Here is a 72,089-nt window from a genome sequence, read left to right on the forward strand (position 1 = left end):
GTTTTGAAAAGTGATCGCACTAATATAAAATCTTTCAACGAGCTGACTTTGCAGATGTATATGGTTTACCTACAGTTAAAAAGAATTATAGGAGTTATCCATCCCTGGCAGCTTTTCCTTCATGAATAGGGCAATGTGCAAAACCTTGCAGTACCACAACAAATAGTGCAACTATGAACTAGCCTGAAACTGGTGTAGACAGTGAAGAGACATCAGTTCCCCTTTTTTAATGTATGACACACATGTAACCCAATGAACTAAACAAAGTATCTAAAAAGAAACTTTATTGCTGTCTGTGCAAAGATTTCACATGCATTCAATTCAGACTAGCACAATACTCAAAATAAAAAAGGAAAACAAAAATATATATATTTATAACATTCAATCCCCTGTTCACATTTACCAACTCCAATCACAAACAACTGAACAGGATAGGAAGCATTAGGGGTTAAATAAATTGCCCTTCCTTCCATCACTTTACAAAAAAGGCAGGATTGCAGAGAAGAAGAAAAAAAATAAACTAGGAAAGGGTACAAATAGGATGCAGGGACAGGGTTTGTTAATAGATTTTTCAGAGGCAGATAAACACTCTAGCCCATTCAAAAAGGGTACCATAATGGCATTAGGAAATTGCTGCTCAAGTGTATTTACTGTACAGTGTGAACAAGATGGCTAAAAAATACACAATGCAGACAAGTGCACTGGGCTTCAGAAGTTCCTTCTTGCAGGGCTGTTGGGTACAACTGTCCACCTTCTTTGGTGCATACTGCAGTAATGGTCATGCTGGTCCAGCTTTTTAGGAATGGAGCATGAACTGCAGCCCCATCCATTTGATGCGCTTATATTCAGAGTATGCACCAGCCCGTGATGGGTAACCCAGTGCCCCGCCATCCTCTGGTCATTTCATCAGTCTCCAGTGACCTGAGTGGCTTGTCCATCAGTTGCTTGTCCACTTGACTGGATGAACAAGGGCTGCGTGATGTCCTGTCCAGCAGGCATGGTAACTTGCTGGATTTGGTATAATTGCTGGAAGAAAAAAAAAGAAAAAGGTATTAACGGCGCCATAAACGTATCCAGGGTGTTTAGCATTTTTGATCATACTACAGTGTTACCTGTCCATCAGTGAACTGGCTGAACTGCTGTTGACCTTGCTGCACTTCTGCTTGTGCTATCTGGAATGAGAAAGCATCTCAATGTGTTATAGGAAGCCTTACATCTTATCCAAGGCTAATATACTGCATCTTGCATTATGTACACATTTTACTGTAATTTTGCATGTATAATCATTTTCATCTCAGAACTGGCCAATTACACAATAGGTTCAGGCATTAAGGATTTAAGCAGAAAATCCAATATGTAGTTGTATGTCTGCAGTTATTCTTCAAGGCTGACATTCTTAATTTTCTGAAGGTTATACCAGAATATGCACATTAGAATTAATGGGGACAAGCTACAGCTTTTTAACCACAATTCAGATTGTAAACATGGCGTGCAGCTAGAGAGACCAAGTGTGAACCTTGCAGGACAAATTTTTCTTTGCATTTTGATTTCAGATTTTACCTTTGGGATTTTGTTGCGGTTTTTGTGGTTTCTATTTTATTCTACTTGTTCCAATCACTGTCTATCTTTATCTATACAAATCAAGCTGTGTTTTAAATTGCAAGCAATGTTCATCAAAGATGTCCCCATCACAAATAAGCTGACAGTCTAGAGGCAAATCCAGCAACAAGTTCATGATGCCCCTTACATATCTTCCATATTCCTGCCCTATTAAAGCTGTTCTGCTTTATAAACCGGTGTAAAGCTGTTGAGTATAACAGAACAAAGTGTACACAAATCATAAGCTTTTGTGAATGCGAAGCAACAATACCTGTTGTGCATTGGCTGTTAAAGTCTGAATTTGTCCCTGAACAACTTGCGTTCCAGACACTGGCTGAGCCAGACGTATATACTGGAGCTGCCCTGTGTTGAGCTGCACCTACAAAAAAAAAAAAAAAAAAAAAAAAAATATATCAAATTCAGTTATTACACTGCCCAACTACATGCATCTGGTACAGTATATGCCAACTTCTGGATCTGGCATAGCTTTCAAGGTTTCAGGACTCTAGTAAGCATATGCAAGGCCTGATAAGTCAACATTGAGAAGCAATGGATTATACAGCCCCTTCACTAAACTTCACTTTCATTTTTAATTACTTTTCTGACCAGCTCATGTATGTAAACCAGTTCTGTGTGTTAAAAGAGTTAATTCTAATAGCTTCAAGTATTTCTAGCTACAATGAGGTCTCCTTATCCAGAAAGACTGTTTCAGTGCATAAGAACCTCTAAGGCGCACTGCATACGAATGTCCTCAGTCTGTGGAAACGGACACACATACATATGCTGGTCTGATCCCACGCACCAAGTACATTGCAGTGGATCGGAATCCTTGCATCATAGTGTTACATGAGGACTTTAGCTACACTGTGCTCTGTATATGGGTGTATCCAACCAGCAAAGGCTACATTCACGCGAATGTATATACGTCCCCCATACATGGCAATGGACGCACGGCGCCCTACACAAGTGGTACGGTGTAGCATACGTGCAGCACCGTACCATAGCCGGGAGAAAGATGGGACATGTCCTATCTTTTGCCACGCGCCATATATTACCATGGAGAGGGGCAGGGTGAGCGGTACTCATCCACTCCTCTCCCCGGTGGTACGGCAGGCACAGATCGTGTGAATGTAGAAAAACAGTTCAGTTTCCAAGGGCCAAGCACTTTGGTGTGCACTCCATGTTTTCCTCCCGGACAACATCTCGAAATAGGTCGACATGTTATTGTCGTTGTTTGTACAGTATTGCGATAATTATTTTTAGTTAAGCCATGTTCCTACTATTTTGTTATCCCATAGATGTGTCCAAAGAACAGACCCTGCACACGTAGGTCTTTTACAGTTTACATGAGCCACAAACATGTTTAGTCCTATTGAGCAATTCCATTGATATATTCATACCCGTCTACACAGTATTATAGTAAAGTCTGTAGACTTTAAGAATATGCATGCAGAAGTTGTTCCAGATTCTTTAATAAAATAAAGTTAAAATGTCCAATTCTTTTTATGATAATAATATGGTCAATAATTGTCAGTAAATCTACTGACTATAGACTATAATACTAGATAACTACATAGAAAATTACATTTTCAAAATATGCCAGCAAGAGGTACAAGTGAAGTCATGAAAAACCAACTTGCATTTTGAAAACTCTCCTAGAGCAATTTCCAACTTAAACAGGTCAACTTAATTGTTTTTAAATGCATTGCTAAAAATGCCTATACAGTTTCAAAGAATTTATCAGAATATTAAAAACATATCCAAACAGCTGGCTCGTATACTTACAGGAATCTGCTGGATCTCCCCCGTATTGGTGATTATTTGCTGCATAACCTGCATGGTTTGTCCTGCTCCACTCTGGCCTTGCTGGTTCTGACCCTGTGGTTGGGCTTGGACAATCTGTACTTGCTGACCCTCTCCCACCTGCATGGTTACTGGTGCACTCTGTATAGGAAATACATAGATGATAGATGAGTACATACCAAACAAGATTTTTTTTTTAACTAGGAGAGTCTAAGACTTTACAATATCTAAAGATCACAAATGTAATTTCTAAACCATCAACTTTAACTCAAGGTAGGAAAAAAACCCAGATTTTTTTCATACTATGTATTATTCACATCAGTTGTAATTTCACATCAAGTTAAGGTCTTTCCACTTGAACAATGTAAATGACAGTATAAGGGTGCATTCACAAGTTGTTAGTTTTTCAGATGCAGTTTTTGATGTCCAAACAAGGAGTGCAGTGAAAGAAGAAAGGTGGTGTAACTCCTCTCAGCGATTTGTTTTTGCCCATTATTATCACCCTGAATCAGACATCCTGCAAGCTGAACACTGAAACTTTAAAATCTATTGCTCAGGGTACATGCCAATTTTTAGCATTATCCAATAATTACTCAGAGGAAATCAGGGGCAATTACTCATAGATTCAGGCATCGACTGTTGTAATCTTATATTTGTTATCCATGGCTTCCTTACTAAAATGTTTAAAATTACGCAAAGTGAGAAAATTTAGCACCTTTGCCTCATTAGCATTATTTTAAAAGTTGATTTTTAGAAGGAAGGAGGTCACAAACAACGAATATAGATCCAGGCACCGTGACTGTGGTGCTCTTCTTATAAGCAAGTGTCCCTGGTTTATTATGCTCGATTTTGATGGTAGATTTCCGTGACACTTGAAGGCACAGTAGACAATTGTCTTCTGACTATCTGTTTCCATTGTCCATTCTGATCCACTGACAAACTCTTAGTAAACGTTACTGCTGGAGCACAAGTTTTCCATTGTTTGTGTGAAAAGACAAGAGTAGCAGAGACAGCAAACCCAGGCATATACAGCCACGTTCATCCCACCTGTCCTTGTTGTGGTTGGGCAATAATAATCTGGCCGGGTTGGAGTGTAGTTGCAGAAGTAGTAGTCTGCTGCCCAGATGCCTGCCCCTGGACTTGCACAGCTGCTGGTTGCTGGGCCAGTGTAAAGTAGTACTGGACCGGTTCAGCTGCAGGCACAGCTTGTCGGACCTCTTCCTAAGAGGGGAAGAAGAAGGGGAGAAGGGGGAAAAAAAAAAAAAAGGAAGGACAATGGATCAATTTACTGTTAAAATAACCCTGGTTCATTGCCATGAAAACCCAATACATTTGGGAAACGTACAATCTTATGATCATACACAAGTATATCTGCAGGATGTATCGCCATGACAGGGGGAGTAAACACCCTACTCCCAGCCACATGATATTCACAGCTGAGAGTGTAGGATGTTTACAAGCCCTGCACACAGGTTTCTTTTCACCTCAAGGTAAACTTACGCTTACTCCACAAGAACAAAGATTTTATATATCCTTTAATTTTCCTCTCATCTACAAAGCTGGCAAAACCCCAAGCAATTCTCATAAAGGTGCCCATTGTGACTTGTTATTCAGAAATAAGGGGCAGGGTGGAAGAGATGCACCCCACCAATTATTATCAGAGTCTCTCTGCTGGAAGAAAAAGTCAGCCAAATGAAATATGCAGAGAAGGTAGCTATTATCTGGAGGCAAGAATGCCACACAGGAACGGCAGTGTAATCTCACACAGGTAGCGAGAATTTATTGGAAGCGGAATCTGTAATCTACACCTTTCCAGAAGAACAAGAACTTGTGTGCAGTGCAGACTACTGCCACAATCCTAACAAACAATGACTTATCAAGTGCTAGGAGATGCTGCACAATCACTTCAAGCAATGTGCACCTCTATGCACAAGCATAAAATATATTTAGAGACCACTTTATTTTGGGTCACCAAGTGAGACCATTTAAGGCCATTTTCACATTAACCTTCTGTAAGAGGTGTCCTGAGCATTTGCTGTTCTAACAATGTAGCCACACTGCATGGGCATAATCATGCAATACACTTTATTTTTACTGTATACCTTTGTGTGGAGCAGCCTAATATATTCCATTTTGACACTATTCAGGTGTCAAAATCTGATGGACTTAAATTCCAACCACAGAAGGGCGACAGCACCAAAAAGGGTGTGGTGTTAAATAATCCTCTTGGGTTCAGTTCAAACATACGTTCCCCGAGCAGTAGTTATATAGCCAAAAAAACAAACATTTTACCCTGTATTTTAAACATAATTGTAACCGAAAGCAGACTTCTCTATTGACTTCACATTCCATTCTCCATTGACTTCAATGTGGAACTGAGACTTTCCAATACACTGTCCTAAAATAGAAAGTGTACTGGAAAGCACTGAAGCAAGTGTGAACTTAGCTTTATTTCAGCTTTCTCAAAGGAAATCCTATTGCAGATTTGTAAGGTAAAACTGTAGCCCTGGAAATCCATGCAATTCCTTCAGGTGTACAGATCATTAAAAACATTAGTATATTAGAACATTTAATGCCAATGGTGGTTACATATCAAAAGAAAAGCACTGACAGTGTAGCACCCAGGTTATTCATAAAGTTCTAGGTTCCTCACAATGGACCAAAAGTGTACCAAATATTTGTTATAAAGATATATAAAATCTCATCAGGTGGCCTAAAAGTAAATAAGATACTTAACTCTACAAAAGATAAAGTGATAGTGAAAGATACAGTGATAAATGTGGAATATCATCTGGCCTGCATAAATGAATGCTGTCTGCATCAATGTAAATAAAAGCTGTCGACATACTGGCCCATAAGCTGTGACATGAGTACAGATTTTGGTGGGGAAAATCTGGAGTGTAGTACAGTAGCATTAGAGTGAATTTGGAAAAAGTAATGTAGACAATGAATTTTTATTCTGTGCGGAAATTGTTGCTTGGTGCGTAAATTAAATTACAATCATGATAAAATACCGTTCTTGTGTGTCCTCACTGATATTTGTTTTATTTTTACATTGAAGTCAGAGAGTGAAAATCTGCATCAAATCTGTACCATGAGGATTTAATGCAGATTTTTGCTTGAAAAACAGGCAAAAAAAACCCAAAAAACCTCATGCACATATCTGCACAGAAAAGCGCAACAGTAAATAGACAATCCGCTAACCTATAATATAAAATACTTTTTATAAAAAAAAAAAAAAAAAAAAAAAAAAAAAAGCACACACACAAGCACATCAATTCTACCAGTGTTCTCCAAATTAATTTTTCACTCCTGAAACTAGAAAAAAAAAAATCCAATCCAACAACCAGCACTGGCAGAGAGGAGTGCAGCAGCCAACAGCTGTAAACATCCGACTGAAAGCCTTTGCCTTGGTGTCACAGCTTCCAGTCAAGGATGTTTACAGCAGCTGAGACTGCCAATAGATAAAACAGCAGACACCAAACATGCAGTATAGTTCATAGTAGTAGGAGACTGTGGTAATCCGCATGGAGCAGCAGATCTGTGCAGTGCTCCAATAACACAAAGACCTCAGCATATACCAACCACACTCAAGCAAACTTGGGAACCAGCAATACTGTGACTGCATCCCTCAAGGTGGTACAATAGCTATAGAAATGTGTGTACAGACCTGCCATATGCAGGAGACCTACCTGTCGTTTAGGAGGCTTCAGCTCATCCCGGGGAACAATGTCAATTAGGAAATCAAACTGATCAAATTTTGTGATGGCCATGGCGATGTCGTTCCTCTAAGATGAGAAAAAGGAAAGTAAAGTAAACAATGTTCTTTGTACCAACTAAAAAGGTGGCTGCTAGGGGTATGCCGATCACAAGTTATTACCTATCCACCACTGATCGGCAAGTTAGCCTTATGGATAACCAGAATGTCCCTTTAATAACTACTGGAGCTTGCTTTACTAAATGGTTGATCAGAGACTCTGAATGAGTTTCATAAGCGTAATAGATTTATACTCTTTTCTTAATCCCTTCACAACTGCAATAAGGCTATACAAGTCCTATTTGCACATGCCCAGAGCAGATCGCACACTCCTATAAAAGAGGAGAATCTCCCCTTCAACAGTGTATATCTCCCAATTCTATTTAATACCAGGATTGTCTTCTAGGTTAGAGTTGCAGTACAAAAAGCCCCCCCACAGATTTGCAGCCTGCCCTGACATATGCATCTGCTCTGGCAAGATGGTAAACTATGCTTACCGCTTTATTGCCCCCCCCCCCCCCCTTAATATTGGAATAGAAGGCAATATGATAGTTTTGAGTTTAAAATTATGGTCAAATGGTCAAAGGAAACAGAGCTGACAAACCACAGCTCCTAAATGTTTTGCCAGCACTTTGGTCTTCCCTACCAGGCGTCATCGACTGTACTGCCTATGACTTTATAATATACCCTTGAAGCCAGTAAACTAATTTAGTGGTGCATTTTACATGTGACAGTAATACAAGTCAACAAAATTACCTGCAGTGTCCTCCTTTTGTTGTCTTCTGTGTGAATCCAGGCACGCAGGGTCAACTCAGTTATAAAAATCTGTGCAGCTTTGGCAAAGAGTACTGGAGCTTCAGCACTGATCATCTAACAATAAAAAACAAATAAAAATCTATCTTACAGATCATGGGGGTAAAAAGACAAATAAGTCAAATGAAACAATAGGAAAAAGATCTAACCGAAAATATATAAAATTAAAGTAAAATCTTAAAAGTTCAAATCACCTTTTCCCTTGAACTTAAAGGTGATGATCCCTCTTATTTCTAGGCTCCAGAATCTCAGATAAAACGACTTTATAAACTTAGAAAATAGTACTGGAGGGGCTCCGGGTGGAGTCATCTGAGCTCCTCTGCTCACGCCCCCAGACTAATGGAAATGCATAACTCCTTCGGCGGCTGTCAGGTGAATTATAACACAAAGGCATACCACGCATGCGCAGCCCTAGACATATGTGTTATAATTCAGCCAACAGCCGGATGACGTAGGGAAAGGAGGTGTGAGCAAGCCGTGGGACTCGCACGTATGTATCTGCCCACCTCGACTCAATAGACTCTGCCAGGACACAAGGCAGAGAATAAATAGTAATTTTTTCCTTTTCTGCGCAGCGATTTTATTAGCTGAAGAACGTTTGCCCTTATGCTATAAGGGCTCTATGGGAACCTGCCCGCAACTTAATTTTTTTTTTAAACAGCAGTGACAGGTTCCCTTTAAGAGAAAGACAACTCACTTTAACATCTTCATCAAGCTTCATGATTTTCTTAATCCGTGCCAATGGAAGTTCCTGGACACGAAAATCTTTCTGGGAAAAAAAAAAAAAAAAAAAAAAAAAAAACACAAAACAGTGTAAGAATTGTAACTCATAGTGAAGTGGACATCTACAAGTGGTGTACAGGCAGTCCGCGGGTTACGTACAAGATAGGGTCCGGAGGTTTGTTCTTAAGTTGAATTTGTATGTAAGTCGAAACTGTATATTTTATAACTGCAGATCCAGACAAAAAATTTGGCCCCAGTGATAATTGGAGTTTAAACATTTTTTGCTGTAATGGGACCAATGATTATCAATAAAGCTTCATTACAGACACTTTACAGCTGATTATTGCAGCCTGGGAATATAGTAAAGCATTCAGAAAGCGTCACCAGAGGTCAGAGGGGTCTGTCTGCAACTATGGGTTGTCTGTAACTCGGGTGTCCTTAAGTAGGGGACCGCCTGTATTTTTGTAGCCATTTCCATGTGGATTTAGTTGTGCCTTGGCCATGGGTTGTTTGTGGTGCTTATGCTGCAGATTTTCTACTGTAGACCATCTTCAGCATGTTACAGTACATTCACACAATACAATAAAAAAAAACGTAAAATTGCAGGTTTCTACAACAACTTTCACTTATGTAACACACAGCAGCAAAACTAAGCGTTTGTTCATTGAAGTACAACTACTTCTTTGTTTAATGCTACACATTTATACAACTAGGCATTTCCACACATTTACTTGCAGCAACAGTACACATTTTCAGTCCACAGAAGGATATCATATACAGTGGATAAAAGATCAGCCAAAAAATTAAATACCCGGTATATAACAATGCCAAATCATCTTTTCCTGGAACTGTGGAGAGTCCATTTATAATTTGCTCCTTTCAGCACCAAAAATGTATTCATATACTTCCGGAAGGAATAACAGAGTTCTAAGAAATAATATCTATTTACATACCACTGTTATATTTTGCAAGCAATAAGCGGGGTAGAAGTGGAGGGTGGAGAGGAAAGCCAGCAGGGCCAGGTGGGTAGCTGGGTTACTGTAACTAGAGGGGGTAGGAAGGGGTCAAAGAAAAGGAAGGCCAACTCTGACTCTGAACATCCAAGCAAAATTGCTAAATTGTGCAATGATGTAAGGACGTCAGTGTCAGAAATGGCAGCCCTAGCGGATCCTGCTCTCCCTCACAGCCGGGGGAGCAGACCAGCTAGTAGTAGGGTGGATGGGAGTGCAGGTAAGCCAAGGCAGCTAGTGGTTGTAGGGGACTCTATAATAAGGAAGACGGATAGAATAATTTGTTGCCAAGACCGCCTCAACCGAATGGTTTGCCGTCTCCCTGGTGCCAGGGTTCGGCATGTGGTGGAAAGGGTGGATAAATTACTGGGAGGGGCTGGGGATGACCCAGCTGTCGTGGTCCATGTTGGTACCAATGACAGAATAGATGGTAGGTGGAGGAGCCTGAAGAATAATTTTAAAGAACTAGGTTCAAAGCTTAAGGAAAGGACCTCCAAGGTAGTATTCTCCGGAATCCTACCTGTGCCATGCGCTACACAGAGCAGACAGCGGGAGCTCAGGGAGTTAAATGCATGGCTCAGATCCTGGTGTAGAGCAGAGGGATTTGGGTTCCTAGAGCATTGGGCTGACTTTTCACTGGGGTACAAGCTGTTTTCTGCAGATAACTTGCACCTAAGTGGAAGGGGGGCTGCTGTGCTGGGGGAGAAGATCCTAGCAGGGGTGGCGGAGTATTTAAACTAGGCTCGGGGGAGGAGGAAAAGGAAGACACTGAAGGGGTAGACAGGTCAGAGAGGGGGCAGGTTATGTTGGTGGGTGGTGATGTGGGCTGTGTATGGGGGCCTAATGCAGTGGATAAGGAGATCCACAAGTTGCAGAACAGTGGTGAGGATATATGTGCCAGTAAAATTACTTTAAATCAGATAAATAACTGTGGAAAATTAAATTGTATGTTCACAAATGCCAGAAGTATCTCAGGCAAAATGGGCGAGCTGGAGGCTCTGATATTAGAGGAACAGTTAGATGTTGTTGGTGTAGCAGAGACATGGCTCGATGCATCGCATGATTGGGTTGTTAATATTCAAGGTTTTACACTCTTTCGGAAAGACAGGGCAAATAGGAGGGGAGGTGGTGTATGTCTGTATGTCAGAAGAGACTTAAAAGTGATTGTGAATGAGTCAGTGGTCTCAGAGTATGAGGAGGCTGAAACTTTGTGGGTTGAAATTCAAAGCCAAGAGAGCTTTGAAAAAATTATTTTTGGTGTAATTTATAGACCCCCTAACATCTCTGAGGAAATAGAGGGTCACCTATATAAACAGATGGAGCGGGCTGCACAGGAGGGGACCGTAGTGATAATGGGAGACTTTAACTTTCCAAATATAAATTGGGGTCAGGGCTCGTCTTCATCTATGAAGGGGAGACATTTTATGAACATTCTTCAGGATAATTTTATGGTGCAGCTTGTAGAAGATCCCACAAGAGGTGACGCATTGTTGGACCTTGTGATTTCTAACAACGAGGAGATTGTCCAAAATGTCAGTATCCGGGAACCCCTTGGGAACAGCGATCATAATATAATTATTTTCCTCTTAAACTTTAAAAAGCAGAAACAGGTGGGAAAATCGAAAACTTTGAATTTTAAGAGGGCTAATTTCCAAAAATTCAGGGCTGCAATACAGGATTTAGACTGGGATCAGATACTGTCACATGGTGATACTAATGTTAAATGGGAGAAATTCAAATCTATCCTGGGTTTTTATACTTCTAAATTTATTCCAATAGGTAACAAGTATAGACGGGCTAGATTACACCCCGCGTGGCTTACAGCTACAGTTAAAAGGGCAATTAATGAGAAAAAGAGGGCATTTAAAAAATATAAATCTGACGGGTCACCTGAGGCTTTCAATACTTATAAAAAACTTACCAAAATCTGTAAAAAAGAAATCAAATCAGCCAAAATACAAAATGAAAGACAGGTGGCTAAAGATAGCAAAACAAATCCCAAGAAATTTTTTAGGTATATCAATGCAAAAAAAAATGGGTCACAACAGGTTGGACCCCTTTATTCTGAAAATGGGGCATCGGTGACTGGAGACCAGGAGAAGGCGGAGATACTTAATAGGTTTTTTAGCTCCGTTTATACAATAGAAGAGAGAACTTCTGACTTGGGTGGTGCCAGTGCGGGTCATGGATCCTGTGATATACTAGGCTGGCTAAATGTAGACATTATCCAATCTAAGCTCAATAAAATCAATGTGTACAAAGCTCCTGGACCAGATGGGTTACACCCCAGAGTTCTTAAAGAACTCAGTTCTGTTATTGCTGTACCGCTGGCTAAAATCTTCAGGGATTCTGTAATGTCTGGTGTGGTGCCAAGTGACTGGCGCAAGGCAAATGTGGTGCCAATATATAAAAAGGGCTCTAGAACTTCGCCTGGCAATTACAGGCCTGTAAGCTTAACTTCCATTGTGGGGAAAGTATTGGAAGGGTTGGTAAAAGACTACATACTGGAGTATGTGACATCAAATAGTATAATAAGTGACAGCCAGCATGGGTTTACTAAGAATAGAAGTTGTCAAACTAACCTTATCTGCTTCTATGAAGAGGTGAGCAGGTGTCTGGATGGAGGAGCAGCTGTGGATATTGTGTTCTTGGACTTTGCAAAGGCATTTGACACTGTCCCTCATAGACGCCTGATGGGTAAAATTAGGGCTATTGGTTTGGCAGAAATCATTTGCAATTGGACTGAAAACTGGCTGAAGGATCGTATCCAGAGAGTTGTGGTCAATGATTCCTACTCGGAATGGTCACCAGTTATGAGTGGTGTACCCCAGGGTTCTGTGCTTGGCCCACTACTATTTAATATATTTATTAATGATATAGAGGTAGGAATTAATAGCACTGTGTCTATTTTTGCAGATGACACCAAACTGTGTAGTGTAATACAGTCTATGGAGGATGTTCATAGGCTGCAGGGTGACTTGGACAAACTGAATGTTTGGTCGTCCACTTGGCAAATGAGGTTTAATGTGGATAAATGTAAGGTTATGCACCTGGGGGCCAATAATCCAAAGGCAAAATATGTCCTTGGGGGAGTAAATCTGGGAGAGTCCCTTGTTGAGAAGGACCTGGGGGTACTAGTAGATCATAAATTGAATAACAGCATGCAATGTCAATCAGCTGCCTCTAAAGCCAGTAGGATCTTGTCATGTATCAAAAGTGGTATGGACTCTCGTGATAGGGATGTAATATTACCACTATACAAGGCACTGGTTCGGCCACACCTGGAATATGCTGTCCAGTTCTGGGCACCGGTCCATAAAAAGGATGCCCTGGAGCTGGAGAGGGTTCAACGTAGAGCCACAAAAATGATAAGGGGTATGGAGGGTCTCAGTTATGAAGAAAGATTAAAACAACTAGATTTATTTAGTCTGGAAAAGAGACGACTACGAGGGGACATGATTAATTTATTTAAATATATGAATGGTCCATACAAAAAATATGGTGGTAAGTTGTTTCAGATTAGATCAAATCAAAAGACGAGGGGGCACTGTCTCCGTTTGGAGAAATCAAGGTTTAATCACCGGAGGCGACAGGGCTTTTTTACTATGAGAACGGTCAATCTGTGGAATAGCCTGCCTCAGGCGCTGGTCACAGCAGGGACAGCGGAGAGCTTCAAGAAGGGTCTAGATGCCTTTTTACACCGAAATAACATTGACGGTTATGTTATATAGAATTGTTTCCCCTAAATCCCTTCCTCATCCAATCCCTTCCCTTCCTTGGTTGAACTTGATGGACAAGTGTCTTTTTTCAACCGTAGAAACTATGAAACTAAGTTTTAGAGAACATGGGCACTCTCTTAGGAATAAAATAAAAAGAAGTGAAAGAGCCAGCCACCAAATTCTGTAGGATAAAACTGGCAGCTGCAGGGCTCTCCTTCCCTTCTGTGGTTTGCTGTGCACCCATACAACAAGTCCACATGTGTAGGGTCTCCGTACTCAGGAGAAATTGCATAAATAAATTTTCAGATATGTTTTCTTTCTCTTTTGGAAATGTGTACATTTTAGGGCTAAATGAATGTACTAACAAGATTACACCATCCTAAACTAAATTTTTTTTTCATTACTATGCAGCACTCAAAGGGTTAAAAAAATCTTCCTAAAAGCAATTTTTAATAGTTTGATAGTTTTCAAAATGGAGAAGGGGGGGGGGGGTGTCATTCATAAGGGATTGTAACTTACCGTGTATACTTGAGTACAAGCAGAGTTTTTCGGGCACAAAAAATTAATGCTGCAAAAACCCTAACTGCTTATACTCAAAAAAAAAAAAAAAAAAAAACAACCCTCTGTACTCACATTTCCGACACCCCCAGTCGATGGGGTGGGAGGTTCATTTTAGAGGACATCATTCTTAAATCACATTCTTAGAACAGAAGACAAAAATGAGGGTTGTTTAAGAGTTATCAAAATGCTTTAGAAATCCATTATATGGCCATAATTTGAATTTTCTAATATATACACCATAAAAGACAATTGAGATTTATGAAGTAAATTGAGATGCGGCAAAAGTTCTACCACGACTAGTCCAACTATCCCACACAATTTCTGCAAAGCAGCTAGTATTACAATTTGATGAGAATACTGTATTCTATTGAGTTTCATTTCAGTAGTGTATATGGAACAGAGAACACAACTTCATTTTCTCTTCCTTAATACTAGGGTCTCACAATGCTTCGAAATTTCAGTGACTTTTTGGTTTTAAATAAGTCAAAACGGACCAATACCAGGATTTCTTGTGGTTTGATGCTGAGCAAGTGATTACTGACCCATCAGAGGGAAGGAAGGCAGTACTTGCTGAGTGGAGACAGGAGTAGGGAGATTTTGTGCTATGGCTCTTGAGGTGAAGTCTACATTACCCTGCATTGAATGCTTCCATGCTCATCTCTTCAACAACCCCCTGATAAGACTGTATGATCTTAAGCTGCTCAGCCCCATTAAGAAGCCCTGGTTATGTTTCCTGTCAGTATCATTGCAAAACACTGCAGTTCAAATTTTAACCCACTCCTGCTCCAGACCCAGACCTGTATGGCTCCCTGTGCTTGTGTATTGCTAGTGCCAAAGGTTGGCGACTGGGGTTAAAAAGGTTAAAATGATCCCTGTTTAGTTGATCTCTATGCTGTGGCCACATGCCCTGTCACTCAGTGCTAATTAGCATTTCTAAGGGTAGGCTTCTGATGCCCCTGATAAAACTCTGCAGGAAAAGTTAACCCACTCAGCCCTAGACTTGAGTAGCTTACTGTGCTCCTTTACTGCTAGTGAGCAGGTGTAAAAGGGGTTAAACTGATCGCACAGTGAAGGGGTCCCAGCCCTGTGTCCAAGTGATGCAACCTACACTTTGGAATACTGGTTCTGTACTTGGTCTTCTCTTGGTACGAAAATAAAAAACAAACACAATACCCCTTTATTCCATATCAAAATAAAAACCATTTACTAAAATCCCCATACAATTGGCTCCAGTGCATACTGCCCCACTCCATAAATATAATAATAATAATAATAATAATAATAATAATAATAATAATAATAATAATAATACAAACAAACTTCTTAAAAATGCTGCATTTTTGTCACCATGTTTCCAACAAACAATAATCAAAAAGTCACAAACCATGAATGCCAACAAGAAAAATTACAGCTCAGGACACGCAAGAAGAAAAAACCCTCAGTCGATGGAAAAATAAAAAAAAAAATTATTACTTTAAAACAATCAGTATGCAAAAATGTATGTTTTATAAAATTTTTTATATTCCAATAGCTCTTAATTCTTTTCAGGAAAAGTATTGCAACGTTGAGCGTTGCGATACTTTTCCAGATACCTGGTATCGGTGCAATCCTACTTAAGACAGTAACTCTTACCACTGTTAGATTTCGGATATCTTCCATCACCCTTGGCCAGAACGACTGTAAGCTCTGCTGTGCATCACTACTTGCTGCTCCGAACCCCCCATCAGTAGACATGTTCAAATCTAAGACCCAAAGAGAAATGGTCATTAGTTAAAAAAATATAGCAGTGCTCAACTGAAGCAATACATTTCTCTGTAGCTTCCTATATGTAGATTTAATAAGCTGCAGTGTCCAGTTCTGTCTCATTGACACAGGAGCTCCACCTGCAAGTTTGAGATGAGGGGTGAAAAAGGTGTGGGCCTGAAACATTAGAAAACCGCAAAACAAGCAAGAAGAGAGTCAGGAAGGAGTCACTGCCACAGCCATAAACTATGGGTCCCTGGGAATAAGTATCGCCATCAATTTCACGTCTCATTACACAGTAGTGCCAACAGTAAGCCACCTTGTTGCACTCAAAGACGACCGGTCTCAAAAAAAAAAATAAAAAAATAAAAAAAAAAATAAAAAAGCAGCAGCTCCTAGTGGTACAACAGATATAGCAGTGTTAAACGGCTAGCGTTATCAGAAACCTCCGATAACACTAGCAGACACTGCTGCGCTGTACAATAGAAATGCCGGACCGCGCTGTAAGCCTATTCATGAGGGGCGGCCTCAGTCACCGGCCTATGGAGTGGGAGGGGGGGTGGCCTCCTCATGAATACGCTGGACTGCTTACAGCGCGGTCCGGTGTTTCTATTGTACAGCGCGGCAGTGTTTGCTAGCGTTATAGGAGGTCTCTGTTAATACTACCAGTATAACACTGCTACATTTGAGGTAGCGCTAGCAGCTACTTTAGTAAAAGGCTCCTAGTGCCTTTTATATGGATAACAGCTCCTCTTTAATGTCTGATCTGTGTAACACTCCATCGTTCTTGTACATGCCTGAATATTTCCAGCTACAGGTAGTTCCTGCGTTACATACAAGATTCTGTAGGTTTCTTAAGTTGATTTTGTATGCAAGTCGGACCGGGAATATTTAGTGCAAAACTCCTGCCAAATTTTTTTTGATCTCTGTGACAAAAGGTTTTTTAAAAATGAGGGGAAATAAAATATGAATAATGCAATGAAGCTTTAGACATTTACAGTTTATCAGTAAGTCAGTCTTCAAGGAGTTTCCCCAAGAGGTCACAGTGGGCAGAGTGGTCTGTCCAAGTTGGGGGTTGCCTGTTTATATCTACTAAAAATACAGAGCACATAGATACGGGTTGCTAGTCAGAGTGTTCGCCGCCTGCCTGAAGCTACCAGGAAAAAAAAAAAAAAAAAAAAAAAGGGTCAGATGCTAAAAATATCCTGTATGTTCTCTTTCAAGTATTAACAATACCTTTAAACAGCTCATGACATATACAAGTATACTTTCTGTTATGAATCATAGACAGCATGGAGCTAAAATTGGCTTCTCACAAGTAGTTTTGGATTCAGCAATCCTAGTGCAGTGGGGTAAATCAAGGTCCAAACTATAAGCAGAGATACCTTATTACACAATTTCTACAACCAACCACTGGATAAATAGAAAACTGTTACACGTGGTTAGAGATATATGGGAAAAAATATGCAGGCACAAAAGTTTCTGCAATATTTATTCACAAATGGTAAATTCTACTATACATTCTGCAATAAACACAGAAATAAGACGTTACAGCAGCGGTCAACCCCCCTGCTCCAGAAGGCTTGCGGCTCACGTCTGCTTATTTGAATGTGTGCATGGAGCCTTGTACAAGAAGCTCAAGTTTATATATTGATCAGAGGGGAGTACTTTCTTCTGTACTTTGCTCCTCTTACTTTCATTCCTGATAACACAACTGTCTTGCTAGCAGGATAGACAGAAGCTCTATGGAAAGGGGGGTGTAACAATGACAACAGCTAGATCTCCACCCAACTGCTCTACAGAGGGAAAATCACACACTGACCTAGCCCATCATATGAAGTTTGCTTAAAGGTTGGGTACACTGTAAAGAAGTTAGTACTGCTCTGCAGAGAAGCACTATTCACTAGTATTTACATACTAGTGTCCTCGGATACATGACGCTAATCTTTTGACACAATCATAAAGAAAATACTTCTATTTCCTTATATGACTGGAGGGATAAAATATGGTTTTACAAAGTGACAACTTATTTTTGGTCTATTTAGAGAAAGACAGGCAGCAAATTCTATTATACCAAGAAGCAAAAATCCTTGCTCTGTTTATTCACTAAGCAGCGACATATTGACATCTATTGCTGGTCTTTTCCTCAGATATTTTTAAGGGAACCTGTCACAAGGCCCCTCATTTAGGATATGAAATATCCTATATAAGAAAAATAAAGTCTGAACCAAAGTCGTGTGAAAATGAGCAGAGAAGAGTCAAGTTTAGAGGCTGAAGGAGCTTGTGGTTCTGTGAGCCATTTAACTGCTCATACATGCAATCAGGCTTTTCAGGTTGTTACATTGTCATGTGACCAGGGAATTATCAAGAGATAACACAAGCCAAGCCCTGTCCAAAAAACACCACATACACCAATGCCCGCTACTAACAGTACTAACATGCTACAGCCCATGCCGCCATATTGGAATGAATGGTGCCTTCAGGGGTAACAAGGCTTTGTTTCCATAAGGGTGCTGTCACAGTGCATTCTCGATGAGTCTTTAAACGCACTGAATGGTTTCAATCAGTTTACACTTCCAGAAATGAAGAAAAACTGATTCAAACCAGTCAAACGCTTGGTTGACAAGAGCGGTCCAAGAACTGTCAAAGAACACACCGTGTGACAGCACCCTTAGGGTAATGCCACACATGAAGTATTGAACCTGTTTTTGGTCTGTTTTTAAGCAGTCTTAAAAACGCATGCATTAAAAAAACGCATCAGTTTTTGACAGGTTTTACCAATTATCCTAATTAAAACTGGTCAAAAAGTATGCATTTGTAAACGCATGCGGTTTGTGGGACTGCTTAAAAATGGACCAAAACGGGCTCAAAACGTTATGTGTGGCATCACCCTAAGGGTACATTCACATGGTCGTCTGGGGGAGGGGGATGATGTTGATATGAGACGGGTTGCACCATGTTAACATATTCCAAGAACAGAGTTTCATGTTAAACAGTAAATAAAATCGTTCCGAATGATCACAATTCCTTTATTGATGCAGCCGGCCGCATCAAAAATGTATCACTGCAGAACCATTAATTTGGACCCTTAAAAGTGCTTAGATGCCTTCTTACATAAACAACATAATAGTGCTGTAACTGTGCAAGTTTGTTGATTTGTGTTCAGATCCATGTTCTGCTTCAAAAGTGCCTCCAATTTCCAGGTGGATTTCACCCAAAGCATTTGGTAAAATGAGTAGTTAAAAGCACATAAACACACACAGATTACAATACAGATTTAGTCTGGTTTAACAGTGTAATATCACCACAGATTTATCATATACTAGGTACATAAAGAGGTTGGTCCTCCTGATGCAACCAGGCGTGCAGCGCACACATTTCTATGTCTGGACCTACCAGGTGTAGAACTAGGATGTTGTCTGTAAACTTTCACTTGTTTAAGTTTTCTGACCGCTGCCAACCGCGGGGGCATGGAAGAACACGCCGCCGCTCACACCCCCTTGGCATGGATCTGACAGAGATAACTGCCATGGCGGGTTTCAAGGCTTTGCAATTATTTCAGTTTTCAGGCATAGAATCCCTGATAGATGCCCCCCATTGTATTCTATTAAGTAGGGGAATTATAAACTATGTATACCTTACCTATCTGTTCTCACTGATTTTGCCTGACTGATTTTGAGCATTAGTGTTTGTAGTTTACCTTAGATCCAATATTATAAGTGTATAAGTGTTCATCTATCAAATATAAGACCTAAAATAGCTTCAATATAATCATCGGCAAAAAATTTAGAGGATAAATTACCCCATTTACATGACTGTCTAGAACAAACAGCATATGAAAAGAATGTGCCAACTGGAATGCATCTTGACAAAATATTACTCACTCCTATTCTTCAGACATCCAAACCAATACAGGCAGTCCCCGGGTTACATACAAGATAGGGTCCATAGGTTTGTTCTTAAGTTAAATTTGTATGCAAGTTGAAACTGTATATTTTATAATTGTAGATCCAGACAATTTTATTTTTGCCCCAGTGACAATTGGAGTTTCAAAATTTTTTGCTGTAATTGGATCCAGGATTATCAATAAAGCTTCATTACAGACACCTTACAGCTGATCATTGCAGTCTGGGACTATAGTAAAGCATCCAGAGACTTCACCAGAGGTCTCAGTAGGCAGTGGGGTCCATCTTTAACTACGGTTCATGTGTAAGTCGGGTGTCCTTAAGTAGGGGACTGCCAGTAGTATTTCCAGACTATGAAATTAGAACCTTAGGTTACATTGAAGATTTAGGTTCAAAGTACTGGTAAAGCTAAGCACAAGTCCTTTCATGTAGCCGGTCACAATAGAGAAAAAAAATAAATAAAGAATTGCTAAACTGGTAATAAAAAAAATTTGGTGAAGCAGCCATAGACATAGCACCAGGTGAAGGGAACACAATTTTTGAAGTAAAGAATTTGTGAAAAAATGTTTTCTTCTTCATTGAAACAAAATTTCATTAGTCCAACCAGAGGTCGCACTAACATTTTTCCAGAAGGGTAATAATACTCCTCTCAACATTTTTGAGGAGTAATCTCAGCCGAGGAGGAGTATGAAATTTTCAGTAATACAAATATATAACTCCTAGTCGTATATAGTGTTAATAAACTTTTGTTCCATATGACTGTTTGTTCTTTGTAATGTAATATATTTGTATTTGTCCCCTATGATTTGTAAAGCGCTACGGAATATGATGGCGCTATATAAATAAATAAAGATTATTATTATTATTGTAGATGTCTATTTATAGAAGAAAATTTGTTACAGCCCCTGTTTTTGTAGCTTCTTGGGACAATTATAGTACTATTTGGGGCCGACCCCAGACCCCCAACCACCCACAGAGTTGCCCAAGGCTGAAGCTGCGCCCCAGACCCCACCCACAGAGAGGGCCAGAGCTGACGCCCGCCCAAGACCCCTCCACCCATAAAGTGGGCCAGAGCTGACGCTGGCCCCAGACCCCCACCACCACCCACAGAGCGGGCCAGGGTTGACGTTGAGCCCCAGACCCCTACCATCACCCACAGAGCGGGCCAGAGCTGATGCCGGCCCAAGAACCCTCCACCCACAGAGCGGGCCAGGGCACACTCTGGCCCCAGATCCCCCCACCACCCAAAGAGCGGCCCTGCGCTGATACTGAGCCCCAGACCCCACCCACAGAGAGGGCCAGAGCCGACGCCGGCCCAAGACCCCACCACCCACAAAGTGGGCCAGGGCTGACGCTGAGCCCCAGACCCCACCCACAGAGCGGGCGCCAGCTGACGCTGGCCGCAGACACTCCACCCCCAGGACCCCCTCCCCCATAGACCTGGCTGATGCGTGACACCGCTAAACTTATTAAATTTTTTTTGGGGGGGGGGGGGGGGCGCGTGGGGACATATCGCTTTTTTAAAACTGTTTAATTTTTACTTTTAATGTAATTTTTTTGGGTTTTTTTAAATTACATTTTTTTTTTTTTTTTTTTTACAAGGTCGCATGTGTTCCCTGCTAAACTTATATATAGATCACAGATAACAGTGACCTAATGGTAACAGTCTATTGGATCACTGTTATCAGTGATCTGTATACAGAGTTATGCAGGGAGGATGCATATAGCACCTTCCCTGCAGCCTCTCACTGTATACAGGGGCTGCTCTGGCTACAAGATTGGGCTGTCACATAGACAGCCCAATCTTGTTCATAACTCTGTGTGCACGGTCGCACACGGCCATGGGGGGGATGGGCGGAGCTACTCACTGCTTCAGCCCGCGGCCGATGTAGAACGTCATGTGACCTGTGCTCCGGTCACATGACTTTCCATCGGAGCCGCAAGATAGCTGGGCAGGAGAGGAGGGACGGCACTATATTGTGGGTGTTGCCCAGTGTTGCGGCGTGAGCTGCGATCCTGGGCAGCAAGCGCCGGCAGCCAAGCACCCAGCCGGCAGATAACCACTAAGCGTATTTATACGCTTGGCGGTTTTTTGGAAGGGTAAATCGGCCTCTACAAGCGTCATAGAGATCGCGATAACGCCTCTACAAGCGTCTGAGTCTAACCATGAGATAGAAACTTCAAAAACAAGGCAATGGTAACCCATCACTTACGGAATACACATACATTACTCTACCAATTTTGTGTAACGAAAAAGTGATCTAAAAACTCCAGTTTTAGCTTTATACAAATTAGTTTCTTGGTGCACTAGAGGCAGGCTATGTTGACATACGGCCTAACTTGCTGAACAGTGCCGAGACTCACAGAGATCGCAACAACGAGGGGTCCAAGTACCTCCGTCAGACGAATGGAGCAGACGGCCGCGCATGACCGTTCGGCTCCACTAATCTTTATGGATTTGATGGAAATTGCCAAGCGCCGTCTGCTCCATTAGTCTGACGGAACGACGAGGGGGGGTCCAACGTTGGTATGTAGGATACCATCAGACCCCTCGTTCTCGGGATCTCTGGGAGTCTCAGCACTGAGACCCCCACCGATCAGCAAATCCACGGGAAAGGGTCTAACTTTTGTTCATGCGACAACCCCTTGAAGGTTTCCTCCGTTCTGGAATTTGCACCATTCATTGTAAAAAAAAAGGGTGCAAGTTTGTGTAGGGAACGTTTTGGCGTAAATGACATTGAATGAAAACATGAAAGGCAATCCTGAAAATGTTAAGTTTCCTACACAATTCTGGTTTTACTTGCTGGACTCCCTTTAAGACTGTGGCCACGGAATGTTTTTGCAGCAGGATGTATGCTCCAGACAAAAAATGCACAATAATGGCTGTGTTATGGTGGAGAAAACATTGTAATCTGCATAATAAATTGCCATACTGAGGATTCTTTCACACGTGGATGGGATTCATTTAAGTTTCATAATCTATGTGGCAACTATAAAGACCTTTGGTTTAGCTGCCAGGATATACACTGGGGTATACCTGCAGCAATTACGCTCAATGTGAATTCAGCCTAAAACTTGCACTTAGAATATTGATCTAAAAGAAATCAAGTTACAGCCACAACTGTTGCCTTCTGTCTGGAGACATTGCGCCCATAACATTACTTATAGTGGGGTACCCTCTCTTTACTGTGATTACGGGGCTTATATAAACAAGCCACACACCAATCTAATGCATTTTTAAGAACCACCCCTTCCTCAACATTCCTCACCCTGCCCATTGGGCTACCTGGCAGTGGAACAAGTCATTTTTAATATAAATTATCTCAGCCAAACCAGATTTATAGGCTTTATGGACCATTACAGAAAGTCCATAATATTTTTGTATTACTTAAGGTACTACACAAAAGTTTGTCCTTGATTTTCCCAACTCAAAAGCAGCAGCCTTTCAAGGTCATCCTCAGGGAAAGAGGCCCAAACAGGAGAAAAGCAGCAGAATGATACCAGAGTTATAAGACATACTCCAATGTACAAGGTATTTCCTGCACAAATAACTGAATCTCCAACATGAAAGCAAAGAAAAGGACAAATACCTAACCCTGATGTGACCCTTCATGCCCCGGTGATCCTACTGTCTGGATTGCACATCACACATTCCAATGACCTTCATACCTCTCAAGCTAAAAGCTTACCTCTTATAAGTACTAGGAGACTCACTTGTCTTGGACCAAGCTGGGATCACCATTACTCATGTGAAAGAATGTGCTATGTATAGTGACTGTTATGGATACAGACTATGCAAACAGTCCGCTTACCTGCAAAGTACAAGGGCAAGCGGGGGGAGGGGGGGGGGGATAAATACCTTTCAATTCACAAAACAAAGACAATGTATTCACCACAATGATAGGAAAGAAGGGATCACATCTATCTGGATAAACAGGAGGCTAGTAGATAATAAAGTTTTGCTGTCTTGGCAATTTAAACTAGGTAACAGCTGTTCACAATATCAGCCAAGTGTGATGCACAATTCCAGGTGAGGGACAACATACTTCTAGCAGAACGCTTTCCTCCACTGCCTAGGTCACAGCATCTAACCTTACTCAAAAAGAGAACCATATTGAACATATATCCATAGTACATACAGCTTCTAGATCAAGTGCTTTCTGTCCTGCCCATTGTCACTGCACTATCAATAACACAAGGAGGAAAAGCAGGGATCCACACTCCAGTGTGCAAGAGGTGCAGCAGAAGGTATGCCTGGAATGTAAGGGGCCATTTTCTTAGACACTACAAACTTGAATTCCTCATAGAGAGAGAAAAAAAAAATTCTAACAGCTTTACTTTACCAAGAGAAGAAGGAAAACCGTGACAACTTACCCGAGCAATCGGCAGCAGTTCAGGAAATTCACATTTCATGAGGCCACAAGCTAAGCACTTACATTTTTCCCCTTCAGCTTCACTCTCACTAGCCCTCCCCCCTTTCGGGAAAGAGAAAAAAAAAAAAAACACACAAGAAGAAAGGACAAAGGCATGAGGACATGCAAGGAAGACACAGTGCTATATCCATCCAGAGGACAAGCACAGTCTGCTGCTCTTGCAAACTCCTCGCCATTTTTCTTTGTCTTTCAGCTGACCCCTGTCTAAAGGAAAAACTCCCTAGTCTCCAATGAAAAATCCTGCAGCCTCCTTCCACTTTAACAGTCAAAGGCATTCAATCTAACTTGCTATATGACACCAACTCCCGCCTCTGCTGTGATCCCATTTGCTCCAGCTTGTTATTGCAGGGCACTGCTCAGCCTCCATTGGTTGCTACAATTATCAATCAGCTGTACTGTAACACTTCCTGTTTAAAGTTACCTTGAGACAAGCAGGGGTCAGAGCAAGTGACTTTACAGAAGCCAGTACATTCATTAAAATGTGTGTGACATTCAATGCCGCATTGTTCTCTGCCTCTCACCATTCAGACATTTCTATTGCCAGCTTCCTTCATGTAACAGTTCAACAACAACTGCAGCATAAATGAACAATACAAATCAAATCTAAAAACAGCTTTGCTTTTGCTCCAAAGATAACAAAACTATATCAGAAAGGAAGGGACATCATGCTTTCATATGCAGTCACTTCCATGCACGCAGGTATACGGTGACCAATGCTAACAGGACTATTGTTTACCTTCAGTATTTGTATTCCGTTCTATTTATTTAGTATGGTTGTCAACTGAGCAGACATAATGAAAATCTTTATCTTACAGTAAAAAGGGAAACGCTAAAATTCATCTGTAGCAGTAGCAATTCAATCTTCTGGGTTTAAAACTTGGATCATATTTGTGCCCTCATTTCTAGTCTGTCACTGGATGATGAGATTGATGCAGACTTGTAGAGGGTTTCCATAGTGTTACCATACATAAAGGGGCAGACTGCACATATTTTTTTTTTACAGAAATTCTGTTATATGAACCTTAGGGCTCATGCACACGGACACTTGCAACCCGAGAAACAGGCTGTATGCTGGCCCGATCCCAGACTGCACTAGTGCCGTGGACGGGAGTCCTTGCATTATACAGAAATATAATGCAAGGACGTCCTGACTGCCACCCGACCAGCTGTGCCAAAGCTCCAAACATGACTTTGCCAGCACTTTAACTCACTAACAACATGGTACCTCCACCAAGGTGTATACATTTGGCATTGTCAATTACAGCCAGAATGTAAAATCAACAATAATTGAATGAAAGTGTTAGCAAACCTAGTGAGTCTCCACAGCACAGGATTCAAAGCATCAAGCTGCAATCTCAGGGATCCCAGTGCCATTTTACAGCAACACATATTTGGCTGCTAGGGACTAGGTAGAGCAGTGATGGTGAACCTTTTAGAGAACGAGTGCCCAAACTACAACCAGCATCCACTTATTTACCGTGAAGTGCCAACATGGCATTTCAAGCAGTAACTTATTGCTGCCTGTTCTTCAACATCATTCAATTGTATTGGCCCCCCTGAGGCCACCAATACAGTTGAAAGAAGGAAGGCAAATTCAGACTCTCTGTAGCTTCTCTCCAGGAATAATGGTGGGTTCAGCAGGAAGACCTCCAAAGCCAATGGAGTTCTGTCTACACCTTCTCACTTTTCCTGGAGTTTCAAAGAGAGAAGCATCTTTTAAGTTGCTTGGGACTACAGGAAGATTTGGTGGATTTGGTCCTGTTTGGTGAAATTGGGGCAATGGCCTGAGTGCCCACAGAGAGGGCCCTGAGTGCCACCTCTGGCACCCGTGCCATAGGTTTGCCACCACTGAGGTAGAGTGACAAGGTGCAGAGGAGAGTCAGATTATCTTTTGGAAATCTCAGGAACGGAGCTGGAGCTCTAGAGTTTGGGGGCACCGGAGACAAGCTCAATCAATTTTTGGAAGTCTCCAACTCTCAATGGTATTGGTTCCCCTTTGATGCCGATATCAACAGAGCAGGGAGCAATAAGGAGCTACTTAAAGCGCAGTGACCTATGGCATTGAGACATTATTAGAAAATCATAGTGAATTTCACATTTTCTTAAGGATTTTATCATTCTGAAATAATTTCTGCAAAAATTTTCGGAAAAAGCATTTGGGACAGATTATTTCACCAGCCAACAAGTGTTACCTGTTGAAGCGGTAGAATTAACAAATATATTAAGAGATCACTTATTGGCTAATGAAAGCAGAACTAGTCCCGAAACTCCATTTTTGACGGCAATAACCAAACATCAATGAAAAACGAAACCTCTAAGGTGAGCAACCTTTTGCAGCGCTGGGGACCTGGGTTCAAGTCAACATCTGCAAAGAGTTTGTATGTTCTCTGCGTTTGCATGGGTTTCCTCCGTGTCCTTCGGTTTTCTCCCACAGTCCTAAACATACTGGTAGGTTGATTAGATTGTAAGACCCATTGGGGACAGAGACTGATTTGGCAAGCTCTGTGCAGTGCTGCATAATCTATATGTGCTATATAAATAAAGGAATTATTATTAAATTGTAAAAGCAGTCTGGTTTGGATAAACATGTTTCTCTTACAATGATGATATGGGGATTCAATGCTAGTTTGACGCAGGGCAGCATGGTGCCATATTAAGAGTGTTTGAATGTACTGATGCAGCAGCAGTGCCAGAATTCCATACAGCCAGTGCAATCCCATAGCTGGAATGAGAACAAGCCTTATTGGCCAAGTCAGATGAGATGCAAAGAAAAACATGCAACACCTTTATTTCTGGGTGGAGGGTAACAAACATATTTTATTCTGAGGATTTGTTTAGCATTGAAGGACATCCATCACCAGGATGAAGGACTGTAAACCAAGCACACTTACATGATGTTGTGTGCCCCTTTAGAAGATTAAAGAAGAGCAGATTCTGCCAATGCTCTTGTTTTTAAGAAAAGGGGGCTTTGCAAATTATGCAAATGAGCCCGAGGGGCTTCAAGCTCCATTAACACCTATAAGGAAGTAAGAGTCCCAATTATGGAGAGTTTGGCAATTAAGACCTCAGATTTTCCATAAGGAGGAGATCTCTTACTTCCTGCCTCACACATAGCCAAACCAGTTCTAAACAGTGCTGTCTACAGTTAGGAAACTGTCCCTTCTGGAATAGATACACTGGTTTGGCTTAATCCCACATCATGTCATTAGGCTTCTTGTAGGTCATACTTTGCATTAATGGGGCTGCTTTTCAAAGCAAAAAGGCATAATTTTCCTTTTCCCACTATGGAAAACACATGCATTATTCCCATAAATGGATCGGTTATCGATAAACCATGGACATACTGCCACCTCCATTCTTGAATATTGTGTGGTGCCAGTTTTCAATAAAACAGATATGCAAGAAAGGTCTTCTTGTGGGAAACTCTCCATAAAAGACGACATACATTTACATGGTTTGGTGCAGTGCCCCTGGCAACCAACTGATGTATAGAAGCATGCATGCTGCAGGCCCTCTATATGAACTAGATGTTCATTTATTCTGACAGGTTGCCAGTAAGCCCTAGAGCAGTGATGGCGAACCTTTTGGAGACAGAGTGCCCAAATAACAACCAAAATCCACTTATTTTCCCGTCAAGTGCCAACGTGGCATTTTAAGCAGCAACTTATTGCTGTTCTTCACAAACATTCAATTGAATCGCACCCCTGAGGCAACCAATACAGTTTAAAGAAGGAGAGCAAATTCAGACTCTCCTTGTAGCTTCTCTCCAGGGTCTCTCTGTAGAGGAAAAATGGTGGGTCCAGCAGGACGACCTCCAAAGATATTGCAGTTCATTTCAACACCTTCTCACTTTTCCAGCAGCTCCTAACAGTCAATGAAGTGTTGCTTTAAAATAGCGCTGAGAGCAGCATCTCAAGTTGCCTGGGACTTGGTGGATTTGGTCCTATTTGGTGAACTCTGTCCTGGGGTGATGGTCTGAGTGCCCACAGAAATGGCTCAAAGTGCCACCTCTGCCCTAGAGGCCCTCACATGAGCCAGATGACAACATATTCCCTTCTCTGACCACTCATAAAAAGGTACAAGATCAATTTCATTATTAACCATGATGTATACTTAATTACCAATAATACACTATGTAATCTGTGATCCTTAGCCTTGTTAATGCTGTTCTAGCCTCACTTTTCCTGTATGGGGTACTCTATGGCCACTATTTCAGGAAACATATTTTAACTATAAAAGTTTGGAAAAAGTATGTAGTCAAAACAGATGACCTGGCCATGGCCAACTTCAGTGCCAGCCAATGTGTCATTGGGCTCTTCAGTTGCTTTGGGGTTTGTTGACCTGTAGCAAATAAGATCTTGTACACATGTATAGGGCCTAAGCTCTTTTGGTCCTTAACCAGTTCGCGACCGCCCGCCGTGTATTCACAGCGGCGGTCAGGTCGTGCTGCATGGAGAGGGCTCACGGGCTGAGCCCTCTCCATAGCCGGTAAGTCTTTGCTGCATATTGCAGCAAAGGCTTACCGGTATCACACTGTGTTATCACAGCGATGGCTGCCGCCATCTTACCTGGGATTGCCGCTCCCCGTGACGTCATCGGGGAGCGGCGATCCGTCTCCATGGTAGCCTCGGGTCTTCCGAAGAACCGAGGCTATTTTGTTTTAACCCCTTCATTACAATGTGCTGATAGCACATTGTAATGAATGAGGAGAAAAATCCCCTCATACTGTAGTATGGCAGTATATGATAGGATCGATCAGACAACTTAGGGTTAAAGTACCCTAGGGAGTCTGAAAAATAGTAAAAATTTAAAAAGTTTTGTTAAAAAAAATTATTTAAAAAAAACTAAAATTTCAAATCACCCCCCCTTTCCCTAGAACTGACATAAATATAAATAAGCAGAAAAAATCATAAACACATTAGGTATCGACGGGTCCGAAAATGCCCGATCAAAATATGATAACAGTTTTTCAATGCGTTTAACCCCGTGAGGGAAAATAGTCCTAAAAATTATATCATTGAAAATATTATCAAATTTCGCAAAAAATGACACCACACACAGCTTTGTACACCAAAGTATAAAAAAGTTATTAGCGCCAGAAGTTGGCAAAAATCCAAAAAATAATTTTTGTACAGGAGGTTTTAATTTTTGTAAATGTATGAAAACATAAAACCTATACAAATTTGGTATTCCCTTAATCATACCGACCCAAAGAATAAAGTAGACATGTCATATTCAAGCCCACAAGAAAATGGCGCAAATGCGGTTTTCACCATTTTCACTGCATTTGGAATTTTTTTCCTGCTTCCGAGTACATGGCATGGAATATTTAATACCATCACTATGAAGTGCAATTTGTTACGCAGAAAACAAGCCGTCACAAAGCTCTTTATGTGTGAAAATAAAAAAGTTATAGATTTTGAAGGTGGTGAGTGAAAAATGGACATGAAAAAACAGGAGAGGGCACGGTCCTTAACCGGTTAAAGAACACACATACATATACACTCACCGGCCACTTTATTAGGTACACCTGTCCAACTGCTTGTTAACACTTAATTTCTGATCAGCCAATCACATGGCGGTAACTCAGTGCATTTAGGCATGTAGACATGGTCAAGACAATCTCCTGCAGTTCAAACTGAGCATCAGTATGGGGAAGAAAGGTGATCTGAGTGCCTTTGAACGTGGCATGGTTGTTGGTGCCAGAAGGGCTGGTCTGAGTATTTCAGAAACTGCTGATCTACCGGAATTTTCACGCACAACCATCTCTAGGGTTTACAGAGAATGGCCTGAAAAAGAAAAAACATTCAGTGAGCGGCAGTTCTGTGGGCGGAAATGCCTTGTTGATGCCAGAGGTCAGAGGAGAATGGGCAGACTGGTTCGAGCTGATAGAAAGGCAACAGTGACTTAAATTGCCACCCGTTACAACCAAGGTAGGCAGAAGAGCATCTCTGAACGCACAGTACGTCGAACTTTGAGGCAGATGGGCTACAGCAGCAGAAGACCACACCGGGTGCCACTCCTTTCAGCTAAGAACAGGAAACTGAGGCTACAATTTGCACAAGCTCATCGAAATTGGACAGTAGAACATTGGAAAAATGTTGCCTGGTCTGATGAGTCTCGATTTCTGCTGCGACATTCGGATGGTAGGGTCAGAATTTGGCGTCAACAACATGAAAGCATGGATCCATCCTGCCTTGCATCAACGGTTTAGGCTGGTGGTGGTGGTGTCATGGTGTGGGGAATATTTTCTTGGCACTCTTTGGGCCCCTTGGTACCAATTGAGCATCGTTGCAACGCCACAGCCTACCTGAGTATTGTTGCTGACCATGTCCATCCCTTTATGACCACAATGTACCCAACATCTGATGGCTACTTTCAGCAGGATAATGCGCCATGTCATAAAGCTGGAATCATCTCAGACTGATTTCTTGAACATGACAATGAGTTCACTGTACTCAAATGGCCTCCACAGTCACCAGATCTCAATCCAATAGAGCATCTTTGGGATGCGGTGGAACGGGAGATTCGTATCATGGATGTGCAGCCGACAAATCTGCAGCAAATGTGTGATGCCATCATGTCAATATGTACCAAATCTCTGAGGAATGCTTCCACCTTGTTGAATCTATGCCATGAAGAATTGAGGCAGTTCTGAAGGCAAAAGGGGGTCCAACCCGTTACTAGCATGGTGGACCTAATAAAGTGGCCGGTGAGTGTATATGAATAAAAGTTATATTTTAGCAACCTCAATCAGTGATACAAATAAGGGCTATGTAAAGCCTATAAATAAAACTGTAAAAATGTATTCTTTTACTATAAAGCTAAACTAACACAAAAGCTTGCCACCACACTGGGACAAGTTTATGTAGGGAAATAGGAAATCCAGACAAAGGTAAGAAAAACAAACTTCATAAAGATGTTGACAAAGCACAATATAAACAAGCTAATACTACATCAAACCAAAATGTCTTTTGCCCCAACTCAAAGATTTCAGTTATCCCAATCTAAGGAACTCAAGGCAACAAAACTTGTCCATCCATCAGCATAAAGGTCATAGAGGGAGTATCCCCACAGTAAGGAAAGAGGCTAACCAATTCTCTCTAAAACTGTAAAATGTACCATTTGAGCCTTAAATGGGTAATTTGCAAGAAGAACTCTTGTAACCTGCAGAGCTAACAGTTTTACCAATAATCCACATGGGGAAGCATTTTACCCAAACTATCCTCATCTCCAGATTCAATTTACTCAAGATTTATCAAGTGAATTCAGATGTGGAAAATAGATTTTGTGAAGTGCAACTGTTCAAAAAAAATACATTCCAGACCCAATTCCATTAGTCAAAACATGTGACCATTTGTGCCACACTTAAAGGAAACCTACCATTTCAAATGGTAGGTTTAAGCTGTAAAGACCGAGCACCAGCTCAGGGTGAGCTTGTGCCGGTGCTTAGTTTCGTTAGTGTTAAAACCGCGGTATCGCGGTTTTAACACTTTTTAAACTTTATAGCATAAACTGCTTCGGCGCTGCGTGCGCGCGCCTACATAGGAAATGCCACGGTCACGCGCAGCGCCGAAGTGGCTTCTGCTATAAAGTTTAAAAAGTGTTAAAACCGCGATACCGCGGTTTTAACACTAACGAAACTAAGCACCGGCACCAGCTCACCCTGAGCTGGTGCTCGGTGTTTACAGCTTAAACCTACCATTTGAAATGGTAGGTTTCCTTTAAGCTCAAAGGGCACTCAAAAACTGGAATAAGATACTGCATCATGATGATTCTCCACCCATTGTGATAATTCTTGGACTGACATTACCTCTGGTACGATGGGGCTAGGAGCTTTTTTTTTTTTTAAACAACTTATGGCTTGTGCGTGTTTTCTGAATCCTATTAGGGTGAAGGAGGTAATCACAGAGTTTCCTTTAAATTCTTTCATAAGGATTTTAGTCCAGAACCACCCAAAAATCTGTTTTCCAACTCAGTGACAGGATCACAATGATATGCCTCTATATTCTGGGAGATTCAGCATTATGGAAAAATACATCTTTAAAAACTTTTCAAATTTCCTGTAAGGAGTGGTGATGGTTGGGAATAGCGATGCTAGGATGTCCTCTTCAGGCCTTATTGATGTCCTATAGTCCAGGCTCATCACCACAAGTCTAGGTGGCAGCTACTACTAAAGGTGGGTTATATCCCTTAGGACAGGTACATCATCATCAATCCAGCAGGCATAACTTTTCTCCAACTTTTGTCTCCAGCAAAGTTGGGTTTCTGTGCAATGTTGAACATCCCAGAATATATACGTACATCACAGATCCTTTCACTGCGCTGGATAACAGGTTGGTGACAGCTAGTATGCCCAATTCCTTTGGGCTGGTACCTTTAATATTTATCAGTTTTGTGCATTCAATTCGTGCTTTATGCAGAAATAATCTGCAACAAAATGGCCACCAAAACACCAGCTGAAAGGAGGCAATAAACAGAATACCAGTCATAGCATCCACCCATATTGGTGTACCACTGAGAACTAACTAAGCAAGCAGCCAGTTTATAAGATGGTACATTCCCATATAGAAGTCACAAAAGAAGAACTGTGCAGCTAACAAGACGAAACTACAGCCGCAGCTCCAACTGAAAAAAAAAACTACCTTTTAAAGGAGCATGGGCTATCATTACATCAAATTGATCCAGACCATTTATATATAAAGAACAGCCAACAAAACCTAAAACTGTTGTGCCTTTTACAGCGTGCACAGGAAAGGGCATCTTGTGCAGCTTTACATCTAGAGCATTGTCACATATATCCTAAATAAATAAAGGAGCTATTTTGTTTGTGGGAAACCCATGACAGAACCAATAGGAGCCTAGACACCCACAGGCACTTCGAGTGCCCCTCACAGATTAGTATACTGTTTTCCAGCAATGCAGATGAGAACTCCATGAGCTATTTTCCCCAATGACTTACATTGTTGTGGCCATATATGTCTTTTTGGGACAGATCCCATTTGCTTTAAGAGTGCAACGCTTACATGATTTCAAGACATATGAACAATGCCTTAGCAGCCACTACCGCATCAAGCAGATAGCACTAACATATGTGTACATGGAGCATACAATATGTTAGCTCTGTGCACACGATCGGCAATACACCATGGTATGGACACATACATGGAATATCACCGGATACTGCCTATGCATGGCTTCCTGCAGCACGGTTATGTCTGGAGGGGAAGGCCGCGGACAGGCGCACATAATAAGATGTATTATATAAGCAGTCGCCATGTATCAAACCGATCCATGTTCTTCCCCTCCTAAACAAGCTGGTTTCCGGACTAACCGACCAATCACACCGACCAGGCCGCGGCCTCCACCAATGAGCGGGGCCCGAGGCGGGGAGTGTGGCCTGTCACCGGTCCGTGCACTAAAGTTCACCCATGGACTTTTCCAATGCCGTAACACGGCGCCCGTCCTACCCCCGTGTCCGGGTCACAATGGACACACTCACCGTGCAGCTCCCTCCCTCACACAGCGCTGGGCTTACGGCAAACAGGCGCTCAACTCAGTGTCTCACACTCCGCTCACACCTCGGGTTCAAAGCACGTGACAAGCGGAGGATTATCGTAACCCTTGGTAAGCGCTCCGGGAGACAAGGGGGAGGGGTCGGCGGGAACCGAAACAAGATGGCGGAGAGAGGAGGAGGGAACTCAGGCCCCCTTTACCCACCCCCCCTTGCTCGCCGTGGATGTCATGCGCATGCGTTCGAAACATTAGACCCGCCTACCATAAGTGAACGTGGGAACCTATAGGAACTAGGGGACGGCTGACGGATGTGTGAGCGCTATCTCCATAGTAACGCGGCCTAAAGTTTAGCGGGAAAGTTCGGTCCTCACCTAAAGCTACTCTACATCGTGCAGATTTTTGGGATCATTTGGTGATTTATGAGGGGGCGTTCACACGATGCGTTGCGTCGCGCAGGTAACATTGCGTTTCCATTGCATTTGCTAAAACGCAATGTTATTTCACTGTTACTTCAGCATGTGATCAAGATTTAAGCTAACAGTGATGTCATTAGGCAAATCACCCCTCCTCAGCTGTTGTATATGCGTTTCAAACGCAATGAAAACGCAGGTCAAAACGCAACGTGTGAACGCGCCCTCCGTCTTTTCTGCGATATGCAACAAAGTCTTACCAGCTATGGAGAGGGCTCAGCACGTGAGCCCTCACCATACAGCCGACCCGTGACGTGCTATTAGGGCGCGTTCACACGTTCCGCTAGCGCCGCGTTCATAACGCGACGCTAGCGCACAGCGGCGGAGTTTGGGGCAATCGAATATGCGTTTCCAAACAAACGCATGCGATCGGGTTATTAATCGCATGCATTTCCCGGGAAACGCATATGCGATCGGCCCGAGCCCCGCCCACTGTGCGCTAGCATCGCGTTATGAACGCGACGATAGCGGAACGTGTGAACGCGCCCTTACGTGGAGGTTAAGAGCGCGGTCACACTGCATTTTCGTTGCGTTTTCATTGCATTTTGAAATGCATTACAACAGCTGAGATGAAATGATTTGCCTAATTACATTACTGTTAACGTCGCGTTTGTAAATGCATATGTTAATAGTAATGTAATTAGGTTGACAACAATTTAATTAGGCAAATCTCTTCTCAGCTGATGCGTTGAACGTGTTCAACTCCATATGTGAACCCTCATATGGCAGAGGAGTGGAGGGGGGCCAGCCATGGGAGGAGCTACCTCCTCACATTGGGGCTTATTTACTTAAAGTATGCGGCCGCACTTTACAGGTATGTAGCAGGCGATTGTGTCGCACCTGATCGGATTTTGGCGCAGCTGTGCCGTCTTTCATGCGACAGAAATTGGGGGTGGGGGTAGCGCGCCGTCAGACAATCCGACTGATTTGGACTGAGAGCGGGATATAACAATTGTGTCGCAATCCTATGCACTTACATGAACCAGGAAGAAGAAGGTGAACTCTGGCGGACTTGAGCAGGGGAGCAACACATGCAGGATATCTGGCACATGATCTTAGTGAATCGCAGCACAGTGCATTATCATCGGACAGTGCACTTGTTGTGAACTCCTTTAGACGGGTAAGTAAATGTCAGTAGGAGCTGATCCCGCAATCTTAATTCCTGCTCTGTAGCTTTAGTAGTTGAGGCAGGAACCAGGAGGCTGTTGGAAGCTATGTTAACACCACATGTCAACACCCCCTTACAGCAAAAAAGATGCTTTATGCAGTTAGAAATAATGGAATGGTATAATCCTGATGTGTAAAATCTCGGCAGGTCACAAATTTACATTCTGCTAACACACGTGCCATTTCCATTGTGTTTTTAAATGCAAATGAAAGGCCTCAAATCTGCAACTTTTTTTTTTTTTTTTTTACATTCCGGACCTGGGTGGTAGCATACTTGGCATTTTGAACCCGTTTTTAGTCCATTTTTAGTCATGCATTAAAAACACATCCGTTTTTGTCCCTTTTTAATTAACATAATTGGGAAAAATGGATGACTAAAAACTGGTTCAAACCGCCATGTGTGCCACCACTCTAAGGGTCTGTTGCTTTATTCCTGCGGACCACTCGCCACGACCACTCCAGTACTAGAATCTGCTGTTGACATTTACGCCTGTTGCCTGCTACCTGTTTTTCAATAAAGAACCGTGCGCCTCCATTTGATCCCTGGATACTGCTGTTTACCACCACAGGCTTCCCCATCCATCACCCAGGGACTCATATTACGGACACTCAGTGGGAGAAACCAGTACATCAGCCTCTCCCTCCATATTTCTTGCACACACCATCTGCTGGAAGCCTGCCAGGCTTTAGGATACCAAGCATGCCTCCATGACCCAAGAAAAGGCTAGGCCCTGGTGGGGGATGTTGCACATGTTTAAAGGGGTTTTCCGAGTTTTGAAAAAAAATTATAGGTGGCCGAGAGCGGGCTGCTTAAAATAATAAAGCTGTACTTACCTTCTGGTGCCCTCCGGTATCCAGCACTGCTGTCGCTCCGGTCCGGACGCCATGTAAATAAACATGGCCGCCGGAGCAGCGCTGCATTCAGCTTCCGGACGGACCCGACAACTTTCCGGCCCCCATACACAATGCTGTGTATAGGGACGGATAGGCGTACCCGGCCACGGCCGGCCGGAAGCTGAATGCAGCGCTGCTCCGGCGGCCATGTTTGTTTATATGGCGCCCGGACCGGAGCGGCTGGATACCGGAGGGCACCGGAAGGTAAGTACATCTTTATTGTTTTAAGCATCCCGCTCCCGGCCACCTATAGTTTTTTTCCCAACTCTCGGACAACCCCTTTAAGTGATAATTTTACAGTAATAATAATGCTTTTTATCACCATTATGATACAGTAGACAAGTTATATAGGAAGAACATAAAAATATTTATTGCTCTACAACCTTAGAACTATAACTTTAATAGAAAATAGTTTTCAAACATATTCTGTGTATGATGTATATAACCCATCAGATCAACTAATCTCTACAAACAAAAACATAAAGCAGTTTACAGAGAAAACATACATAATCCTGCCTTCATCCAGTTTTCCTGATTACTCTGGCAGTTCATACAATTCATACAATTGTGGCTAAAGTGTATTTGCAACATCCCACAACGGGACCTAGCCTTTTAAGTGGCTGGCTCAGTCACGGGTACCAGGATGCAGAGGCCTCATCCTCAGCCTGGCAGGTCTCAGGCAGGTGAAAGCAGTGGCTTAACTACCGTGGTAGCAGACGGAGCAGCTGCTACGGGGCCCTGCCTCTCAGGGGGTCCGGATCTGACCTGCCACACAAACTGTAGAATGGACATTGCGCCTGCACAGCACGTTTCATACTGCAGAACTTTATGCTGAGCTGCTGCTCAGTGAAGAAATGCCGGGAAAGGGGTGGAGGGGCAGAGGAAAGCAGCGGCAGGAGAAGGCTTCAGGTAACATCCTGTCCTGTCATCGGGCTGCATTTTATCTGTGTGCCTTTCTGACTCCTGTCCTGGTAGCAGGTCTCCTGGGATGTAAACAGCTCCAGTGCCTGTGAGAAGATCGCTGTACGCTGCTTCCAGGGAATATTAGTGTGCATAGTATATGAATGTGTGTAATGACTGTATGATATGAATATATGAGTATGACGTTTATAAATCAGTGTAGGTTGTGTAGGTTGTTTCTAATGTGTGTATAATGTATATATATAGGAGTGTATAATGTGTGTGTAATATCTATATAATGTGTAAAATGTGTGTATATATGAGTTTATACATTGTGTGTATGATGTATATATGAGTGTATAATGTGCATATAAGAGTGTATAATCTATATATGAGTGTATACTGTGTGTGTAAGGTATATGAGTGTATACGTGTTTATATGTGAGCCTATGATTGTATGTGTATATGATTTTATACATGAGTGTATATATGAATGTATTATGTATTACAGTTTCGACTTACATACAAATTCAACAAACCTCCGGACCCTATCTTGTATGTAACCCGGGGACTGCCTGTATATAGGTAGCTGTATAAATATGCATATAAATAAAGAAATATATTATACATAAATCTGACATGCTCTGCAAAAACCTTAGGGCGCGGTCCCACGTTGCGTTTGCAAACGCAGACGCAGACCAAACCGCGCCCACCGGGCGGTCCGCGGTCCAATCGCATCGGCGTTTTCAATAGAAACATAGAGAAACGCCGATGCGATTGGACCGCGGACCGCCCGGTGGGCGCGGTTTGGTCTGCGTCTGCGTTTGCAAACGCAACGTGGGACCGCGCCCTTAAAATACATTTGAAGTCAAGTTTAATGGAGATTTTCATTGAATACAACACTGGTGGATCCTAATAGTCCACTAAAAATACCATCCTCAAAAACAACACAACTAGTAGAAAGAGATAGGATGTATGGTGAGAAACATTAAAATCACTTAAAAGGCACACTGGTGCACAATACACAAAACCCACATTTACCTAGATTGCAGCTGGTCCAGGTATACAATATAAGTGGGGCTCGGGAAGGTAAACGCGCTAATACATGGATACCGGCCACCTATATATATGCCGGGAGAACTCGCCCCCAGAGTGTCGAATCAGACGAGTGCAGCAAATCGGCATCCGGTAGCGTGCGTTCCAATAGCCAGTAGTGATCAAAAGCGGATACTGGCATGACTGGTGGGAGAATCTTCTCTATTATTGTCACATCTGCGCCTGCTGTCTCCTCTATCCATGCTGGTAGGATTAGGAGACACTGGGGGTCATTTACTAAGGGCCCGATTCGCGTTTTCCCGACGTGTTACTCGAATATTTCCAATTTTTCCATGAATCGCCTCGGGTTTTTGGCGCACGCGATCGGATTCTGGCGCATCGGCGCTAGCATGCACGCGGCGGAAATCAGGGGGTGTTGCTGAACAAAAACCCGATGGATTCGGAAAAAAAACGCCGCATTTAAAACAAAAAATTGGTCGCACGGGCCATACTCGCATGCACCAGGAAGAGATCAGTGAACTCCGACGCAACCCGGCGGACTTCGGCGCAGCAGCGACACCTGGTGGACATGGGGCGCAGGACCTTCATGAATCGCCGGAAGACCCGAACGCTCGTCCGAGAAGCCGCCGCTGGAACGCAAATGGACCGGGTAAGTAAATGTGCCCCACTGAGTTTTTCCTCATCCTGCAGTTTGAACTAGGTTCTATGGCTGTCTGACCTGATGTCTGCCACTCCCCTCACTGATTCTGTCTTGCAAGAGTTAACACTGTGGATCTGTAATTGCTTACTCCTTCCACCTGTGGCAGGGCTGAGTTCCCTATAAGGGTACGGTCACACGTTGCAGTTAAAACTGCATCACAATTAGTTTTGAGGTGGTTTTAGGTGGTATTACTTATTATAACAAGTGAAAGACATCAAATCAACAGGTGAATGACATTTGTGGAGCAGGTTTCCCCTTCAAAATCAAATTCACCCATTCAGTTCATGTCTTTCACCTGTTCAATTGACAAAACTGCACCTAAAACCACCTCAAAGCTGATTGCATTGCAGTTTTAACTGCAACGTGTGAACGCACCCTAAGTGTCCAGTGTTGCTTTGACTCCTTGCTGGTCAAACTGCTATCTTGCTGTGTTCACTAGCTCTCTTGCTGTGTTCACTAGCTCTCTTGTATTTCTGGTTTCTGATCTCTTGCCTGTGTATTGACTAGTTTATTTGGATTGTGATTTGGTATTGTTATTTCCCGCTGTTGCCTAATTGGATTGTTTAGCTCGCCTTGTTGGGTTTGTTTGTTTCTTTTGTTTCGTGTTCACATCTTAACCAGGAAGGGAATGTTGCCCAGTTATTGGCCTCCGTTTAGGGGGCATCCAATAAGTAGTTAGCGACAAATTTGGGTCTCAGTGCCAGGGCTCACTGTCTTTGCTTGTGTCCTGCCATTACAATTATATTCAAAGTTGCAAGAACAAACACAGTGGCATAGTGTGATCAACGCGTTTTCACTCAAAGTGTCTTGTTCTATTAGTCATGATCTATTGTGCATGCAAAACACATGTAATTTAACTCCTATCCGACATTTGACGTAATAGTACTGCATCGCGGGAGGGGAGTTCCCGCTTCCCTTACACGGTCGCGCTAACCGCGGGATATAAGGGGCATTTAAGGTGAATCAGATTCCCCTGCGGCGCATACTCGGGGGGTCAGCTGCTCTGATCGCTGCCCCGGGACTACGCAATCCTCTTCCGGGAGCATTCTGGCAGGACCTGGCTGTAAAACACTTAACATTACACAGTGTAATACACTGTGTAAGGTGAAGAAGAGCTTGAACAAGCGATCAGAGGATCGCTTGTTCAAGCCAACCTGTAAAAGTAGATAAAAAAAAGTTAAAAACATTTAATAAAAACACATTTTAATAAAAAGAATTTATTACCATATATACCAAAAAATTGTGCTAAAAACCCAAACTCAGCTTATACTGGAGTAAAAAAAATATAGGTTTTACCAGGTTTTTGGTAAAATTGGGGGCCTCGGCTTATACTTGGGTCGGCTTACACTCGAGTATATACGGCACATAAAGTTAAAGTCCCCTAAACACAAACATTCACATATACACATGTAACAATAACACAAACTCGCCAAAAAAAAACACATATTTGGTATTGCTGCGTCTGTAACAATCCGTACTCGGAAACATTATTGGACCCACTTGGGGGACGCCGTAAAAGCAAAACCCGAAAAACTCGCCAAAAATGTACACTTTTCATAAAATCTCTTCACAAAAATGTTCTAAAAAGTGATCAAAAAAAGTTATGTGCGCCAAAATGGTACCCCTGAAAAGGACAACTCAACACGGAAAAATTAAGCCCTAAAACTAGCTCTGTTAATCAAAAAATATTAAAGTTACGTCTCCGAAAAGATGGCAAAGCAAAAACAAATGTGATTTCCTCTAATTAGTTTTTTTCCAGTAAAATTGTAAAAATAAATGAAAAACTATATAAATGAGGTATCACCGTAATCGTAGTGATCTATAGCATAAAGATAATATATTATTTTTAGTGTACAGTGTACAACCCCCAAAAAATACTAAAAGAAAGGAAACCAAAATTGACAATTTTCTTTTCACCCATACATTCAAGAGTTAATAAAATCTCATCAATAAGCTAATGACCCACTAAAATGAAGTATTTGTAAAGTGCATCTCTTGTCGCAGAAAATAAGCCCTTATATGTCCAAATTGCCAAAAAAATAAAGATTGTATATCCAATAAATGTGACCATGCATAATCTGGTCTAAATGCCGCAGCTTCCCTTCGATGCCCTGGTGTGTGCCCATACAGCAGGTTACCACAACATATGGGGTATTGTTATACGCGGGAGAGATTGGGTATCAAATTTTTTGGAGCGTGTTGGTATTTTATCCACTGAGAATTTGTAAATTTTTTGAAAAACACATTTATTTAGCCAAAAAAATTTTACTTTCAAAATCTTCAAAAAACTTCATAAAAGTTGTTTTATGTACGTTGAGGAATGTAGTTTCTATAATGGGTTAATTTATGGGGTTTAACTTCTATTTAGGCCTCTCAAAGTAACTTGAAACCTGAGCAGGTCCCACGATAGCAGGATTTTGCGTTTTTTATGAAAATGTGAAAAATCGCACCTAACGTTCAAAGCTCCATAACATACCATGTCCACATAAAGTAGACATTTGATGAATGTTAGTTATTAAGTTTTTTTGCGAATATGATTGTGTGGAAAAAGTAGAACATTTTTAAGTTCGAAAATCGATAATTTTTTCAAATTTTCACCAAATATCTGATTTTCTTATAAATAAATAAAAAACATACCACCAAAATTTTGGTACAAAGTGTCACGAAAACAATTTCAAAATCACTTGGATATGTTAAAGCGTTTCAAAGTTATAACCATTTATAGTGACACAGGGCAGATTTGAAAATATGGGCCTTGTCAGGAAGGTGAAAAGTGGCTTTGGCGTTAAGGGGTTAAAAGAACCCGCTAGTGATGTCACAAGAGGGAGGAACTACACAAGCATGTAGTCACATGACCTGGTGTTCCATCCCCTCCAGCTGCAATCGCTTCAGGTAAGTTTAAAAACAATATTAAAGGTATGTTTACCTGTGCTGAAGCTATAATTGTATGAATTGAATTTTTGAAATTAAATTATGCATTTGTACTTGTAAATGAAATATTTGTACCTATAATATATGTGCTCTGCTATGCCAGTATCATCCAGATGATTCTGGTGTCTTTCTCTAGTACAATGTATTTGTTAATAGGATTTGTAGAAAATGTATTTATATATTTGTTTGAAGTCTGGTGTTTGTTTGTTCCTCCCATCGGCCTACCTCTCTTCTTGGACTGGAGAAACCTTTCCAGTAAGCTACGGTCCAGAAAGTTCTCCTCAGGCTACCAGGATCTCTCATCAGGCCCGAACGCCTTCCAATCAACTAGGAAAAACCACTTCCCTCTCACGGTCTTCATGTCAAGAACCTCTTTCACCTCGTAGATGTCAGTGTATTCAGCCTCAGGTGGAGGAGGTTGCTGAGAGAAGCGGTTCAAAATGACAGGTTTCAGGAGGGAGACATGGAAGGAGTTAGGTATGTACATAGTGGGAGGAAGGCGGAGTTTATATGCCGAAGGATTTATGCGCTTCACCACCTCGAAAGGACTAAGAAAGCGTGGACCAAGCTTGTAGCTAGGGATCTTCAGCCGGACATATCTGGAAGATAGCCACACCTTGTCACCCGGACAGAAGACAGGAGGAGCAGCTTGGATCTTGGTGCGGGCAGAGGCCCTAAGGAGAGACTGACGAGTCTGTTCCCAAATTGATTTGAGGTCCTGTAGCAACTCCTCTACAGCAGGGACATCCGAGGAATGAGGCAAGGAATTTGTCCGTAGACAAAGAAAGGAACTGCCCCAGCAGACTCAGAGACCAGCAGATTGGCCAAGTCATCCTGACAGGCAGAGACAAAATGGCGGCAGCCCAAAGTTTGATTCACCCTCGCCACTTGACCATTCAACTAAAGTCCAGATTCAATTGCAGCTGGTTATAAAATGATCACCAGAACTTGGACACAAACTGAACCCCTTGATCAGACACAATGAGGCACATTTACTAAGGGTACACGGACTTCGATTCTGTCTGGTTTTCCCGAATATTTCCATTTTGCGACTAATTGGTCTGGGTTTTTGGCGCACGCGATCAGATTGTGGTGCATCAGTGCCGGCTTGCACACGACAGAATTCGGGGCCGTGGCCATTGGACAACCTGACGGACCAGGACCAGGTAAGTAAATGTGCCCCAATGCGTTGAGGAAGTCCATGAAACAGGAATATGTGATGAAAAAACAAACTGGCAAGATTTGGAGGAGACGGAAGACCTGGAAGAGAAACAAAAAGGAACATTTTGGAAAACCGATCAGTCACCTGCCAGATGACGGTATTGCCAGAGGAAGATGGAAGGTCCGTGACAAAGTCCATTGCCACGTGTGACCACAGGCGACTGGGTATCGGTAACAGAAGTAGCAGGCCAGCCGGTTTAAGGCAAAAAGGCCACCAGTATTAGCGGGAGATACAGACCACTGAGCCTTACACCCCAGGGTGCCCAGCCAGACGCGAACAATGTCCCCAAGACAAAATCCTCTTACTCACTGCAGGTCGGACATACGTCTAGCGGGGGTAATCTGCCGAAGATCCACCTGAGCAGCAACAACCAGTTGTTCAGGAGAGATAATATGCCAAGGGACCGGCTCTTCTCCAATGACGTCAGAGGCATGGGAAAGGGCATCAGCCTTGATGTTCTACTCCGCAGGACGGAAGAGGATCAGAAGGTTGAAAAGTAAAAAGAAGAGCGACCAACAGACTTGCTTAGGATTTTGACGTTGCGCTGTACGTGGAGAAACAGGTGACACACGTATACAGCAGATCCCTGAAGATGTCATTGACGAATTCTTGAAAAACAGCTGGCGCATTACACAGTCCTAACTGCATCACCAGGTACTCGAAATGTCCATCATGAGTGTTAAATGCTGTCTTCCATTCGTCACCCTTGCGGATCCAGAAGAGGTTGTAGGCCCCTCGAAGGTCCAGTTTGGAGGAGACCTTGGATCCACGCAGGCGGTCAAAGAGCTCCGTGATCAGCGGTAACGGTTAGCGGTTCTTAACCATGGTCCTCAACTGGAAGATGGAGGAGATCCTTAGATGGGGACGAGGGTGTCAGTCCTGCTGCATGGTGGCTCCTTTACCAGTACTTGTCTTGGCCTCATCCGTAACTCCCAAGCCTTTGGAGGGCCTAACTAAGTGTTACCCAGACTTACCCAGTGTTACCCAGCTGATGTTTTCTCCAAGAAACAAGCAGAGACCATCCCTACGACTGCCCTGTGTATCTCCTGCTGATTTCCTCTCCTCCCCTGGTTCGGGTGTATTCTCTCTCTGTTACCGAGACTGCAGCAATTTTGGAGTACATCCAAGAGAACCTGCAAAGAGGGTTTATATGTAAGTCCTCCTCTATGGCTGGTGCAGCATTCTTTTTTGTGACCAAGAAGGATGGCTCACTCCGTCATTGCATTGACTATCGTGGTCTTAAAGGAAACCTACCACCACAGATCTACCTTTTAAGGTAGATCCGGTGGTAGCTGCATCTAACATATGTAAGGATGGCACTTTTTAGGGCTAATCCTTTAGTCCCCTGTATATTTTGTAATCTTTAGTCAGGGAATACGCACATTTTCTAAAGAGGCTACTGGGGCGTGAAGTAGCCAGAACTGAGGCCACACAGCGCGGCTGCTCCACGTCCCAGTAGCCTCTTTGATCCTCCTACCAGATAGCTTCAGCGCGCAGCTCCTCGTCCGCAAAACTGGCGCAGGCTCAGCAGCGGAGTCTCAGCTGCGGAGACTCATGCAGGTTCTTCAAAAACAGAATTCAAAACTGAATTCCACCAGGGATGCAGTGTGAGTAGCCATGACCGGATCGCCTCTGTCCCAGAGAGGGGTGGCTCAGGCCAGGGCCTTCCCGGAGAGGAGGCTCATGATGAATGCCACCTTGGATCGTTCAGTGACAAACTGAGATGGCATAATTTTAATGTGTAGGGAGCACTGAGTAATAAAGCAACTGCAGAGCTTGGAGTTCCCATCATACTTGGTAGGTATAGAAAGTATCCGCCTTGGTTCAGCGGCAGGTAGACTAGCTGGTAGCAGGAATCTGTCACGGTTGCTGAGTAGCGATCAACTGCTGCAGCATGGCGGTAACTTGTCCAAGCTGTTCTCCATGTGAAGCAATCTGCTGGGATTTCTGGACCACAACGGTGGTAAGTTCAGCCAGTTTTGGAAGCGGAACCTTAACCTTGGCGGGTCCATGGCTGGATCTTACTGTCAGGCTTCTGGGGTAGTGAACCCCCCGGACCACTGAGAACAATGACACAAGCCGACACCTAAGACTAGAATCTAAGTGGCACACGGTTTTCACCAGAGCCCCACGCAACGCGGGTTGGTCTTGCTGCGGTGTGGTGCACCCAGGTCGTTCCACAGGCGTGTCTTGTCCACGGTGGCAGCCAAGGTCGAGGTACAGAATTAGCAGGCAGTCTCGGGATAGGTTCTTTATCCAGTATCTCCCAATATATAGATTGTTTTTTGCAGTCCTATGTGATCAATCCAACTGCATATTTAAAAGACTCTAAGGCAGTGATAGATTTGATAAAGGATATTATATATAGGATAATATTATATCATGTACCTGTGATGCATCTTCTTTATATAGAAATCCACATGATTTAGGAGTGGAAGCTATAGGGATTTTGGAAAAAAGACAGCTGGTATTTGGATTGGTGGGAAAATCACACTGCGTTACGCAAATTTGTACAAAGCCTTCTGGGAATAAAAATGCTTTTTCATTGATCAGAACACTCTTTTACATAATATAAAAGTGGCCTCCCAAGAGCCACTTCAGCCTCTGGCCGTACTACTTGCAGAGGAGTCAGTGCGAGTTACCAGAGTCCATCATGTCCAAAGGACGCTCCAGACGTCTCCAGGATATCCTCAGCTTGTTCCCTGTCAAGTCCAAACACCACATTGGGGTTTGTCCTGTCTTCACTGTCTTCAGAGAATTCACCAGACAGGACTTGAGGGATTCTCCTGCAGGCCCAGGTAGCCCAGGACGTGAGGTATCTGGGTCTACCTGAGACAGCAGGAAGAGAAGGTGTGGACATGGTCACATTATCATTGGCGCCATTGAAGCTCCTGCTCTTGGCCCCACAATGTTTTCATGTTCATGGAAGCTCCAATGGCAATCTGAATTTTTCCACCTTCTGTCAAAGATATTGGTGTCCTAAGGACCCTTTGAAAGCTGTGGTATAGCACGGAGCAAGAAGATTTTAATAATTTAATGCTAGAATTGCTGTGTTGGTACTTTGCAATAAATAAGTGGGTCTGGTGTGCAGTTTGGGCACTCAGTCTCTAAAAGGTTCGCCATCACTGTATTAGAGCTTGGGCAATACTCACAATGCTGTATTGCTACAACTGAAATCATAGAAATTATGATAATAATCACTTGCCTTTGTATCTTTCAATAGACACATCTGGCTAGTTGGAATTACAATATTCTTGGGAGTAAATCAGCCTTTATATAGGATTGCTTCACATTCTATCCTTCTCCTTTTAGCAGATAAATATGATTTACCCCAGTGGATTTCATGTTTTTTCCAATGATATATTCTTGCTTTGTCAGATGTGTTTACATGCAGGCTTGTTATCTTTTGCTATCATTCTGTTGTGCAGATGCCGTGGCATTCCCCATGCTATTTAACTGCTTCTCAGGGAATGGAAAAAGTTGAAAGGAAAGCCATACCTGCTGTCTTTATAACCTGATGCTGGCAGAAAAAAAATATTTCTCAGATGTGTGTTGTTTCTAAAGACTATCACATCTGCATATTTTCCCAGATATTGCCTCTATAGATGCTGGATGTGAAAAGTGCAGCTGTTACTCTTAATTTGAGTCTTGGGTCAACCAAGCAAGATCCCTTTATAAGCAAAAAAAAAATATCAATTTACTGTCTACATTATTGATACAATAAAACTTATATAATAGCTATAAATAGTTTAACAATGTTTATGAGATCCAGGAGACCTGTTGTACTACAGGATTAAGAGCGGATGTGGCCATCTCCTCCAGCTGTCCTGTAATGATGCTCAAAAATATAATTAGCTTGTCTAGGTGGTTGCATAGAATAGTGAATTGATTGTCTAATTTGCTTCTTAGCTGCAAGCTAGGCCTAAAACCTGAGCAAAATCCCAAAATCTAGGCAAGCAGAGTTTGTGCAGAAATCCAACACACAGGCCAAGGGTCACACAGTAATGCAGATATACAGCAAATGTCTTAGCAAGCTAGGAGACTTTTCTCAGGTACCTTATTGTGGAAGAAGCTGCCTTGCATAGTTTACAGGTACAGTCAAGAGCTTTCTTAAAAGACTTGAGGGCCCTGCAGTGGACAGTCAAGCTCAGCGAGAGGGCTTTACACTTGTCAGTCTTTTGCCAATACTGCTGCAAAGCAGATCAATAAAAGAGACTTCATAACAGTGCGTGATGAGCAGGTTGGTCGAAATTCCGGTTCATTGAGTTTTTCCGAACATCATGAAAAAATTTGATTGGAGACCTGATCCCGAACACAAAACTCATTCAAGTAAAAAATACCTGTAAAATGTAAGTAGTAAGTGTTAGAGAGCAAAAAAACAAAAATGGGTTGGGAAAAGTACTTATATTAATAACATGCATAAAATATGAAATAATCAAAGAAATATTAATAATAAAAAAGTACTGTTAATATAACTGAGGTTAAAGAGGACCTGTCACCCTAAATAACGCTCTAAGAACTCCTAGTTTTAAAAACTGCTAGCTTTATGGGAACCTTCCGAACAATGCAGTGCCATACCCTGAGAACGCCGGACCAAGCCTACAGCGGTCCGGCATATTCATGAGTGGGCAGGACTAGGAGGCTGCTTGAAGCCTGGCAGTCACCACCGGCCTATGGCATGTAAGCTTGGTCCAGCGTTCTCACTTTAACACTGCTACATCTGGGCTAACACTAGGAGCGATTACTTTAGAAAGCTGCTCCTTGAGCATTTTTTAGGGTGACAGGACCTCTTTAAAGACGCTCTGAGTGTTCAGAATCATTTATTCTCATTGCAGATTTCACGGCCATACCCGCGATCCTCGGTACGGATCGCGGGCACACCCGTACCCCTCAGTGCAGCGTGACAACCCCCAGGCCTGGATTTACCTCTACACGAGCCTGCTTCTAGGGCGCGCACGCTGGCTCTCCTAGCCTTAAAGGGCCAGCGTCCTCCTAATTGGAGCTCATTTATACGGCCTCACCTTTATAATGAGCATTGCTTCAACGTTGTTTCTTCAAGGACTTGTCCGCTCCTGTCTGCTTCGTTGTGTGCCAGCTCCTGCCTGCTTTCCTGCTGTGAGTTCCAGCTCATCCTTCCAAGCCGTACTCCTGCTTTCACCTCAGATTCGGACTGTGTCCTGCTATCCCCGTTTCCCTGGCTGCGACCGTGGGTCTAGTCGCACCCGTGGAAAAACCTGGTGGTACCCCGGACTCTGTTGAAGACCAGGTGTCACTTAGACTCTGGTCCTGGGTTGCGGCTAGTACCATCATCTCCTCTTGCGGTGGTCCACAGACTCCTCCCTCCGGACTCTTCCCATAGAGACTTTAGTTCTGTTGTCTGTGTACCGTTACAGCTGTTTTTTTCCAGAGTGGTCGCCCAGCATTCCCGTCTGCTCACATTTCGGGAGGAACAGCTAGGCAGAGTTGCCTCCGTGCTTCAACGTCTGCTTGAACCCCAGCGACTTCAAGGTCTGCTTCCATGTCCAGCTCGCTTGGCTCCGGCTTTCCCAAGAGCTGCTCCAGTCTGCGGTTTTTCCAGAAGCCACTCCAATCTCCGGATTTCCAGTGCCGCTCCAGTCTCCGGCTACCCAAGAGTCACTCCAGTCTGTGGTTTTTCCAGAAGCCACTCCAGTCTCTGGCTTTACAGAGCCACTCCAGTCTCCTGCTATTCAAGAGCTGCTCCAGCCTCCAGCTTTCCCAGAAGCCACTTCTGAGTCTCCAGCTTTCTAGGAGTCGCTCTTGTCTCTGGCTACCCAAGAGCTGCTCCAGTCTGCGGTTTTTCCAGAAGCCACTCCAGTCTCCAGCTTTCCAGCGCCACTCCAGTCTCCTGCTATTCAAGAGCCGCTCCAGTCTGCGACTTTCCAAGAGTCACTCCAGTTTCCAGCAGCCACTCCAGTCTCCGGTTTTCCAAGAGCCATTCCTGCCTTCGGCTGCACAGTCCGCAGAGGTGCCAATACAAGTTGACAGAGCCCAACTCAAGACCAAGGGACGTTCCAGATGTCTCCAGCAAAACCTCTGCCTGTATGGTGTACACCTTGGGGTCCTGGGTAAGACTTCCCTCGGTATGTATGCGGTGTCTCCACAGCTGTCGGTCCCTGTTCTCCTCCATAGGTGTCCCATCACCATGAAGAAGAGGGGTCCTAAAGGGGGGGGGGGTCTATCATGGCCGTCCCCGCGATCTATACCCACGATCCTCGGTACGGATCGCAGGCACACCCGTGCCCCTTGGTGGAGCGCGGCAACCCCCCAGCCCGGACTTACCTCTCCACGAGCTTGCTTCCCCTTCTAGGGCGCGTGCGCCGGCTCTCCTAGCCTTAAAGGGCCAACTTCCTTCTGATTGGAGCTCATTTATCCGGCCTCACACTTATAATCCGGCACTTCCCTTCCTGTCTCGCCGGATCTTCAGTTCAACATTGCTTCAGTGTTGTTTCTTCAGCATCGTTCTTCAGCATTGTTCCTGTGAGTGAAAGCCCTATCTTCTGTGCCTATAGGAACTTCCGAGATTTTCGTACCAAGCTTCCCTATGCTGTTCCTGTACTGGTGTGAGATATTTTCCAGTGTTTCGGCATTTCCAGACGCCTCCATGTCTTCAGCATTTCCAGACGCCTCCGTGTCTTCAGTGTGTTTCTTCATGGACTTGTCCATTCCTGTCCGCCTGGGTCATGTGCCAGCTCCTGCCTGCTTGCCTGCTGTGAGTTCCAGCTCATCCTTCCAACCCGTACTCCTGATGTCACTTCAGGCTGCTGTTGTCTGTGGACTGTTACAGCAGATTAAGGCAATGGGAAAAACACAAACCCTTCCTTTCACTGTTTCACTTCCTTTGCTCTGGATGTTCAGAACCAGTTATTTGCAAGTTAAATTTGAAAGTTAAAAGAAGCAATGGAAAAACCGCACTCCCTTCCTCTGGCTGTGGTTAAAGGGGTTGTCCAAGAGTATGTAAAAGTAGCAAGGAGGCCGGATAGGGGCTATATAAAGAGATTAAGGTACTCACCTCATCCAGTGCTCACAGTGTTCTGCACCACGGTCTGTCCAGGCCGTACCCCTGTTTGTTTACAGGGGAACGGAAACTGCTGTTACACAAATTCCAAGCAGCCGGGCATGCCCACACATCTCCATGTCCCAGCACCTGCTACAGTGTTCTCTTAGTGGTGATGACACCCACGGTGGTGGAGGCATAGAGGGCAAGCCCTGGATATGTGTCCAATTTTCCCACCTAGAAATTTAACAGGTGGACAGATGAGAAAACACTGATGCAATTAGTTTTAACCCCTTAAGGACACAGGGTTTTTTCGCTCATTTCTCGCTCTCCACATTTAAAAATCCATAACTTTTTTGTTTTTCCGTGTACAGAGCTGTGTGAGGGCTTATTTTGTGCGTAACAAATTTTACTTTCCCATGATGTTATTTATTATTCCTTGCTATGTACTGGGAAGCAGGAAAAAAATTCGAAATGTGGAAACATTTTTTAAAAAACGCATGTGCGTCATGTTCTTGTGGGCTCAGTTTTTACGACAATCACTCTGTGCTCCAAATAACTGCTCCACTTTATTCTTTGGTTCGGTATGATCGTGGTGATACCAAATTAATACAGGTTTTATAATACATTTTATAATACAGGCGTTTTAAAACATTTTCAAATATTAAATGAATGTGTACTAAAAAGGAAAAAAATTTTTTGCCATCTTCTGATGCTAATAACTTTTTCATATGCAACACCCTCGCCGATGCAATGGCGAAGGAGTGTTTGCGAATACGTCCCACCTGCATGTAATCACATCACACTACATGGTCCTGATAGGACATAGGCAGAAGTTAATCTGTGTATGATGTAAAATCTATCATCCAATGTCTTGTGTTACATCCTGTCCTCTGTAAGCTGAGATGTGATTGGAGGAGCAGCCACCACCTGACCAGAGGGGAAGTAATAAAACCCCTGGCCAGGAATGTTCTAGAGAACACTCTGAGAGGAGTCTCTCTCAGGAGAGAGGGGAGATTCTAGTATGTCTTTCTAGGGGCTTAGAAGCCAGGAAGAGCTTAGAATCCTAGAGATTCAGTGAGTGAGTGAGCAATCTCTGTCTAGCCCATACCAGAGCAGGAAGAGCCTAGCCCCTGCCTCTGAAGAGTGGAGCAAGAAGACTAGAGTTAGTGTAGTGAGGAAAGGGGTATTATCTTACCTTTAAAGGTGATACCTGAAGCCCTACAGGACAAGCTGAAGCTTCCTACCAGGACACAGCTGCCTCCCAGCCTGCCCTCTACATCCAGGCTGGTGAACTATCTCCTGAGGCTCCCTCCAAAAGCATCTCAGCACTCCATCTACCTGTTGAAGGCACGTTGCTGCGGTTCCTGCCGGTTCAAATAAAGAACTGTAAGTTGTTTTCTTCAACTTCTGTCTCCGTCTGGTCCCTGCTAATACGGCTGCCTTCACCGCAGGCACCCTGTCCATCACACAGAGAATCACACTCGGGACATTAAGGGGTTGCCCCAGGGAGATCCGCTATAGCAGCCTCTCCCTCGTCATTTCTTGCCAACACCACCCTGCTGGAGACCTGCCAGGCTGTAGGACAGCCCTCCGGTTCCCCCGTACCAAGCACCATGACAATAGCGTGCTTAGGCCGCAACCGCCAGCCACTCCGGTACCACGGGCCCCGACTGTCTCCAGGCCTCACCTCAAGGGCTAGGCCCCGGTGGGGGATGTTGCACATACTTTGGTGTACAGAGCTGTGTGATATGTAATTTTTTGCTAAATGAGCCGACATGAAATGAGCCCTCCAATTTGTCGTGTGCGACTTTGCCGACGGCAAAGAAGAAGTTAACACCCGCAATCGGTGCAAGCACCGACCACGGGTGTTAGCAATGGGTCTTCGCTGCAATATGTAGCAAGCCCATCTCTGTATGAAGAGGGCTCAGCCCGTGAGCCCTCTTCATACACCCTTCATAGCTCTGCGGCCCATATATCTGTAGCAGAGCGTGAAGGGGTTAAGATTGGTTAGTCTAATTTTAGTTCTAATACTTGTAAGGTAATTGTAAGGTAACACTGATGCAAATAGCTCTAAAACTGATGTAAGGGAACACTGATGGACATACTTCTAAGATTGGTAGTATAGGGTTACGCTGATGCAAAATGTTTGTAGAAAGGTAGTGTGTTAACACTGATGCAAAAAGTTCTAAGACTGGTAGTGTAAGTTAACACTGGCACAAATACTTTCGGCAATTTTTCCCTTTTTTTCAGAATGAAACGCAAAACTTATCACTTAAATTTTACAACTAGCATGAAGTACAATGTGTTACGAGAAAACTGTCTCAAAATCACCTGGATATTTTAAAGCATTCTGAAGTTCTTACCAATTATCGCGACACACCAGATTTCAAAAATCGAGTCTGGTCATTAACCAAGGCTGTCAGGAGAACAGATCGCCGCTCCCCGATGACGTCACAGGGAGCGTTAATCCAAGCCGAGATGGCGGTGCCCACACCCCCTGGCTCTTTAAGGCCGCTGGCAGCTTTGCGGGCAGCGATCACGAGTGTTAGCAACGGGTGTTTGCTCCATTGTGAAGCAAACATCCGGTGAGTATGAAGAGGGCAGTACAGTAACGTCTTTTTGCGTTATGGGGTTAAGCCGAAAACTGGTGTCGTCATAAGGGGTTAAGTCAATGAGGGGTAAAGGAAAATTAAAACAGAGAAATGACATGTGGATCCGCTAACCTGGCCAGCTAACAGATCTCACCAGTTTGATTTACTAAAACTGCTGGATCTATGATGGATGGCATAGCATTCTTCATTTTGGTAGTAGAGTGTGATACAAAAATTGCAACCACAAATTGGTGTACTCAAAGCACCCAAGGGCGTGCCGCAACCGATCACATAAGCATTTCTATGGGAGCGTGTGTGATCGGTAACCAGTCTTGCATATAGACAATACAAGACACCAGGGGCTGACAAACCCAATCTGAATCGGTACCTAAATGCGCAGTCATTCCATCCAGATGGAATGGACCATTTACTGAACTCGAAGCAATAGTCTTCCATCATGTGTTTCCTTTGATATAAAGCTAACTGACCTTCAGCATACCCAGTTTTATCAGGTTCTGCATATAATGCTGAAAAAAATAATCCAAAGAGGACAAATCTAGAGCATCTGAGACTAACAAATAAACCCATACCAGAGGATTTCTAAATAGGATAGATATAATAATGCCTACTTTTTGGGCTTTACTACCTGAGTACTGAGGTCTGTGGTGGAAATATAATTTACAACTTTCCCTGAAGGAGAAAAACTGATTTTTTTTTTTATCACCACTGCACATTTCAGGCAACTTGACCCTGGGCTCTGACACAGACCCCAGGAAGGAGACACTGTTCCTGCACTTGAACCTGCCCGGTCAGGTTCTGTACCATGTGAACAAGACCCTGAAATTGATGACCAATCACCTGGGATTACTGGGTCAACCCTAAACAATGGGCAGTAACTGGGCATTGTTCCCTCCCTGTGCCAAGGAGTGAATACATAGAAAGACAAACAAATAAGACAAATGGAAGGTTGACAATCCAAATCTCAAGTAAAAAGATATCAAGTAAAGTACAGAATAAAATAAATGGAAGAATAGTTGAGAATGAAAGCCAATAACGGAAAATCACAAGGAACATCAACAGCACTGAACAGGAGCTAACAGACAAACCGTTTGACCAGCAAGGAGAGAGCAAGGATTGCAGTGAGCCAACAGTCAGCAATTAGAACACCTTTCAGACTGCCAGCTGAAAAAGCAAGAGATGGAATTCAGTGTCTTTCAACCATATTGCAAAAGGCTAGGCACAGATGTAATAACATTGAGCTCCTACGATACTTGGTAGTGAACCCTAAATTCATTTGCTTGGTTTTCCTGAAGAAAAAAAGCTACATTTTGCAGTGATATCTCTAGATTCTTATGGTTAACTGATACCTTTCAATGGTTCAAATTCATTTATTCTAACAAAATGGAATGATTTATTCAAAAAGGAATGCAGTTATTATTCAGTAAAACCATTATAAATCCTGTAAAATGGAGAATGGCCTCAAGATGGCGCTGCACAGCAGAACTGTCATCTTGGTTTTCTTGCCGCGTCTCTAATTCCCTGTATTTCAATGTGTCATCAGAAAACAAGACTTATTTTATAAATGGTCTATGTTAACCTTGGATTAAGAATATTAAGTTATTTTATTTAATTTACCATGTAGGTATTTCTAAAAATCTTAAAAACTTTTCAGCTCAATGACCAGACTCGATTTTTCAAATCTGAGATGTCTCACGATAATTGGTTATAACTTCGGAACGCTTTAACATATCCAGGTAATTTTGAGACTGTTTTCTCATGACACATTGTACTTCATGTTACTTGTAAAATTTAAGTTAGAAGTTTTGCATTTCATTCTGAAAAAAAGTGAAAATTTGGCAAACGTTTGTAAAAATTCTTCATTTCGCAAGTTTGAAATGTTCTGCTTTACAGACAGGAAGTAAAACTACCCAAAAAGCTTGATAATTAACTTTTACGAAATGTCTGCTTTATGTTGAGATGATATTTTATGCGTCCTCTCATTTTTCTAGGATGTTATGAGGCGCAGAACTTTAGGTGCAATTTTTCTCATTTTCATGAAAATCACCAAAGCTCACATATTGATGGACAACTCAGCTTCCAAGTGACTTTGAAAGGCCTAAATAATAGTAAAACCCCATAAATTACCCCACTATAGAAACTTCACCCCTCAATGTGGGGTAAATACATTAATTTGGCCAAAACTGACAATTTCATAATAAATTAAATGATGAAACGTATGATGCCCAATTTCTCCCGAGTGTACTGATACCCCATATGTGGTGGTAAACTGCCCCATATGTGGTGGACAGCTGAGCATAGGATCAAAGCAACGCCATTCACAGCAGATTTGTATTTTCACATTGTACAAGCTATAAATTTTAATTGTTTTTGGTAATGCAAACATATGAGGGCTTATTATTTGGGGGATGATAGATAATTCATTCCGGGGGTCTGTAACTTATTCATGAGATTTTATTAAAGGGGTTATCCGGGTTTAAATTTTTTTTTATGTCCGGGCTGGGGAAGGCTAGTTAAACATAATAAACATGTACTTACCCCCTCCGGCGCCGCCGATGTCCCGCGCCGCGGTCCCTTCGATCCGTGCCCCTGTTTGTTTACAGGGGCACGGAAGCCGCGCACAGGGAGCTTCCGGTCCACGATGTGGACGGCTCCTCCCATGCGTCCCTATCTCTTAGCGTTGTAAGCGCTGAGAGATGGTGCTCATTGGAGCTTCCGGACGGCCGGAAGCTCCCTGTGCGCCGGTGTAATGAAACCGGCGCACAGAGAAGACCGGCCGCGGCGCGGGACATCGGCAGCACCGGAGGAGGTAAGTACATGTTTATTATGTTTAACTAGCCCTCCCCAGCCCGGACATAAAAAAAAATTTAAACCCAGATAACCCCTTTAACTATTTCAAGGGGGACATAAACAAAATCATCAATTTTTATTTTGAATTTTTAGCACTTTTTTTCCCCAGCTTTTCTTAATGTAAAAATAATATTTTATCTTTATTCTCTGGTTCACTATGATTACGGTGATACCTCATTTATATAGTTTTTCTTATCTTTCCTCCATTTTACTGAGCAAAACCAATATTGGAGAAAATCGCATTGTTTTTACTATTGACAAATTTTTAGGGCCATAACTTCTGGGTTTTTCTGTTTTCAGATCTGGTTGAGGGCTTATTTTTTGTAAAAAGAGTTGTTCTTTACAGTTGTAACATACTAGGCAACGTATCTTTTTTTGATCAGTTTTTATAACATTTTTTGTGAGGGTGTTTTTTTTTTTTTTACGTCATTCACCAAGCGGGTTCAATATTAATTTAGATTGTTGTACAAATTGATGTGGACGCGGTGATACCAAATGTGTAAATTTTTTTGTATTTTATATACATTATTTGCATGTAACTGGGGGATTTTGGGACTTTTATTTTATTTAATTATTATTATAAAATGATTTAATCTTTTTTTTACTTTTTTGACATTTTCCACCCTTTGGCTTAATCCAATTGCTGATAGCACATTGTAATGAATGAGGAGGAAAATCCCCATATACTGCCAATATGATAGGATCGATCAGACAACCTAGGGTTAAAGTACCCTAGGGAGTCTGAAAACTAGTAAAAATAAAAAAAAGTTTAAAAAAAAATTATTATAAAAAAAAATAAAATTTCAAATCACCCCCCTTTACCTAGAACTGACATAAATATAAATAAACAGTAAAAATCATAAACACATTAGGTATCGATAAAAAGTGATCAAAAGGTCATACAGTCCTAAAAATGATATCATTGAAAATATCAAATTTCGCAAAAAATGACACCACCCACACCACAGTATAAAAAAGTTATTAGCGCCAGAAGTTGGCAAAATCAAAAGAATCATTTTTGTACAGGAGGTTTTAATTTTTGTAAATGTATGACAACATTATAAAACCTATACAAATTTGGTATCCCCTTAATCGTACCGACCCAAAGAATAAAGTAGACCTGTCATTTGGGGGGCTCAGTGAAAGACGTAATGTCCAAGCCCACAAGAATACGGCACAAATGTGTTTTTTCACCATTTTCACTGCATTTGGAATTTTTTTCCCGCTTCCGAGTACACGGCATGGAATATTTAATACCATCACTATGAAGTGCAATTTGTTACGCAGAAAACAAGCCGTCACACAGCTCTTTACGTGTAAAAATAAAAAAGTTATAGATTTTTGAAGGTGGGGAGTGAAAAATGGACATGAAAAAACAGGAAAGGGTCCGGTCCTTAACCCCTTAATGACCGCCGTATCGGCTTTTTATGGCGGTCATTAAGGGTACTTCTTCTGATGCGTACGCCTTTCTACGGTGGCGCATCAGAAGAAGATTTCGGGACACCCGGGATCGGAATCCCTCCTGCCGAGTGACCCGAGGATGCAGGCTTCTCTCCCCGCCGGGTTCTGCCTTCCTGGCAGGGCCCGGCTGTAAGTAACTGATGTGGGAGATTTGGCCCAGTAGAGACCGTGGTAGCGTGGTGCTGTGATGCAGTTCAAGACAGTGACACCAAAGTACAGTCCAAAACAGGTCTCGCCTGCGTTTATTGTAGCAGCAAAATAAAACAGCCTTTACATTCAGGCATTAAACAAACAAAAATCCTACCCGTCAGGGTGCTAAATATACAGGTGTTCACTAACTCACCACTATACAAAATCACTTGGCTGCTCCAGGCACAGAGGTCAGGGCTGTGTGCTCTCCAGCCTCCTTCCAGAGAGACAACACTTCCAGCTCTGCTGAGCGGTTTAAAAAAAAAGACTGATTAGGCTGCTCCCATCACCTGTGTCCAAGGTGCTGGACACCCAACCTCAGCACTAAGGCCTTGCATAATAGCAAAACCTAGGGGAAACATACCGCCCATCCACAGTTAACCCCTTCAGTGTCTCACACTGAGCATGAGCGGCATACTCAGTTACTTACACTATACACTGCAATACAAGTGTAATGCAGTGTAAAGGCTTGAATAAGCGATCGGATGATCGCTTATTCAAGCCAAGAAGTAGAAAATGTAAAAAAGTTTTTAAAAAATTACATCTTTTTATAATATAATTAAATAAATATATAAAATAAAAGTCCCATAATCTCCTCAGTAACACATAAAATGCAAATAAAGTAAATAAAACACAAAAACACGTAAATATTTGGTATCACCGCGTCCATATTAATCTGTACAATAAATCTAAATCAATATTGAACCCGCTCGGTGAACTACGTAAAAAAAAAAACTCGAAAAACTTCCCATAATATACAATTTTTCATCAAACACCATCACAAAAAATGTTCTTAAAAGTGATAAAAAAAAGTTACATTCCCTAATATGATACGACTGAAAAGAACAACTGTTTTCGCAAAAAATAAGCCCTCAACGAGGTCTAACAACAGAAAAATACAGAATTTATGGCCCTGAAAAGTTGTCAATAGTAAAAACAATGCGATATTCTCCAATATTGGTTTTGCTTAGGAAAATTGAGCAAAAATAAGAAAAACTATATAAATGAGGTAACACCGCAATCGTAGTGAGCCAGAGAATAAAGATAAAATATTATTTTTACGTTACGGTGAGCGGGGGAAAAAAATGCTAACAATCCAAAATAAAAATTGATGATTTTGTTTGTGTCCTCCTTGAAATAGTTAATAAAATCTCATGAATAAGCTATAGACCCCCAAAATGAATTATCTATACATTGTATCTCATCCCATAAAAAATAAGCCCTCATATGTTCGCATTACCAAAAAAAAATAAAAATTTATAGGTCGTACAATGTGACAATACAAATCTGCTGTGAATGGCGCCTCCATTCATTCTATACTTGGCCGTGCGCCCGTACAGCAGTTTACCACCACATATGGGGTATCAGTACACTCTGGAGGAATTGGGCATCTAACGTTGCAGTGCGTTTCATCATTTAATTTATTCTGAAAATGTCAGTTTTGGCCTAAATGAATGTATTTTCCAAAAAAATTCTATAGTTTCTAAATCGCAGGTCCATATTTTTTAACCCATGTGAAACACTTCAAGGGTTAATAGACTTAATAGAAGTTGTTTTACATATGTTGAGGGGTGAACTTTCTATAGTGGGGTAATTTATGAGGTTTTACTATTATTTAGGCCTTTCAAAGTCAACTCAGTCCCTCAAAATGTGAGTTTTGGCAATTTTCATGAAAATAAGAAAAATCGCACCTAAAGTTCTGCACCTCATAACATCTTAGAAAAATGACTGGAAGCATAAAATATCATCCCAACATAAAGCAGATATTCTGTAAATGTTAATTATCAAACTTTTTGGGTAGTTTTACATCTTGTCTGTAAACCAGAACATTTCAAACTTGGAAAATGAAGAATTTTTACAAACTTTTGCCAAATTTTCACTTTTTTTTCAGAACGAAACACAAAACTTATCACTTAAATTTTATAACTAACATGAAGTACAATGTGTCACGAGAAAACAGTCTCAAAATCACCCGGATATGTTAAAGCGTTCCGAAGTTAGAACCAATTATCGTAAGACATGTCAGATTTGAAAAATCGAGTCTGGTCATCGAGCTGAAAACTAGTGTCGGTGATAAGGGGTTAACCGGTTAAATTTCACCTGTTCAAGATTCGGGGAGTGGTTTGGCACCATTTCCGGAGAGAGGATCCTTCAACAGTGGTTCTGGGCCCTTCCTTTGCAGCCACTTTCCTTCTTTCACTTAAGGAGAAAGTTAGTTCCTTGGCTTCTAATTAGAGATGAGCGAGCACTAAAATGCTCGGGTACTCGTTATTCGAGATGAACTTTTCCCGATGCTCGAGTGCTCGTCTCGAATAACGAGCCCCATTGAAGTCAATGGGAGACTCGAGCATTTTTCAAGGGGACCAAGGCTCTGCACAGGGAAGCTTGGCCAAACACCTGGGAACCTCAGAAAAGGATGGAAACACCACGGAAATGGACAGGAAACAGCAGGGGCAGCATGCATGGATGCCTCTGAGGCTGCTTAATCGCACCATTATGCCAAAATTATGGGCAACAGCATGGCCATGACAGAGTGACAGAATGAAGCTAGATAGCATCTAAAACATCCAATAATTGACCCTGACACTATAGGGGACTTCATGCAGAGGCAGCGGCAGCAGCGGCAGGCTAGAGAGTGGCATGGCGACATACCCTAAATGGACTCAGGCTTCAAACCAATGGGTGGCAGAGAGGAACCAAAGGAGGTGAGCAAGAAGCGCTCAAATAATATCGGTACATGATAAAAGTTTGCCAGTATATTTTGTGGATTACACAGCAGGGTGGCGACAAAGTTAACATGGAAGCCATGAAAACAACCCAAAATTCTGCCTGACACAGCTCGTTTGATAAGGGGACCATGTATGGAGGCAGTGAACTAGTAGTAGATTAAAGGTGCTGCAGTTAAAACTATGTTAGTTGGATCTTGGCATGGAGCTGGCGCTCCGCTGCCAGGCGAGCTTTCGCCAATCCAAGCCCCTGTCTCTAGGCTACTCCCCAAACAGAACTTCTAAGAACCTTTTGTATAAGATCAAGTGTAATAGCATTCTTATAAGTTTAGGATATGGCGGGTGAGGGGAATGGAAACAGATGCGCAAGAAGCGCTGAAATAATATTGGTAAATGATAAAAGTTTGCCAGTATATTTTGTGGATTACACAGCAGGGTGGCGACAAAGTTAACAAGTTTGTTGTGGAAGCCATGAAAACAACCCAAAATTCTGCCTGACACAGCTCGTTTGATAAGGGGACCATGTATGCCTACAGTTCATGCCAGTCCCTGCTCTGGCTGCCAGTCTCCTTTCGAATACAGTTTAAAATAATAACCCTCATCCATAAAGCTCTGTATAATGCTGCACCCCCCTACCTCTCCTCTCTTATCTCAGTCTATCCGCCAGTGATCTTAGATCAACCTCTACCCTAGTGCGGACCTCCCACTCGCGTCTCCAAGACTTCTCTAGAGCTGCACCAATTCTATGGAATGCTCTGCCCCGGACTATCAGACTAATACCTAACCTCCAAAGTTTCAAACGTGCTCTTAAAACCCATTTCTTTAGGCAAGCCTATAACACTCATTAACTGCATGAAGTTTTAACTCTTCTACTAACCCGTCCTGTGTCGTCCTCCCATCTGTTATCCAGCAACCAACAGGCACCAGACTTCTATGCAGTCCCATTCACCCTGGACCTGGTGACGGCTGAGTGGTTCAAGCGACAGCAATTCCATTTATTATATTTTGTTCTATTCCCTAAGAAGAATGGCTTGACCATTAAAAATTCTTTTACCTCGTGTTACCCCATCATCTTCATAAACCGTAAGCTCTGGCGAGCAGGGACCTCACTCCTGTTGTTCCATACAAATGTTGTGCTCTGTTACATTACATTTGTATTTGTTTCCTATGATTTGTAAAGCGCTACGGAATATGATGGCGCTATATAAATAAAGATTATTATTATTATTATTATGGAGGCAGTGAACTAGTAGTAGATTAAAGGTGCTGCACTTAAAACTATGTTAGTTGTATCTTGAGATGGAGCTGGCGCTCCGCTTCCAGGTGAGCTTTCGCCAATCCAAGCCCCTGTCTCTAGGCTACTCCCCAAACAGCACTTCTAAGAACCTTTTGTATAAGATCAAGTGTAGTAGCGTTCTTATAAGTTTGGGATATGGCGAGAGAGGGGAATGTAAACAGATGCGCAAGAAGCGCTGAAATAATATCGGTAAATGATAAAAGTTTGCCAGTATCTTTTGTGGATTACACAGCAGGGTAGCGAGAAAGTTAACAAGTTTGATGTGGAATGCCCTGTAATAGCTCTTGGGCGGTGTGCCTTTTATCGGCTAGGCTCAGCAGTTTGAGCACCGCCTGCTGTCGCTTAGCGACGGCACTGCTGCTGTGCCTAGAGCTACCGACTGATGGCGCCATGGCCACAAATGGTAATTCGGAGGAGGAGGTGGAGGAGGGGTGGGAGGAGGAGGAGGTATAGTAGGCCTTTGAGACCTGGACCGAGGTAGGCCCCGCAATCCTCTGCGTCGGCAGTATATCACCAGCCCCAGGGTCAGACTCGGTCCCAGCGTGCACCAAGTTAAGTGTAGTAGCGTTCTTATAAGTTTGGGATATGGCGGGTGAGGGGAATGTAAACAGATGCGCAAGAAGCGCTGAAATAATATTGGTAAATGATAAAAGTTTGCCAGTATATTTTGTGGATAACACAGCAGGGTGGCGACAAAGTTAACAAGTTTGTTGTGGAAGCCATGAAAACAACCCAAAATTCTGCCTGACAAAGCTCGTTTGATAAGGGGACCATGTATGGAGGCAGTGAACTAGTAGTAGATTAAAGGTGCTGCAGTTAAAACTATGTTAGTTGGATCTTGGCATGGAGCTGGCGCTCCGCTGCCAGGCGAGCTTTCGCCAATCCAAGCCCGTGTCTCTAAGCTACTCCCCAAACAGCACTTCTAAGAACCTTTTGTATAAGATCAAGTGTAGTAGCGTTCTTATAAGTTTAGGATATGGCGGGTGAGGGGAATGGAAACAGAAGCGCAAGAAGCGCTGAAATAATATTGGTAAATGATAAAAGTTTGCCAGTATATTTTGTGGATAACACAGCTGGGTGGCGACAAAGTTAACAACTTTGATGTGGAATCCATGAAAACAACCCAAATTTCTGCCAGACACACCTCGTTTGATAAAGGGACGATGTATGGAGGCAGCTATATGGACGACTTTTGGAGGTAGCAATGGAGACAACGTGTGGAGGCTGCTATGGAGACAATTTAATTTGGATAGTGCCTGTATGTGGCAGTCCAAAAAAGTTTTCAAATCAGAGGAGCAGGTAGGTGGCCCTCCAGAAAAATGGAATAGATTGAGTGCCTGTATGTGGCAGTCCAAAAAAGTTTTCAAACCAGAGGAGCAGGTAGGTGGCCCTGCAGAAAAATGGAATAGATTGAGTGCCTGTATGTGGCAGTCCAAAAAAGTTTTCAAACCAGAGGAGCAGGTAGGTGGCCCTCCAGAAAAATTGAATAGATTGAGTGCCTGTATGTGGCAGTCCAAAAAAGTTTTCAAACCAGAGGAGCAGGTAGGTGGCCCTCCAGAAAAATGGAATAGATTGAGTGCCTGTATGTGGCAGTCCAAAAAAGTTTTCAAACCAGAGGAGCAGGTAGGTGGCCCTCCAGAAAAATGGAATAGATTGAGTGCCTGTATGTGGCACTCCCAAAAATTGTTTAAAACAGAGGACCGGGTCGGTGGCCCTCCAGAAAAATTAAATGCATAAAGTACTATAGCTAGAGCCAGTGGGCCCTGTCAAAAAATAGCCAGTTTCCTCTGCTTTACTGTACAAAGAGGAGGAGAAGGAGGAAAATGAGGAGGAGGAGGAGTGGATAAATTATTCAGGTTGAGCTTCCTTCACCTGGTGGAGATTGGAAATTAAGAGAAATCCAGGCTTTATTCATCTTAATAAGCGTCAGCCTGTCAGCGCTGTCAGTCGACAGGCGTGTAAGCTTATCGGTGATGATGCCACCAGCTGCACTGAAAACCTGCTCGGACAAGATGCTAGCGGCAGGGCAGGCAAGAACCTCCAAGGCGTACAGCGCCAGTTCGTGCCACATGTCCAGCTTTGAAACCCAGTAGTTGTAGGGAGCTGTGTGATCATTTAGGATGATGGTATGGTCAGCTACGTACTCCCTCACCATCTTTCTGTAAAGATCAGCCCTACTCTGCCGAGACTGGGGACAGGTGACAGTGTCTTGCTGGGGTGACATAAAGCTGGCAAAAGCCTTGTAAAGCGTACCCTTGCCAGTGCTGGACAAGCTGCCTGCTCGCCTACTCTCCCTCGCTACTTGTCCCGCAGAACTACGCACTCTGCCGCTAGCGCTGTCAGAAGGGAAATACTGTTTCAGCTTGTGCACCAGGGCCTGCTGGTATTCATGCATTCTCACACTCCTTTCCTCTCCAGGGATGAGAGTGGAAAGATTTTGCTTGTACAGGAGAGTGAACACCCAGTAATCGGTGCTGGAATAAATTCTTTGAACGCGAGGGTCACGGGATAGGCAGCCTAGCATGAAATCTGCCATATGCGCCAGAGTACCAACGCGTAAGAATTCACTCCCCTCACTGGCCTGACTGTCCATTTCCTCCTCCTCCAACTCCTCCAACTCCTCTTCTTCTGCCCATACACGCTGAACAGTGAAGGACTCAACAATGGTCCCCTCTTGTGTCTCGCCAACATTCTCCTCCTCTTCCTCCTCATCCTCCTCCACCTCCACCTCCTCCGATATGCGCTGAGAAACAGACCTAAGGGTGCTTTGGCTATCAACAAGGGAATCTTCTTCCCCCGTCTCTTGTGACGAGCGCAAAGCTTCCGACTTCATGCTGATCAGAGATTTTTTCAACAGGCCAAGCAGCGGGATGGTGAGGCTGATGATGGCGGCATCGCCACTGACCATCTGTGTTGACTCCTCAAAGTTACTCAGCACCTGACAGATATCAGACATCCACGTCCACTCCTCATTGTAGACTTGAGGAAGCTGACTGACCTGACTACCAGTTCTGGTGGAAGTTGACATCTGGCAGTCTACAATCGCTCGGCGCTGCTGGTAAACTCTGGATAACATGGTCAGTGTTGAATTCCACCTCGTGGGCACGTCGCACAACAGTCGGTGAGCGGGCAGTTGGAGGCGGCGCTGCGCTGCCCTGAGAGTGGCAGCATCTGTGCTGGACTTCCTGAAATGCGCACAGATGCGGCGCACCTTCGTGAGCAAATCAGACAGATTGGGGTATGTCTTGAGGAAACGCTGAACTATGAGATTTAACACATGGGCCAGGCATGGCACATGTGTCAGTCTGCCGAGTTGCAGAGCCGCCACCAGGTTACGGCCGTTGTCACACACAACCATGCCTGGCTTCAGGTTCAGCGGTGCCAGCCACAGATCAGTCTGCGCCGTGATGCCCTGTAACAGTTCTTGGGCGGTGTGCCTTTTATCGCCTAGGCTCAGCAGTTTGAGCACCGGCTGCTGTCGCTTAGCGACGGCACTGCTGCTGTGCCTAGAGCTACCGACTGATGGCGCCATGCCCACGGATGGTAGTTCGGAGGAGGAGGTGGAGGAGGGGTGGGAGGAGGAGGAGGCATAGTAGGCCTGAAACACCTGGACCGAGGTAGGCCCCGCAATCCTTGGCGTCGGCAGTATATGACCAGCCGCAGGGTCAGACTCGGTCCCAGCCTCCACCAAGTTAACCCAATGTGCCGTCAGCGATATATAGTGGCCCTGCCCGGCAGCACTCGTCCACGTGTCCGTGGTCAGGTGGACCTTGTCAGAAACGGCGTTGGTCAGGGCACGGATGATGTTGTCTGACACGTGCTGGTGCAGGGCTGGGACGGCACATCGGGAAAAGTAGTGGCGGCTGGGGACCGAATACCGAGGGGCGGCCGCCGCCATGAGGTTGCGAAAGGCCTCGGTCTCTACTAGCCTATAGGGCAGCATCTCCAGGCTGAGCAATCTGGAGATGTGGACATTAAGGGCTTGGGCGTGCGGGTGGGTTGCACTATATTTGCGTTTCCGCTCCAGCGTCTGGGGTATGGAGAGCTGAACGCTGGTGGATGCTGTGGAGGATCGTGGAGGCGACGATGGGGTTTTTGTGGCAGGGTCCTGGGCAGGGGGCTAACTATCAGCTGACACAGGGGAAGGAGCAGTGGTGTGCACGTCCGGAGGTGAACGGGCTTGTTGCCACTGAGTGGGGTGTTTAGCATTCATATGCCTGCGCATACTGGTGGTAGTTAAGCTATTAGTGGTGGAACCCCTGCTGATCCTGGTTTGGCAAATGTTGCACACCACAGTCCGTCGGTCATCCGGTGTTTCCTTAAAGAACCTCCAGACTTCTGAAAATCTAGCCCTCGCCGCAGGAGCCCTCGCCACGGGAGCTTCACTAGTTGACACATTTGGCGCTGATGCACCAGGTCTGGCCCTGCCTCTCCGTCTGGCCCCACCACTGCCTCTTCCAACCTGTTCTGGTCGAGGACTCTCCTCCGTCTCAGAAGCACTGTGTTCACCCGGCCTATCAACCCAGCTTGGGTCTGTCACCTCATCATCCTCCGATCCCTCAGTCTGCTCCCCCCTCGGACTTCCTGCCCTGACAACAACTTCCCCACTGTCTGACAACCGTGTCTCCTCATCGTCGGACACCTCTTTACACACTTCTTCCACTACGTCAAGAAGGTCATCATCACCCACAGACTGCGACTGGTGGAAAACCTGGGCATCGGAAAATTGCGCAGCAGCAATCGGACAAGTGGTTTGTGACTGTGGGAAGGGTCCAGAAAACAGTTCCTCAGAGTATGCCGGTTCAAATGCCAAATTTTCCTGTGAGGGGGCAGACTGGGGGGGAGGAGGCTGAGGTGCAGGAGCTGGAGGAGTGCCGATTTCGGTGACATGGGTGGACTGCGTGGAAGACTGACTGGTGGACAAATTGCTCGAAGCATTGTCGGCAATCCACGACATCACCTGTTCGCACTGTTCTGGCCTCAACAGTGCTCTACCACGAGTCCCAGTAACTTCAGACATGAACCTAGGGAGTGTAGCTCTGCGGCGTTCCCCTGCTCCCTCATCAGCAGGTGGTGTCTCACCCCGCCCAGGACCACGGCCTCTGATTCCTGCAGTAGTTGGACGCCCACGTCCCCGCCCTCGTCCTCTTCCCCTAGCCCTCGGGTTAAACATTTTGAAAATGAAAGTTATAACTTTAATTTTTTTTAAACTTTTTTTTGTGTTTTTTTGTGTTTTTTAGGTTTTTTTTGTGTTTTTTAGTTTTTAAAACCAAACAATGCTATCCTATTGCTATGGCTATTTTCTAGCCAAGTATGAAAGCACACTGCTATGCCAGATGAGATGACGCTGAGTTATGAAAAAATAAACGTAAAATAAAAAGGAAATGGCAGACTGTGCCTAATTGAAATCCAACCCCTAATACATTTTCCCACTTCGGTCTTTGCGATGGATATGTGCGTCACTAAGCGCTAAACACAGCGGTCGCAAGTCTCACTCCAAATTCCTGACAATTGGCTAGTATATGCACTGCAGCAAGGACAGCCACCAGCAGATCAACCAGAAATAAAATATATATAACGCTATTGTAGGCGTAAGTAAGCCGTTTGGATTCTCCTTTGGCTATTTTCTAGCCAAGTATGAAAGCACACTGATGAGATGACGCTGAGTTATGAAAAAATAAACGTAAAATAAAAAGAAACTGCCAGACTGTGCCTAATTGAAATCCAACCCCTAATAAATTTTCCCACTTCGGTCTTTGCGATGGATATGTGCGTCACTAAGCGCAAAACACAGCGCTCGCAAGTCTCACTACAAATTGCTCACAATTTGCTAGTAGATGCACTGCAGCAAGGACAGCCACCAGCAGATCAACCAGAAATCAAATATATATAACGCTACTGTAGGCGTAAGTAAGCCGTTTGGATTCTCCTATGGCTATTTTCTAGCCAAGTATGAAAGCACACTGCTATGCCAGATGAGATGACGCTGAGTTATTAAAAAAATAAACGTAAAATAAAAAAGGAAATGGCAGACTGTGCCTAATTGAAATCCAACCCCTAATAAATTTTCCCACTTCGGTCTTTGCGATGGATATGTGCGTCACTAAGCGCAAAACACAGCGGTCGCAACTCTCACTACAAATTTCTCACAATTTGCTAGTAGATGCACTGCAGCAAGGACAGCCACCAGCAGATCAACCAGAAATCAAATATATATAACGCTACTGTAGGCGTAAGTAAGCCGTTTGGATTCTCCTATGGCTATTTTCTAGTCAAGTATGAAAGCACACTGATGAGATGACGCTGAGTTATGAAAAAATAAACGTAAAATAAAAAGTAAATGGCAGACTGTGCCTAATTGAAATCAAACCCCTAATAAATTCTCCCACTTTGGTTTTTGAGGTGGATATGTGTGTCACTAAGAGCTAAACACAACGGTAGCAAGTCCCCCTGCCAATTCCTCACAATATGGTACTAGCTGCACTACTAGTGCCAGCAAGCCCAGCCACAAGCAAACAAAAAAAAAAAGTATAACGTTATTGTAGCCCTAAGAAGGGCTGTTGGGTTCTTGTTGAATCACTCCTGCCTAACACTATTCTAATAGAACACCCTAACGCTTTCCCTGACCAGCAGCAGCTCTCTCCCTAGCGGCATCCAGACACAGAATGATCCGAGCAGCGCGGGCAGCGGCTAGTCTATCCCAGGGTCACCTGATCTGGCCAGCCAACCACTGCTATCGACGTGTAAGGGTACCACGTCATGCTGGGTGGAGTGCAGAGTCTCCTGGCTTGTGATTGGCTCTGTTTCTGGCCGCCAAAAAGCAAAACGGCGGGAGCTGCCATTTTCTCGAGCGGGCGAAGTATTCGTCCGAGCAACGAGCAGTTTCGAGTACGCTAATGCTCGAACGAGCATCAAGCTCGGACGAGTATGTTCGCTCATCTCTACTTCTAATCCATCTGGGCCATCTGGGAGTTCGGTGGTGACATGGCGGCAGGTAAAAAATAGGAAGGGGCCTGTCCGTCGTTCATCCTGGATTTCAAAGAGAATATTTTATATTTTTTGTTTATGCTTATGTGTAAAGCATTTTTTTTAAAATTTAAAACGCACACATTTTGTGGTTCAAAAATGGTTATAAAATTTTTGAATACCAATTCTGTTTTATGGCTGCTGCTTTCAAATGTAAATATTGGATAGCAGAATGCAAATCATTGACACAATTCAATATGGTTCTGCATTTCAGAACATCAGCATAATAATAATCTTTATTTATATGGCGCAATCATATTCCGTAGTGCTTTACAAATCATAGGGGACAAATACAAATATAATAAAACATGACAGAGCACAAACATTCGTATGGAACAAAAGGAGTGAGGTCCCTGCTCGCAAGAACTTACATTCTATGAGGAAGTGCGGGGTGACACAAGAGGTAAAAAGAATATAAATGGTCCAGCCATTCTTCATAAAGGAATAGAACAAAATATAATATAATAAATAGAAGTGCTGTCGCTTGACCCGGTCATCAGCCGTCATCTTATATGCAAAGTCCAGGGTGAACAGGACTGCAGAGAATCCTGGTGCCTGCTGGATAACAGATGGGAAGAGGACACAGGACGGATTATTTAAAAAAAAGGAGTTAAAACTCCATGCAGTTAACAAGTGTTATAGGCTTGCTGCACTCAAAACAAAAGTAAATGAAAGGTTAGCAGATAATAGGTGGCTTAGGCAGCTCACTTTAAAAATATTGTTCAGTGATTTGCTGGCGCCTTATCTGTCCCATTATGTTTGTGGCTTCTGCAGCCACATCACCCTGGTAGTGTATATGCTACGTTAAATCTGGTGGAAGGTCAATCTGCATCCTGTCTGCTGTCACAATGTTGTGGAGCATATAACAGACTATAATAACCTTGCACACAGTTGGAGGCTTATAGAGCATAGCTCCCCAGAATCTGCTTTTCAGGATACCAAAGGTCCGCTCAATGGCACTTTGGGTTCTGTGATGGGCATGGTGAAAGCTCCTATCCTGAGTGGTGCAAATAGGGTGTCTTAAACCATGGGGTTAGTTTGTATCTTTTATTACCTAAAAAAGAGTTCAAAGAAATTCAATGTCAAAAATGAATCTTAAATTACACTTACATTTTGGTATAATCCCCATAATATCTGTGGTTACCTCGGCATCTGCTTTGTTGATTAGTGACCATAATGCTAGTTTTCAGCCCATCTATTAGGGTAGATATGTTCTGTTTCCCAAAACATTGGAAGCAACCCAAATGGTAGTTAATTTATTGTCTGACTTTTCAATATGGACACATGTACATTCCCACCTAGGTTTCTTCTTTAACCCTTTAAAGACCTGTGATGTAATAGCACGTCACGGGTCGGCTGCAGGTGCATGGAGAGGGCTCACCTGCCTTCTCCATAGCCAGTATGTATTTGTTGCATATTGCGGGTGCTAACCCGCTGATCGCTGGCAGAAAAGCTGCCGCCGCCATCTTGCCGAGGATCTTCGCTCCCTGGGACGTCATCGGGGAGCAGTGATCCATCGCCATGACAACCTCGGGTGTTCCGAAGACTGTTTTAACCCTTTCATTACAATGTGCAATCTGCAGTATCAGTATGGCAGTAATCAAGTTAAAGCCTCACATGTCTATAAAAAAAACAAAGTAAAATTGTTATGATGTATAAAGCTTTACATTTAAAGAAGCACGTAGCATTCAGGCACCAATGACCAACTTCATATTATTAAAACTTTATTTTAGTAATATGTAAATTGGCTTCAGAGGCTACTAGGGTGTGTGTTAGCCTGGCCAGGCATTGGGGGCTAAGGCTATTACACGCCTCAGTAGCCTCTGCAATAAATGTACATATTACTAAAATAAAGTTTTTCAACAATTTAGGTTAGGTTCTTTTAGGTTAATTATTTTACTGTATATAGTGCATGTAAAAATGTAACTACCAAGTTTAAGCATTCAAATAAACAACTCTACTATGCTGTTGCAATGTGTTTTTTGACATAATGTAAACACATTAAAAGTGTGAGCACACTTCCAAAAACCTCAATGCTGAAGCCAGGATTCAACATACATGCTTATTCAAATTTCAATTCACTTACCAAGCAAAAAGGCATCTTTTTATGGATCTAAGCATCTTCCTGTTCCAATACCTGTATTACAGTCTATCAGGCCAATAACACGTGGCATCCCAGCAATTTACTCACACTCCTCCTTTGTCTTTTGGATAGTGACAGCAGTTTGGGGGAAGGAGATGTACTGTGTACAGAGCTTAAACAGCTCATCCACTATCTCATGGAAATAACGACTGAAGCTTGGTTGCGAAAAAACCAAATCGCTTCCTGCTGTGCCTTCAAAGGTTCCAGTCCAGCGGTGTCTTCAGTCCTGTATGCCAGCGTTACCAGTGTTCCTCCATTTTCCTGCTGTCACCCCAGGCTTGGACTGTTTCCTGCATATCCTGTACCTTGGCTGCCACCGCGGGCCTCATACCATCTCCTGCGGTGGTCCAGAGGGTCCACTGGTCCACAGACTTACCCCTCCGAACTCTTCCCATAGAGACTTTCGGTTCTGTTTTCTGTGCGACCCGTTACAGAGGCTTTGGAAAGGAGCTTTATCCAGCCAAAATTAGTGGTATGCCTCCTCCTCTGAAAAATTTTCAAATGTGCTTAGAAAATTTGGGTTTGCCTACTCTGCCTACGCCTGCGGTGTCTACATGATTGTCATTAAATCCATATTCCTATAGTAAAAAAATTACACATTTTAAATTATTTTATGATCAAATTCGCATTTTGGGATATATGTCACTTTTTGTGTCTTTTTAACTTGCACAAGAGAATCTTCAATTCAAAGTCGACATGTGTCACGACACAAACCTAAGCCACATCATTGAAGGAGGAAAAGAGAAGAAGCTGCCCACCATTGCTGGTAACTGTAAGTACAGCAAAGTACATTAAATACACCCAAAACATAGGAAAAAGTGTCCAATTCATATAAAAGAAGAGGAAAAATAGAGGAGAAGGTGGAAGACAGAGATTAAACTACCCCAAAGCAGAAAATTCTGAAAAAAGGAAAGCTCGAGTTGCAGGGGGGATCGCATCGTACAAATTAGACTGCATTGTTTTTCGCCATCACTTCTAATCCTTAAATCTCAAGAATTCAGAAAGCTGGAAATAACAAAGAGGGACACCATTTTGAAAAGCAAGATGGCCACATCCTCAGGTTTAAAAAAAAAAAAAAAAAAGCAGAGGACCAAGATTACAGAACTATGCAATTTTTCCACCAAGGTTTCAAACATAGTTTATTTGAATCAAATAAAAATAAGGAAACAGAGTGCTCAAACAAAAGTGAATGTCTAATGTATCTGTAAAGCAGTTTTATATTTTAAAAAAGCCCACTAAATAAGGTTACTGCAAGTCGAATCCTTTACAAGGGAGGCCGCAGGCATGTGCCCCACAACAGATAACCCTAATGTAATTGTGCAGTGAGTTTTAACATTGAATTTCAATAATATGCCGCAAATTACAGGATCACGAAAAAATAAATATAAAATATGTGAAATGAAACACATAAACCATTAACATATCCTGGCTTCTTGTATTTTACAGTAACTTTACAGTGACTTTGCACTGTCTTAAGTTCAAAGCCTGGCAGACATCAGCAGCGTAAGCAGCAGACAGAAGCGGTCCGCCCCATTTGAGCAGGCAGAGTTCATCAACCAAAAAATATTGTGCGACGAATGGGGATACGATCTGTTCTGTTCTGTTCTGTGAGGTTGGTAGCTACATTGCTAAAATCAACATCATGGAGCAAGTCCAAGCCAACCTGCTTGCCAAATGAGGTCGGTACCATTCAGTCCGGCAGTTACCAAAAAGGTTGCCAAAAGGTTAAGTTGCCTTTCCACCAATATTATACCAAAAAGATGTAAACCTATGTGGGAAGTTGCCTATAAAAAAGAAAAGGGAAAAACTGCTTTTGAATTTAAGGCTTATCCTTTCAAGCAATAATGT

At 43.1% G+C, this 72,089-nt stretch overlaps 1 protein-coding gene across 3 annotated transcripts; it reads right to left on the reverse strand.

Annotated features, from left to right (window-relative positions):
• Positions 1–267: 267 nt before the first annotated feature.
• On the reverse strand, positions 268–33,821 carry NFYC (nuclear transcription factor Y subunit gamma). 3 transcript variants are annotated; one of them, XM_072136636.1, is made up of 10 exons: positions 33,569–33,821; positions 15,618–15,727; positions 8,670–8,741; positions 7,916–8,029; positions 7,095–7,190; positions 4,450–4,623; positions 3,385–3,543; positions 1,871–1,978; positions 1,113–1,172; positions 268–1,026 (listed from the first exon to the last, which is right to left on the reverse strand). In XM_072136636.1, exons 2-10 carry the CDS (start codon positions 15,717–15,719, stop codon positions 907–909), a joined length of 1,005 nt encoding a protein of 334 aa, XP_071992737.1. In that variant the 5' UTR covers positions 15,720–15,727; positions 33,569–33,821; the 3' UTR covers positions 268–906. The 3 variants fall into 3 exon arrangements, with proteins under 3 accessions (XP_071992737.1, XP_071992739.1, XP_071992738.1); XM_072136638.1 differs by lacking the exon at positions 33,569–33,821 and adding an exon at positions 33,232–33,254; XM_072136637.1 differs by lacking the exon at positions 33,569–33,821 and adding an exon at positions 24,008–24,270.
• Between the last annotated feature and the right edge of the window lie 38,268 nt (positions 33,822–72,089).

This window comes from Engystomops pustulosus, chromosome 2, assembly GCF_040894005.1.
Source record: "Engystomops pustulosus chromosome 2, aEngPut4.maternal, whole genome shotgun sequence".
Taxonomy (NCBI): domain Eukaryota; kingdom Metazoa; phylum Chordata; class Amphibia; order Anura; family Leptodactylidae; genus Engystomops; species Engystomops pustulosus.

What these genes read in the sequence shown, in the direction of transcription:
- NFYC (XM_072136636.1), bottom strand. Translation starts at nt 15,719, where the DNA reads ATGTCTACTGATGGGGGGTTCGGAGCAGCAAGTAGTGATGCACAGCAG. An exon ending in ATATCCGAAATCTAACAGTG is followed by an intron (nt 8,742 to 15,617) that starts GTAAGAGTTACT and finishes TTTTTTTCCCAG; the next exon opens with AAAGATTTTCGTGTCCAGGA. An exon ending in TGAAGCCTCCTAAACGACAG is followed by an intron (nt 4,624 to 7,094) that starts GTAGGTCTCCTG and finishes TTCCCCTCTTAG; the next exon opens with GAAGAGGTCCGACAAGCTGT.